Source organism: Oncorhynchus masou, chromosome 15 (genome assembly GCF_036934945.1).
Source record: "Oncorhynchus masou masou isolate Uvic2021 chromosome 15, UVic_Omas_1.1, whole genome shotgun sequence".
NCBI lineage: Eukaryota > Metazoa > Chordata > Actinopteri > Salmoniformes > Salmonidae > Oncorhynchus > Oncorhynchus masou.
This window is the reverse complement of record NC_088226.1, coordinates 35,421,580-35,485,160: the sequence shown is the minus strand read 5'-3', so window position 1 is coordinate 35,485,160 and position 63,581 is coordinate 35,421,580. Positions and strand designations below refer to the sequence as shown.

Here is a 63,581-nt window from a genome sequence, read left to right as displayed (position 1 = left end):
AATCAAAACTTCCTAAATCAATAAGGTGAAGTGGGCCAGGGCTAACATCTGGAGATTGTGTGGGGGAATGATGTTAGGGCCAGGGTTTACCGACAGAATGGACAGGATTATGCTCCCTTGTACATTTGGGAATGCCTTTTCACACTCATTCAACACCAAGACATGAAGTTGGCCAAACGGGAGAAAAGAAGTACTCCATCTGGGTCTTTTGACGAGAGAGTATATATTGATAACATTGGGGTTCTACGGGGGATACCAGACGAGTTCAAAGCAAGAAATCAGATCGTAGCAGGATTAGAGTTTAATATTTTCTAGTGGTCCACACTCAAATCAGAATGTGAACTGGATCAATTATATTTAGGATAATCCTCAGCGCTTCGTCAATTATACCAGAGATGTAATGAATGAATTGGTAGAATAGAATTGGGCTTGGATATGTTTGTTGGCTGGAAAGGGTGAGAGTGGGTGTAGATGGTTTGTTCCTCGATGGCACAGCTCCAGACGAATCAGTGACAGAAGCCTCAGCTGGTTTGACCACCCTGGCTCACGGTTTGGCAGAAAACTCTGGGATGGATATTTCTTTGACTAATGGGTTTGATAGTATGTTTGGAAAATGGAAAAATGTTATGATGACTGTATTATGGGTTACATTCATCTGTGTAACTGTTTTAGTTTTGTGTGAATTGGTTTAGTTTTGTGGCTATTGTCTTATTCCCTGTGTATGAGATCTCATTTCCAGGACTGGAGAAATCAATGAGAAAACAGATGGTGCGATAAGGACTGATTCCAAGATCTGACCAGTGGAATGATGAATACATGCCTCAAAACTAAATAGATGAATGAATCCGGGTTCTTCATATGCGAGGAACTTGTGTTTTTGTTTAGAGCATTTTGATATTTAGAGATGTTAGGTTGTATCTTGTTTCAATGAAGATTGTAACAAAAATTCTGATGAGAAGAGTTATGATTCTGATGTTGACATAAAAACAGTCAGTGTGAATACAAGTAGTGGGTTATGTTTAGGTGATGTTTTGATAACAAGAACTATTTCTAATAAAAATAGAAGTATGCTTTTTAATATTTTAATATAACTAGATGTGTGATTGGATGTATAATATTTAATCATAGGGTGGATATGTTAAATTATTAAAGGATTTTTTATCAATAATGACTAATTATGTATACATTTCCATCAGGACTGACTAATCAGAATACTATTATGTTACTGTATATATATGAATTTTCTTTTAATCCTAGTACTGAATATAATGTGTGTAAATATAATCAAGAATTAGAACAATGACTGTCTGTTCCTTTCGTAGAAATTAATGAACTTATCGCTAGACTGGCTAGAATGCTTATCTACACAGGCAGACCTTGGCTCGGATCATAAATTATCTAAATTAGGAGAGACGATGTGGGAAGGCTTGAGAACTATACAGCCTTTGTACCAGGGTGAAGAAGAGACGGGACAGTTTGAAAACTAATGACGTCATTTTCAGTTTATAACCTGTGGTAAACTGTATCATGTTCAGTACTCTCGAGAATAAACACTGCTGACTGATTTTGAGACTGGTCTCTTTCCATTTTATGCAAATAAGAGTCTTACAAATTCTTAGGAATTGACAGAGTGTTTCATTTTAATTGGGTATTAAAACATAGAGGAATTTAATTCCTGTAACAGTATGTGTGAGTTAAGTTTTGTTTTGTCCTCTGAATTGGCCATCCCATTCAACAGTACAATTAATGTCATTGTTAGTATTGCTGTCTTATTTATTCGATTTTTTATTGGAAAATAATAAACATATTATTAAAAAAAAAAAATTAGCCAATCAGCGTTGAGCTAGAATGAGTAAGCTCAACTGTTAATGGTCCTGGCGCACCAAAATAAATCACATCACATCACACTAATCACATCACGCAAAACATGTCAAACCAATATTAGGAGTGATGTCAGATATACTGTACTGTTTGCTGTGATATTAGAGGTCCATCCTTGCTAACCCCTGCCAAGAGATCTCTTTGACCTGTCTTTCATCATGAGGTACATCATTTATTTAAGCGCTCCATCAGAGTAAGAATGACAAGATAAAGAACCCCTGGCAGAAGTGTAAGGTTGTGCATCCTGATTAAATTCTGTGCAAATAATTTACACTATAGTTCAATAATGTTTTCTTTTACTTGTACTGGCCAACCACTTGTTTTCTTTCTTGTTCTACACAAATACATTTTAGTAATTTAGCAGACGCTCTTACCTAGAGCGACTTACAGTAATTAGTGCCTACATTTTCACACCGATACCATCAGTACGGTAAAGCATGTTGGTGGCAGCATCATGCTGTGGGGATGTTTTTCAGCGGCAGGGACTGGGAGACTAGTCAGGATCGAGGGAAAGATGAACAGAGAAAAGTACAGAGAGATCTTTGATGAAAACCTGCTCCAGAGCGCTAAAGACCTCAGACTGGGGCGAAGGTACACCATCCAACAGGACAATGACCTTAAGCACACAGCCAAGACAATGTAGGAGTGGCTTTGGGACAAGTCTCTGAATGTCCTTGAGTGGCCCAGCCAGAGCCCAGACTTGAACCCGATCAAACCTATTTGAGACCTGAAAATAGCTGTGCAGCGACGCTCCCCATCCAACCTGACAGAGCTTGAGAGTATCTGCAGAGAAGAATGGGAGAAAGTCCACAAATACAGGTGTGCCAAGCTTGTGGCATCACACCCAATAAGACTTGAGGCTGTAATCGCTGGCAAAGGTGCTTCAACAAAGTATTGAGTAAAGGGTCTGAATACTTATTTAAAAAATATATACAGTAGCAGTCAAAGGTTTGGACACACCTACTCATTCAAGGGATTTTCTTTATTTTTTACTATTTTCTATATTGTAGAAAAATAGTGAAGACATCAAAACTATGAAATAACACATGGAATCATGTAGTAAACAAAAAAGCGTTAAACAAATCAAAATATATTTTATATTAGGCCTCCAGGGTGGTGTTTTGAACTAGGGCACTGCATCGCAGTGCTAGCTGTGCCACCAGAGACCCTGGGTTAGCGCCCAGGCTCTGTCGAGGCCGGCCGCGACCGGGAGGTCCATGGGGCGACGCACAATTGGCCTAGCGTCGTAAGGGAGGGTTTGGCCGGTAGGGATATCCTCGTCTCATCGCGCACTAGCGACTCCTGTGGCGGGCGGGGCGCAGTGCACGCTAACCAGGTCGCCAGGTGCACGGTGTTTCCTCTGACAAATTGGTATGGCTGGCTTCCGGGTTGGATGCGCGCTGTGTTAAGAAGTAGTGCGGCTTGGTTGGGTTGTGTTTCGGAGGACGCATGGCTTTCGACCTTCGTCTCTCCCGAGCCCGTACGGGAATTGTAGCGATGAGACAAGATAGTAACTACTAACAATTGGATACCATGAAATTGGGGAGAAAAGGGGGTAAAATTAAAAATATATATATATATTTTATATTTGAGGTTCTTCAAAGTCTTGGCATTCTCTCAACCAGCTTCACGAGGTAGTCACCTGGAATGCATTTCAATTAACAGTGATGCCATGTTAAAAGTACATTTGTGGAATTTCTTTCCTTAATGCGTTTGAGCCAATCAGTTGTGTTGTGACAAGGTAGGGGTGGTATACAGAACATAGCACTATTTGGTTAAAGACCAAGTCCATATTATGGCAAGAACAGCTCAAATAAGCAAAGAGAAAAGAAACAACAGTCCATCATTACTTTAAGACATGAAGGTCAGTCAATTTGAAAAATTTCAAGAACTTTGAAAGTTTCTTGAAGTGCAGTCGCAAAAACCATCAAGTGCTATGATGAAACTGTCTCTCATGAGGACCGCCACAGGAAAGGAAGAACCAGAGTTACCTCTGCTGCAGAAGATAAATTCATTAGAGTTACCAGCCTCAGAAATTGGCAATTAACTGCACCTCAGATTACAGCCCAAATAAATGCTTCACAGAGTTCAAATAACAGACACATCTTAACACCAACTGTTCAGAAGAGACTGTGTGAATCAGGCCTCCATGGTCAAACTGCTGAAAAGGAACCACTACTGAAGGACACCAATAACAGAAGAGGCTTTGGTCTGTCCAAATGTGAGATTTTGGCTTCCGAGCCTTTGTGTCTTTGTGAGACGCAGAGCAGGTGAACGGATGATCTCTGCATGTAAGGTTCCCACCGTGAAGCATGGAGGAGGAGGTGTGATGGTGCTTTGCTGGTGACACTGTCTGTGATTTATTTAGGAAATTCAAGGCACACTTAACCAGCACAGCTACCACAGCATTCTGCAGCGATACACCATCCCATGTGGTTTGTGTTGTCATCAAGGCAAAGGGTGGCTACTTTGAAGAATCTAAAATAACACTTTTCTTGCATACTATATGATTCCATATGTGTTATTTCATAGTTTTGATGCCTTCATTACTATTCTATAATGTAGAAAATAGTCCAAACAAAGAAAAACCCTTGAATGAGTAGATATGTCCAAACTTTTGACTGGTACTGTATGTAAATGTGTTTTTCGTTTTTTAAATAAATGTGCAAAAATATCTAAAAATCTGTTTTTGCTTTGCCATTATGGGGTATTGTGTGTAGATTGATGATGATTATTTTTTAAAGTCCATTTTAGTATAATGATGTAGCAAAATGTGGAAAAATTCAAGGGGTATGATTACTTCCAAATGCACTGCATATTTGCTGTTTACTTATTTCACTCACCTCGACATCGTTGCTTTCTAAGTGCAAGTACGTGTTCGAATCCGTCTCACCAACCAGCATAGACACACAGCCTCTTCCACTTCGGCGCCATTATTTTGAGTAATTAAGTGTTTTTTTCTGTTAAAAGTCAAATGACAGCGAATACGACAACAGGTTGTTTGCAAGATAATTTTGTAATATTGACAAAGATATGGTTTGAAAAACAAATCCACTATAGTAACTTGAAGAAAGTCAGTTGCAGCCTCTATGGGTTCTGAAGAGTTATTCGTATTGTTTTTTAATTCCGATTTTTCAGGTGTTGCAGCACCCTCAGCGCCCCTACTTCCTGCGGCTATGCTTACTAGCTAGTATCTTTTACTAATAGTTATGGCTTTAAGTCTGAAATGGGTCATTTAATTAGAATGGTTTGAATATTAATCTTTGTCAAATCCATTAAAGAAAAGTCTAACATATCTCCTTATTTCTCCTGGTTAGCAACGGTTGTTACATTGTAACTACAAAGTAATTAAAACAGTCACCTCACTTTACATTAAGTTTCTTGCATTGTAAATACATGGCTCCTGGTTAGCCTGTTGTCTGCAAAGATTGCTAAATTGTATCCACATAGTGATTATAAAGGTTATACCCAACTGGGTTTCACTTTACAGTAAGTTGCTTTCTCTGGGTAGGTACATGATAATTGCAGTATATCCCATGTAAATACATTGTTCTTACGTTACACTTGATTCGGTATCGCCTTTGAGCCAGCTCACATCATAGAACTGAACTACTTGAAAATGACTGGTAGTTAATGACAGGTGTGACTTGTTACAGTTGCTGTTTCTAGGTCCTAGACTATTTATCAACCCTGGTATTACCTGTAGATTTGATGGTAGTGGTACCCTGTAGTTATATAACAATGTCACATGTTGGAGTCGTTAACATGAAAATTCACATGTGACTTGTGATTACAAACTTGTGATTACAAATTATTAGTTACATACTGGAACAAGAAAATGTGTACTAACATCGGTAATTGCACATGCGGAATAACCTTCAGCAAGTGGATGTGTAATTATACATTCCTTTTTGCAATTATGTAATATCTGATAGCGCTAAACCCTATTACCATGCAATTACATAGTAATACCTATGTAACTACTATGTTGTTACTACAGTTATTACTGTGTAGTTACATAGTAACAGAGGCAACTTAATGTAAAGCGTGAGCCTATTTCCTTTGGGACAGTGATGAGGACGCGTCTGGATTTGGTTTATAGCACACAGAAATCTCACCTATCCATTCATCTCAGATCAGATCTCACAAATTAAAAGAGAGACATGATCGGAGGTAGAGTAGGAAAATAAAATGCAATGTGCCTGAGCCCATAGCAGCTCAATACCATACATTTCTAGCATCATCCACGTAAACATGGTTTCACATCAGGACAGGCAGACGGAGGACACTAAATTGGCCAACCACTGTCCTCTAGTGGTCAACATGAATTACTCAAATGTGGTTCCAGATGTGATTACTGTAATTAATGATCTTAAAGTACATTTTCACAAATACAATTAACATGGATATATCAATATATGTCTAATTTATGAATAATAACAATCCTGACAAAGATTGAGTCTCACAAAAGTCCGTGAAAGGGGCACGTGAACACTGTAGCTGCAGAATGCATTTGTGGGGAAATAATGAAAACAGACACATTTGATTGGTCTGTTGTTTCTCACTCCATGTTCTACTTCTCTATTTATTTGTGCATTGCACCTCATCACGTCATCACTATGTACATCCTGTGAGGGTAAACAGAACCCACAAAGAGAAACACAGAAACAGAAGTTAACACTTTTAGTAGTAATGCTTTTACAGCAGACAAGCAAACACGTACAGTAGTTGTATCCAAATCGTATCACGTCCTCATGTACGTGCAGCGGTTTCAACAACACACGTCCACTATATAGAGAGGTTTAGCGTTTTAACATTGCCTTAAGATTGCAGGTAGACAGAGATTTCAATCAGCAAGGGAGCATATAGGGCTTATCTCACAAACACACACACAACCTCAGTGTACATACATACATACTACACAGCCACAACTCCTGCCATTGGTATAGTCACCAGAAAAAAGCATCATAGCCTACAGCGGACAGACAGTCTCTTTAGTTCTGCACTGCTCGGTGGTCAGTCAGTGCACACATTAGTCCACAACCCAGGCGGTGCCATTTCACAAAGGATGGAACCCAGGAAAGGGTTGACAGTGTCAGTATATAAGCAGAGAGAAAAAAAAACAAGTGAGTGGTTGTATCAGATGAAATAGATGTGCAGTGTCTCTCTTGTTCTCGTTTAGCTAAATGGTCCACACAGATATGAGAGGACAAGCCTTGCTGAAACATTGATATGCAGCTTTTGGGGATGTTAAGACATGGTTGTACATGTCAGGTATTTGTATGTTTTCATGAAATCCTTTCAGAGTGCTGACACACAGATGAGGGATAGATGGCTCCATGTTAGGGTCTGGATAGTAGTCAAACAAAACGCCAGTATCATGAGCATGTATTATGAAATGATGTGCCACCATATGCAGTGAGATAATGTCCAAGTCCTTCAATAAGTGGCCCCAGTCAGTGCATGCAGAACATATATGCTTCAAACAAACGGGGGGGGGGTCTCTTACTGAAGCAGATGCACATGAACATAAAATTGCTTGATGGGTTATTTGTCCTACACCAGATACCATATTTTGATACACCCATCTGCAAACGACATCAGTGACATGTGGCCTTGGATTAAAACGTAATTTCACACGTGGGTCAATAGCAAAGGCTTCCGAGAGAGACAGCAGAGGGACAGAAAAAGACCCCCACTGTACCTCACTGAAACATTCTCCAAAATAAAACACCAGTTCTTCTTTGGGAGGGAACAACATAGACATAAGCGTCACAGTATGACACAAACATCCGATAGTACAAGTGAATAATTTAACATCATTAAAAGTAAATACACGACTAATGGCGTTGATGAGCCCGATGGAAACACTAGCAGCAGCAGTTTGGTTCTTAGATAAGTACAGTAGTGTGATAAGGAATTATTCTATGATATATTTTACACCCTGGTTCCTATGAGACTGTAGACACCGGACAGTGGCTGTAAAGACGCGAATGAGTACCTTTAGAGTGACTATAGGCTGCAAACGAGTCACCAGACTAACCTAATGACGTACTGCACCTTTCTAAACACAAGAACCAGCCAGTTGTGCTTTTTTGAAACACTGAGTCTCTTTTGTTGTTATTTGACAGTAAAACATTGATAAAACATCTTCCTTGGCGATTATAGTTCATACAGTCATAACCTGGCTGTTACACAGCACCTGTGACTAACCACACTGTGACCACAGGTGTGTCGTTATCACCTGTGACTAACCACACTGTGACCACAGGCGTGTCATTATCACAAGTGACTAACCACACTGTGACTACAGGTGTGTCATTATCACCTGTGTCCGGGTGTATTAGGTGGACAGTATCGCTATTTGGTGTGTGTGTCTCCATAGACAGCTGGATGACTCTGCGTTGCTCGGTTCAGGACTAGGACACGTAGGGACAGCATTGAACAGTTCTTGTTGGACAGTGCTGCCACCAGATACATAAGATAGGTGGGTCGGCAGATCTTTTTCTGACACGGTTACACTGTTAGTCTGGCGATTGAGGTCTCTACGGAGTCCACGGGACAGTAAAGAAAAGAGAAGGCGACGGGAGTCACAGATCTGGTGGGAGCTTGATTATTGTTCACGTAGGGATCAGGGGTGGGTGGGCACGAACCCTGTCTCGCTTTCTCTCGTTTTCTATCAGCTCAGTAGAGTGCTTTCTGTCCTTGGCTGTCAAATTCTGACCAGGCGTCATTCAGTTCCATAAAAATCATCTTGGCATATTGTTCATAGGGCTGTCCTGTGGCCTGGGAGAGGGGAAGATGGGGAGAAGAAAACATCAATCAGTAGCCAGGTTCCCATTGACCCATGTTTATACGCCAAAAGCAATGTCACCAAAACATTTTTATTGCGATGTGCAATGGAAAATGGCAGCTATAGAAGAAATGTTCTAAAGATGGAAAAAAATGTGGATCAGTTCAACAGGGGTGGATTTCTTTTGTCAACCTTTCTTTGTTGCGACAAATGGTGATGGAAATGTTGACTGAATATTTTTCAAATAAATGATGATTGGCGAATCATTTGGAAGGGACTTGACATCATCACGTAACCATAGTAGAAAGCTCCACTCCACATTTAATTTGAAATGCCTACTGCTTACTAAAGCAATAGATAGAATGCAATGAAGTATATTTTGGTGAGCATTTGACAACTGTGTTTTTCCACCAATTGCATTTTGGAACGAACCTACTGTCTTGTGTGCATTGCTGAGCTTATAATGTGAAGAAATAATAAACTCAGCAAAATAAAGAAACGTCCCTTTTTCAGAACCCTGTCTTTCAAAGATAATTTGTAAATATCCAAATAACTTGTAAAGGGTTTAGACCTTGTAAAGGGTTTAAATGTAAAAGGTTTAAAGGGGTTAAACACTTTCCCATGCTTGTTCAATGAACGGCAGGTAGTCTAGTGGCAGCAGGTAGCCTAGTGGTTAGAGCATTGGGCCAGTAACCAAAAATGTTGCTAGATCGAATCCCCGAGTTGACAAGGTAAAAAGCTGTCTTCTTAATTTGTTCTTAACTGACTTGCCTATTTAAATAAAGGTTAAATAAATAAAATGAACCATAAACAATTAATGAACATGCACCTGCACTTACAGATGTTAGACAATTAAGGTCACAATTATGAAAACTTCGGACACTAAAGAGGCCTTTCTACTGATTCTGAAAAACACCTAAAGAAAGATGCCCAAGGTCCCTGCTCAGCTGTGTGAATGTGCCTTAGGCACGCTGCAAGAAGGCATGAGGATTGCAGATAGGGCCAGGGCAATAAATTGCAATGTCTGTACTGTGAGATGCCTAAGACAGCGCTACAGGGACAGTTGATCATTCTCGCAGTGGCAGACCACGTGTAACAACATCTGTGCAGGATCGGTACATCCGAACATCACACTTGTGGGACAGGGACAGGATGACAACAACTGCCCGGGTTCCACCAGGAACACACAATCCCTCCATCAGTGCTCAGACTGTCCACAATAGGCCGAGAGAGGCTGGACTGAGGGCTTGAAGGCCTGTTGTAAGGCAGGTCCTCACCAGACATCACCGGCAACAACGACGCCTATGGCAAAAACCCACTGTCGCTGGACAAGACAGGACAGGCAAAAAGTGCTCTTCACTGAGGACTTGTGGTTTTGTCTCACCAGGGGTGAAGGTCGGATTTGCGTTTATCGTCGAAGGAATGAGCGTTACACCGAGGCCTGTACTCTGGAGCGGGATTGAGGTGGAGGGTCCCTGTAACGCACAGCATGGTCTGGGGCGGTTTGTCACAGCATCATCGGACTGAGCTTGTTGTCATTGAAGGCAATCTCAACGCTGTGCGTTGCAGGGAAGACATCCTCCTCCCTCATGTGGTACCCTTCCTGCAGGCTCATCCTGACATGACCCTCAGCATGACAATGCCACCAGCCATACTGCTCGTTTTGTGCGTGATTTCCTGCAAGACAGGAATGTCAGTGTTCTGCCATGGCCAGCGAAGAGCCAGGATCTCAATCCCATTGAGCACGTCTGGGACCTGTTGGTTCGGTGGGTGAGGGCTAGGGCCATTCCCCCCAGAAATGTCTGGGAACTTGCAGGTGACTTGGTGGAAAAGTGGGGTAACATCTCACAGCAAGAACTGGCAAATCTGGTGCAGTCCATGAGGAGGAGATGCAGTGTAGTACTTAATGCAGCTGGTGGCCACACCAGATACTGACTGTTACTTTTGATTTTGACCCCTCCTTTGTTCAGGGACACATTATTCAATTTCTGTTAGTCACATGTCTGTGGAACCTGTTCACTTTGTCTCAGTTGTTGAATCTTGTTATGTTCATACAAATATTTACACATGTTAAGTTTGCTGAAAATAAACGCAGTTGACAGTGAGAAGACGTTTCTTTTTTTGCTGAGTTCAGTTTATCAACATTTTAAGCTAAAGTTTCTGATCTGTTGCATCAGCCTCATAGCTTTAAACACAGAATAAGTCAACCTTTCTACTATGGGGAATAATAGTTACTCATCTTGTTGGCTGAGGAAGAGTAAATGTGGACAGTTATTTTAACATCTTCAATGTGCGTATCAGAATTCGATAAGAAGGTCTCCCCAAGTTGCATGTTCTGTTAAGATGAATTAGCATCATCTAAATGTGATCTACCATTCTGAGCACTGTGGGTGGACGCCCTAATCAGGTCACACAACCTGGTAAATGTCTCAAATGTCCAGTAAATTAAAATGTTGCCGATCAAATGTCCGTAGCCACATTTTCCTAACGGAAAGCGTGGAAACGTGTGAATGTATGTGTGTGCTTGCTTGCGTACGTGTGTGTTACAATGTAAACCTCTCCCTTCCATCTCACCTTGTCTGGATGGACCACCAGCACGGCTTTGCGGTAAACCTTCTTGACCTGCTCTGGAGTCACCAGGTCAGCCATGCCTACAGGCTTCCAGCGGGTCTCCCCCTCCCAGAGCACTGTGTGCATGGTGGACAGCAAGGCCCGGATGTTACGCTCCTTCCCCTCGATCCAATCCAGAATCTGGGGGTAGAGAGGGAAAAGCCAAGGTCAGATAAACAGGAGACTCACCGATACAACAAAGATCTCACAAGCCTTCTTCCAAATCTTCAGCTTATTTTTCTCTGGCTGTCTAAAGAGGCTCTAATAATATATTACATGTTTATGTAAATCAACTTACAGTGATGCATGCATACATTTTACATGTGGGTGGTCCTGGGAATCAAACACACGATCCTGGCGTTGTAAGCGCCATGCTCTACCAACTAAGCTACAGAGGACCAGCATTTGACTCCCTTCTCCCCCTGTAGTCCTACTGTATCTTCACGGAACTCTCCAACTCTTGGTCCAAGGCTAGTGATTGGCCACTGTAAGACTACCTTGAGCTTCTCGGGGTCCATCTCTTTAGCCATCTCCTCCTTCCTCATCTCTGCTATTGTCCTGGGACCTTCCTTCTTTTTGGCTCCAGCAAAGCCTTGGCCAGACAGCAGGTCATCAAAGTTAGCCGTTGCAACTTTAGGCTTGGTACCTGGGAGGGAGAATGTAAACATCTTCTCTCATCCCGCTTACAAAACAGTATATGTGCAGTCTTATGATGAATGACTGCCAGCACAAATCACATGCATACAGGTCACTTTCAGGTGGCACTTTTGTCCATTAATCAAGAGCAACACAAGTTATTTTGGGGGAAAACAACCCAACAGTCTATCCATCCCAGTATGATTTACAACCAGCCTCCCAGTCTCCCATTGACTCACCCATGTTGGGCTGTGGTTTCCCGGCTGCATTGGGAGCAGCCCCTCCTCCCATGGCAGAGAAACTGATGTTGTAGTTGGGTCTGTTGGAGGGGGAGGTGTGCGGCATGGAGTGGCTGGGGCTGGGTTTGGGCTGGGAGGGTGGGCCACCCTGACCCTGGGGTTGGGGCTGCCACCCTGCCTGCACTCCACCACCACCACCACCACCACCACCGGGCTGCCACGAGGGGAAGCCTGTGTTAGCCTGCCAGCCCCCACCGTGCTGGGGCGAGGGAGGAGGCCGTGAGGGGGAGCCCATGGGTGGGAAGGCAGGGGTGGTGCCTGTAGGGGTGGTAGGCTTACTGGAGAAGCCAGAGCCTCCTATAGACCGAGATATAAGGAGAAAGTTCCACACAGAGAATGAAGTTATCTATCCATAACATAACTGTCATAACACAACTAGCATAACATAACGTAACATGACATGACATATTTTATAGCATCTGTTAGTACAGTATTGGAAGCCTTCACTGACCTCCCAGACTGCCCCCCAGGTTTCCAATATCAGCAAATGGGTCCAGGGTCTTGGGTTTGACCTGGTGTGTGGGGGTGCTGTGGACTGATCCGGTAGGACTGGTACTGGCTGACCTACTGCCCATACCAAAACCCCCTCCTAACACAAAATTCACAACAACACAGTTGAAATACTGTACAATACAGTGGGAACTGCCGTTCTATGAATGTGATTCTCATGAGCACCAGTAGAGGGCACTATTATATGTTCCGACGTGAACACATGCTTGCTTGCTTGCTTATTTTGGCACAGTACGCAGGATGATCGATAGCATGCCATAGCTCTCTGTTGTTCGTGGCAGATGGTAGTTCCTATGTTCTCAGACCAGTGCCTCTGCAGATGTTGTCCGTAAATGTGGCACATCAGTAGAGCTTACCTGGAGCTGCAGACTTGTTCCAGTCCCATCCTCCCATGGCGTTGGGAGGCTGCTGAATGGTGACCACAGGGGTGGTGGGCGGGACTGGGGAGCTCCGTCCTATCAGAGCACAGAAACATCAGTGACAGACACGCCGAACAGACAATCAGAGGAAAGAGATGAGGTCATGCTACCATCACAAACAGACATATAACCATACCACAAATCCTAACCACAGTATTACCATTGGCGTTAGGCTACCCAACTAAGAGTGGAACCATACCAATACCAATAGCAATCACTGTAACCATACAATAGCCATTCCATTCAGATCTCCCTGAAAACCTGCAGCTTAAATTTCCATTGATCAACACACATTATGTGCATGCATTTGCAGCAGTACATTCCCCAACACAAAAGTTTGGCTAAAGCAACAGAGTACCAGTGTAAAGAAGTGAATGGTGGATAGTGAGAAATGTTAGTGGATAGATGGTGCCTCTACAGATGCAGTGTAGTCATGCCATCACCCTTGCCAGTGTTCTGCATAGTGGGGGACGGAGAGCGAGCTGCATGCAGGAGGGGGGCAGGCAGCCCCAGGTTACCAAGGTTACCTGCTGGACCCCGGAAGGAACCCATCAGCTCCTGGGGCTTGGGCATCGGACCCGCCCCAAATGGGTCGAATGCTGGTTGGGCAGAGAGAAAAGCATAAACCATACTTTACTATTCGATTCAATTCAATACATTTTATTTATCTTGGACTGGCATTTATTTCTGGATGGCATAGGAAACAGATAGTATGTTAATCTATGTACACATATGTGAGAAAATAAAATAAACAGACGAATAAACTTGAATTCCCTGCGTGGTCACCCACGACTCCAACACCATCATCATTAAGTTTGCCGAGGGCACAGCGGTGGTAGGCCTGATCACTGACAACGATGAGACATCCTATAGGGAGGAGGTCAGACAACAACCTCTCCCTCAATGTAAGACAAAAGAGCGTGGACCACAGGAAAAGGAGAGCCAAGCACACCCCCATTCACATTGACAGGGCTTTAGTGGAATGGGTCGAGAGCTTCAAGTTCCTTGGTGTCCACATCACCAACAAACTATTATGGTCCAAACACAACAAGACAGTCGTGAAGAGGGCTCGACAACGCCTATTCCCCCTCAGGAGACTGAAAAGATTTGGCATGTGTCCTCAGATCCTCAAAAAGTTCTACAGCTGCACCATCGAGAGCATCTGGTTGCAACACCACTTAGTATGGCAACTGCTCAGCATCCGACCGTAAGGTGCTACAGAGGGAAGCGCTTACGGCCCAGTACATCAATGGGGCCAAGCTTTCTGCCATCCAGGACCTCTATACCAGGCGGTGTCAGAGGAAGACCCTAAAAATTGTCAAAGACAATAGCCACCCTAGTCATAGACTATCTCTGCTACCACACAGCAAGCGGTACCGGAGCACCACGTCTAGTTTCAAAAGGCTCCTTTACAGCATCTACCTGTAAGCCATTAAACTGCTAAGCAGTTAAACAAATGGCTACACACACTATTTGTATAAACCCCCTTTTTTTGCACTGCTGCTACTTGCTATTTACACCTACCTACAGTATATGTACACATTACCTCAACTAACCTGTACCGGTACCCCCTGTATACAGCCTCGTTATTATTATTTTGTTGTGTTACTTTTTTTCTTACTTTATTTTATATTCATTATTTTCTTAATACCTTTTAAAAAAATCTGCATTGTTGGTTAAAGGCCTGTAAGTAAGGATTTCACGGTAAGGTCTACACCTGTTTTATTCAGCGCAGGTGACAAATGCAATTTGATTTGATTTGAATTGAGTTGATCAGCAACTATGTACAGTTGAAGCCGGAAGTTTACATACACCTTAGCCAATTACATTTGAACTCAGTTTAAGAATGTGAAATGTCAGAATAATAGTAGAGAGAATGATTTATTTCAGCTTTTATTTCTTTCATCATATTCCCAGTGGGTCAGAAGTTTATATACACTCAATTAGTATTTGGTAGCATTGCCTTTAAATTGTTTAACTTGGGTCAAATGTTTCAGGTAGCCTTCCACAACCTTCCCACAATAAGTTTGGTGAATTTTGGCCCACTCCTCCTGACAGAGCTGGTGTAACTGAGTCAGATTTGTAGGCCTCTTTGCTCACACACGCCTTTTCAGTTCTGTCCACACATTTTCTGTAGGGTTGAGGTCAGGGCTTTGTGATGGCCACTCCAATAACTTGACTTGTTGTCCTTAAGCCATTTTGCCACAACTTTGGAAGTATGCTTGGGGTCCTTGTCCATTTGGAAGACCCATTTGCGACCAAGCTTCAACTTCCTGACTGATGTTTTGAGATGTTGCTTCAATATATCCACATCATTTTCCATCCTCATGATGCCATCTATTTTGTGAAGTGCACCAGTCCCTCCTGCAGCAAAGCACCCCCACAACATGATGCTGCCACCCCCGTGCTACACGGTTGGGATGGTGTTCGTCGGCTTGCAAGCCTCCCCCATTTTCTTCCAAACATAACGATGGTCATTATTGCCAAAAATAATATTTTTGTTTCATCAGAACAGAGGACATTGCTCAAAAAGTACAATCTTTGTCAAATGTGCAGTTGCAAACCGTAGTCTGGCTTTTTTATAGCTGTTTTGGAGCAGTGGCTTCTTCCTTGCTGAGCGGCCTTTCAGGTTAGGGTCGACATAGGACTCGTTTTACTGTGGATAGAGATACTTTTGTACCTGTTTCCTCCAGCATCTTTACAAGGTCCTTTGATGTTATTCTGGGATTGATTTGCACTTTTCGCACCAAAGTACGTTAATCTCTAGGAGACAGAACATGTCTCTTTCCTGAGCGGGATGACGGATGCATGGTCCCATGGTGTTTATACTTGCGTGCTATTGTTTGTACAGATGAACGTGGTACCTTCAGGCGTTTGGAAATCGCTCCCAAGGATGAACCAGACTTGTGGAGGTCTACAATGTTTTTTCTGAGGTCTTGGCTGATTTCTTTTGATTTTACCATGATGTCAAGCAAAGAGGCACTGAGTTTGAAGGTAGGCCTTGAAATACATCCACGGGTACACCTCCAATTGACTCAAATGATGTCAATTTGCCCATCAGAAGCTTCTAAAGCCATGACATCCTTTTTCTGGAATTTTCCAAGATGTTTTAAGGCACTGTCAACTTAGTGTATGTAAACTTCTGACCCACAGGAATGGTGATACAGTGAATTATAAGTGAAATAATCTGTCTGTAAACAATTGTTGGAAAAATTACTTGTGTCATGCAGAAGTAGATGTCCTAACTGACTTGCCAAAATCTATAGTTTGTTATTAACAAGAAAGTGGTTGAAAAACAAGTTTTAATGACTCCAACCTAAGTGTATGTAAACTTCCGGCTTCAACTGTGTTATAATATCCATTGACTAAGTACCTGGGGAGGGGCAAGGGGAGGTAGAGGGAGGGGCTATTTTCTGGGGGTGGACTGGGCCGATGTGGGCCCACTCCCAGGCGGGGGCTGGGGGGAGGCTCCAAACAGATCCCCCAGGAGGTCTGTGGTGGTGTTGGTGGTGGGGGGCTGGGGTTTGGAGCAGGGGGGGTTCACAGCAGCCCCATCCAGGCCCAGGAGGTCAATTTCTTCTGGGGGAGGAGGAGCAGTGGCGAGGGCCTGAGGCTGCTCTGGTCTCTTGGGGCCCCTGGGGCCAGCCTGAGCCCCTCCGTGTCGCTCTCCGCTAGCGTTGCTCTGCTGGCTGGACAGGGACAGCATCTCATCATCAGACGGCTCACTGTCCTCCCCGTGAGGGCGACTGTCTGAACCACTGTGGGACCGGCTTGGCTCTGCACAGGTCAGAGGGCGGAGAGAGGGGAGGGGGAGAGGAGAGATATAAGAGGTAGGTCACATCAGTAAAACGTGGTCTTCCTTTAATACATGGGTTTGCTTCCCACAAAGTATTCTACAGGAGAACAGGAAATATAACTTTGCTATAGGTATGCATATTGCTAGCCACCACAGCAGAGTGACAAAGCTTATTTAACTTCACCCAGGGGAGCTGATTTCCTATAACTACAATAGCTAGCATCTCTACAATAGTATCTCTGTCCTCTCTGGAAAGGGTTCTACATTGAACTCAAAAGGGTTCTACCTGGAACCAAAAAGTTTTTTTAAAGGGTTCTCCTATGGGGACAGCTGAAGAACCCTTTTAGGTTCTAGATAACACCTTTTTTAATGAGAGTGTTTTGTGGTCTCCTCTACTCTAGACCTTACCCTCCAAGTCCAGTCCCTCCATCTCATCTTGGAAGGAGAGAATGAAACCAATGTTAGGTTGAGAAAGAACGTCAACAGCAGCTCTCAGTTAGCGGTGGCCATATGAGTGTCTGCCTATGTTTAGCTATCTGTGTCAGCGTGCATAGTTTCCATTTGCGTGTGTGTGTCTTGGAGCACACAGTATCTACAGGCCTCTGTGTGTACCTCTGTGTCAGGGCTTGTATCAATGCCGTGCTCGTCTGTGTCAGGTTGTATGTGTATGCTGTATGTTTGCATGCGTGCGTGTCAGGGTTTCCTTTAGACAACGTGACCGGGAAGATCCAAATTTACCGCCCATTTGAGAAATTTGCCGGATCCATATGCATTGGGTGTATAACCCATTAGTGTCCACCCACGGTGCTCAGAATGGTAGAAACCACATTTAGATTGTGGTAATTCATCTTAACAGAACATGCAACTCCTGTAATGAAGCAACCAATAAACATTTTCCAAAATATAATTTGCGGGAAAACACCATTCTAAAACAGTGCACCTGGGAAAACACCATTCTAAACAGTACACCTGGGAAAACACCATTCTAAACAGTACACCTGGGAAAATACCATTCTAAACAGTACACCTGGGAAAACACCATTCTAAACAGTGCACCTGGGAAAACACCATTCTAAACAGTGCACCTGGGAAAACACCATTCTAAACAATACACCTGGGAAAACACCATTCTAAACAATACACCTGGGAAAACACCATTCTAAACAGTACACCTGGGAAAATACCATTCTAAACAATACACCTGGGAAAACACCATTCTAAACAATACACCTGGGAAAACACCATTCTAAACAATACACCTGGGAAAACACCATTCTAAACAGTACACCTGGGAAAACACCATTCTAAACAATACACCTGGGAAAACACCATTCTAAACAATACACCTGGGAAAACACCATTCTAAACAATACACCTGGGAAAATACCATTCTAAACAGTACACCTGGGAAAACACCATTCTAAACAGTGCACCTGGGAAAACACCATTCTAAACAGTGCACCTGGGAAAACACCATTCTAAACAATACACCTGGGAAAACACCATTCTAAACAGTGCACCTGGGAAAACACCATTCTAAACAGTACACCTGGGAAAACACCATTCTAAACAGTGCACCTGGGAAAACACCATTCTAAACTGTACACCTGGGAAAACACCATTCTAAACAGTACACCTGGGAAAACACCATTCTAAACAGTGCACCTGGGAAAACACCATTCTAAACAGTACACCTGGGAAAATACCATTCTAAACAGTACACCTGGGAAAACACCATTCTAAACAGTGCACCTGGGAAAACACCATTCTAAACAGTGCACCTGGGAAAACACCATTCTAAACAATACACCTGGGAAAACACCATTCTAAACAGTGCACCTGGGAAAACACCATTCTAAACAGTACACCTGGGAAAACACCATTCTAAACAGTGCACCTGGGAAAACACCATTCTAAACAATACACCTGGGAAAACACCATTCTAAACAGTGCACCTGGGAAAACACCATTCTAAACAGTACACCTGGGAAAACACCATTCTAAACAGTGCACCTGGGAAAACACCATTCTAAACTGTACACCTGGGAAAACACCATTCTAAACAGTACACCTGGGAAAACACCATTCTAAACAGTGCACCTGGGAAAACACCATTCTAAACAGTACACCTGGTAAAACACCATTCTAAACAGTACACCTGGGAAAACACCATTCTATACTGTGCACCTTATGGCGGTTCCACAATGTACATGACAGAGATGAAAATCTCTGTTAGAAACTTGGAAAGAGGGAGAACCTAAAGATGCAACAACTAGGATGGGTTGCTAATATGACTAGGATTGTGCCTTTGGCTTCTGGACAACGAAAGAAAGTTGATTATGAAAATCAATACAACAGGAGAGAAATGGCATAGTGGTTCCAATAGGGAAGTAAAGGGAAATACAGAAAAAAATAAAATACTTCAAATACTTCACCAGAAAGCCGAGATTTAACCACAGAGGAATTGAGGATCATCAGCTTCTGATAAAATAAAACTGCTGTGGATTGTTTCAGACCACAAGCTCATAGGCCTATGACCGTTTGGGAAACCCGCAATTTGGGCAGCGCGCTTGGCAATATGCCTAGCTGATTATTGAGTTGCGGCTGTCAGCGGAAAGCATCTTAAATATGTGAAGTTAATGTGTCTTGAGTATAATTTTAAATGTTGAACAAGAAGGGGAGAGATGTGTGGCAAAGATACAGTGCATTTGGAAAGTATTCAGACCCCTTCACATTTTACACATTTTGCTACGTTACAGCCTCAATTTTAAAATGTATTATAAAATTGTTTTCCTCATCAATCTACACACAATACCCTATAATTACAATGCGAAAAACGTTTTTTAGACATTTTTGCACATTTACAAAAAAGTAACATTAGAAATACCTTATTTACCTAAGTTTTCAGACCCTTTGCTATGAGAATCGAAATTGAGCTTGATTGGACATGATTTGGAAAGGCACACACCTGTCTATATGAAGTCCCACATTTGACAGTGCATGTCAGAGCAAAAACCAAGCAATGAGGTTGAAGGAATTGTGGGTAGATCTACGAGCAAGGATTGTGTCAAGGCACAAATCTGGGGAAGGGTACAAAAAAAAAGAACACAGTGGCATCCATCATTCTTAAATGGAAGTATGGAACCACCAAGACTGTTCCTAGAGCTGGACGCCCGCCCAAAATGAGCAATCGGGGGAGAAGGGCCTTGGTCAGGGAGGTGACCAAGAACCCGATGGTCACTCTGACAGAGTTCCAAAGTTCATCTGTGGAAATGGGAGAACCTTCCAGAAGGACAACCATCTCTGCAGCACTCCACCAATCAGGCCATTATAGTAAAGTGGCCAGACGGAAGACACTCCGCAGTAAAAGGCACATCACAGCCCGCTTGGAGTTTGCCAAAAGGCACCAAAAGGACTCTCAGACCATGAGAAACAAGATTCTCTGGTCTGGTGAAACCAAGATGGAAGTTTTTGGCCTGAATGCCAAGCCAAGGAATGCCAAGGAAACCTGGTACCATCTCTACGGTAAAGCACGGTGGTGGCAGCATCATGCTGTGGGGATGTTTTTCAGTGGAAAGGACTGGGAGACTAGTCAGGATCGAGGGAAATATGAACGAAGCAAAGTACAGAAAGATCCTTGATGAAAACCTTCTCAAGAGCGCTCAGGTCCTCAGACTGGGGCGAAGATTCACCTTCCAACAGGACAACGACCCTAAGCACACAGCAAAGACAACGCAGGAGTCTCTGAATGTCTTCTGACCCAGCCAGAGCCCAGACTTGAACCCGAACTAACATCTCTGGAGGATTTACATTTTTTGGATCGGCCCAATTCCGGCAATTGCAGGCTAACGAAAACCCTGGTGTGTGTATCTGTGTGAACATCTTTGCCTGTGTGTGTGTGTTTCCATCTGGACTCACACAGTGTATCTGTGACTGCCACTATATGTGTGCGTCCATCTGTCCTGTGCACCTCTGCCTGTGTGTCTGCGTGTTGTCCAGCCCTCTACCCTACCTGCGATGGCGAGGGCGTCCTGGTGCTCTTGGTGACATGAGAACAGTACGTTGGGGATCAGGTCTTTATTAGGGAACTGTTCCCAGGGAGGGGTCAGGTCCTTCTGCTTGTCTGTACCCTCCACCTCAATGTCCACCAACACATGGAACAGTTGTGGGTACTTCTCTGGGGAGTCACACGCATCCAGCTCCGGCCTAGACAGGTGTGTGTGTGTGTGTGGTGTGTGTCAAGATAGAGAGTTAGATAGTTCTTCGTTCACTGTTTCAAGCAAGAGCCATGTCCATATCATGATATATGCTGACATTTGAAACAGTATCAAGTATTTCACATATTAATATTCACATGTACAGATGACAGAGGAGAGAGTCGCTCACTTTGTAAACTTTAACACGGTTGTCCCTGGAGTGATGAAACCTGTGTGGAACTGGATCTGGAGTATCTGGGTGTTGGACACCTGCAAATACCAACCAGCACATAACATAGTTAGATTCAGGAAGTGGAATTCTTCTCAAACAGTGACACTGTGGAGACTTCTTAATTGAGTCTGAACGCATTAGTGCTTTGTTTATGTTCCTTCAGGGCACACAATCTGTCCGATTAGATGGTAATCCGTCCTTGTGTGTCAACGTGTCAGCGTGTGGCAGTATCTTCCGGAGTGTAATCTCGGTCTGTAAAGGCCAATGTATCAGGATATGGTCTCGTAAAATCAGAGCTCACAGAAACTCCCATAGTATAGCATATCATCATCTGTGAGTGTCAGTCTGTTCATATATATATATATATAGTGCCTTCGGAAAGCATTCAAACTCCTTGACTTTTTCCAAATGTTGTTACGTTACAGCCTTATTCTGAAATTGAGTACATTGTTCCCCCCTCCCCTTTAATCTATACACAATACCCCATAATGACAAAAACAGATTTTTTTAGAAATGTTTGCAAATATTATAAATAAAAACCTGAAATATCACATTTACATAAATATTCAGATCCTGTATTTTGTGTTAAGCACCTTTGGCGGCGATTACAGCCTTGAGTCTTCTCAGGGATGACACTACAAGCTTAGCACACCTGTATTTGGGGAGTTTCTCCCATTCTTCTCTGCAGATCCTCTCAAGCTCCTTCAGGTTGGATGGGGAGCGTCGCTGCACAGCTATTTTTAGGTCTCTCCAGAGAGGTTAGATCGGGTTCAAGTCCAGGCTCTGGCTGGACCACTCAAGGACATTCAGAGACTTGACCCGAAGCCACTCCGGCATTGTCTTGGCCGTGTGCTTAGAAATGTTTTGTTACCCTTCCCCAGATCTGTGCCTTGACACAGTCCTGTCTCAGAACTCTATGGATAATTCCTTCGACCTTATGGCCCTGACATGCACTGTCAACTGTGGGACCTTATATAGACAGGTGTGTGCCTTTTCAAATGATGTCCAATCAATTGAATTTACCACAGGTGGACTCCAATAAAGTTGTAGAAATATCTCAAGGATGATCAATGGAAACATGATGCATCTGAGCTCAATTTAGTCTCATAGCAAAGAGTCTGAATACTTATGTAAATGAGGTATTTATGTTTTACATACATATATATTTGTCATAATTTGCTATTGTGTGTATTGAGGATTTTTATTCATTTCATCCATTTTAGATAAGGCTGTAACGTAACAAAATGTGGAAAAAGTCAAGGGGTCTGAATACTTTCCAAAGGCAGTGTTTATGTATATACAGTTGAAATAGGAAGTTTACATACACTTAGGTTGGAGTCATTAAAACTTGTTTTTCAACCACTCCACAAATTTCTTGTTAACAAACTATAGTTTTGGCATTTTCCAACAATTGTTTACAGACAAATTTACAGACAGACAAAAGCCTCCCTCTTTTTCCTCCAAACATAACGATGGTCGTTACGGCCAAACAGTTTCATCAGCCAAGAGGAAATTTCTCCAAAAAGTACCATCTTTGTCCCCATGTGCAGTTGCAAACTGTCAAACTTTTTTATGCCGATTTTGGAGCAGTGGCTTCTTCCTTGCTGAGCGGCCTTTCAGGTTATGTAATCTGTTGTTGGAAAAATGACTTGTGTCATGCACAAAGTAGATGTCATAACCGACTTGCCAAAACTATAATTTGTTAACAAGAAATATGTGGATAGGTTGAAAAACGAGTCTGAAAGACTCTTACCTAAGTGTTTGTAACTTCGACCTTCAACTGTATATATATTTTAAACATACAATCTACCTGCATTGAAGCCGCACAACATTACATTACATTCAGTCATCCAGCAGACACGACCCACAGAACGACCCATCCAGAGCGACCCACAGGAGCAACCAGAGTCAAGCACCCCGCCCAAGGGCACAAGGACAGATCCCCCCACCCAGTCGAATTGGTGAACCGAACCAGTGACCTCTTGGACACCAGCCCAAGCTCCCAACCGACAGGCCACCAACCATCCAAGATCACCCCACAGTCCCCCCTGAAAAACCTCCCCTCCCCAACCCCCCCACCCTCCCCCCAAGCCACCATCCCCATTCAACCCAACCAAAACCACCACCCACCCAATGCGGGTAATAACCAACAAGAACAGTGAGAAAAACGAAGGAAAACAACTATGCAAAAACAAAAGCCATCACGGATGACAAAAATCGAAACAGTAAGGCCAACTGTATGCATTTCTGTGTGTATGTGGCACTATTTACATGTGCGTATGTGTGTGTGTGTCCTTGTGTGTGCACATCTGTGCGTTTGAATGCGAGTGTGTGTGTGTGTGTGTGTGTGTATGCAGGTGTACAAGCACTTGTGTGGCATCAGCCTCAGGCAAACAGTGGGTCAGCGTTGTTAGCGTGCTAGGCCTTATACTGTACCTTGGCCTGCAGTCGTCCTCCTATGGTGTTCCTCATATGATAGACAGAGATGACCACATCACCCTGGACATTCACACCTAGAGGGAAGACCACCTTCCCATCCTGGACCCTGTGCTCTCTGAGAAAAACGGGGGAGTGAGAGAGAGACAGAGAAAAAGAGAGAGGTAGTCAGAGATGGTGTGTGTGTGTGTGTGTGTGTGTGTGTGTGTGTGTGTGTGTGTGTGTGTGTGTGTGTGTGTGTGTGTGTGTGTGCGTCTCCGACTCAGTGCACTAGATAATCCAGTCATGAGGATCCAGGATTAACAAAAATCAGGTGACAACCCAGGTCTCTCTGTGTGTCCGTCTGTCTTTATCTGTGTCTGCATCTGTGCCTACCGCATCCTCTCATAGTCCTGTGTGTCCGTCTGTCTTTATCTGTGTCTGCATCTGTGCCTACCGCATCCTCTCATAGTCCTGTGTGTCCGTCTGTCTTTATCTGTGTCTGCATCTGTGCCTACCGCATCCTCTCATAGTCCTGTGTGTCCGTCTGTCTTTATCTGTGTCTGCATCTGTGCCTACCGCATCCTCTCATAGTCCTGTGTGTCCGTCTGTCTTTATCTGTGTCTGCATCTGTGCCTACCGCATCCTCTCATAGTCCTGTGTGTCCGTCTGTCTTTATCTGTGTCTGCATCTGTGCCTACCGCATCCTCTCATAGTCTCTGTGTGTCCGTCTGTCTTTATCTGTGTCTGCATCTGTGCCTACCGCATCCTCTCATAGTCCTGTGTGTCCGTCTGTCTTTATCTGTGTCTGCATCTGTGCCTACCGCATCCTCTCATAGTCCTGTGTGTCCGTCTGTCTTTATCTGTGTCTACATCTGTGCCTACCGCATCCTCTCATAGTCTCTGTGTGTCCGTCTGTCTTTATCTGTGTCTGCATCTGTGCCTACCGCATCCTCTCATAGTCCTGTGTGTCCGTCTGTCTTTATCTGTGTCTACATCTGTGCCTACCGCATCCTCTCATAGTCCTGTGTGTCCGTCTGTCTTTATCTGTGTCTGCATCTGTGCCTACCGCATCCTCTCATAGTCTCTGTGTGTCCGTCTGTCTCTATCTGTGTCTGCATCTGTGCCTACCGCATCCTCTCATAGTCCTGTGTGTCCGTCTGTCTTTATCTGTGTCTGCATCTGTGCCTACCGCATCCTCTCATAGTCCTGTGTGTCCGTCTGTCTTTATCTGTGTCTACATCTGTGCCTACCGCATCCTCTCATAGTCTCTGTGTGTCCGTCTGTCTTTATCTGTGACTGCATCTGTGCCTACCGCATCCTCTCATAGTCCTGTGTGTCCGTCTGTCTTTATCTGTGTCTGCATCTGTGCCTACCGCATCCTCTCATAGTCCTGTGTGTCCGTCTGTCTTTATCTGTGTCTGCATCTGTGCCTACCGCATCCTCTCATAGTCCTGTGTGTCCGTCTGTCTTTATCTGTGTCTACATCTGTGCCTACCGCATCCTCTCATAGTCCTGTGTGTCCGTCTGTCTTTATCTGTGTCTACATCTGTGCCTACCGCATCCTCTCATAGTCCTGTGTGTCCGTCTGTCTTTATCTGTGTCTGCATCTGTGCCTACCGCATCCTCTCATAGTCCTGTGTGTCCGTCTGTCTTTATCTGTGTCTGCATCTGTGCCTACCGCATCCTCTCGTAGTCCTGTGTGTCAGTCTGTCTTTATCTGTGTCTGCATCTGTGCCTACCGCATCCTCTCATAGTCCTGTGTGTCCTTCTGTCTTTATCTGTGTCTACATCTGTGCCTACCGCATCCTCTCATAGTCCTGTGTGTCCGTCTGTCTTTATCTGTGTCTGCATCTGTGCCTACCGCATCCTCTCATAGTCCTGTGTGTCCGTCTGTCTTTATCTGTGTCTACATCTGTGCCTACCGCATCCTCTCATAGTCCTGTGTGTCCGTCTGTCTTTATCTGTGTCTGCATCTGTGCCTACCGCATCCTCTCATAGTCCTGTGTGTCCGTCTGTCTTTATCTGTGTCTACATCTGTGCCTACCGCATCCTCTCATAGTCCTGTGTGTCCGTCTGTCTTTATCTGTGTCTACATCTGTGCCTACCGCATCCTCTCATAGTCCTGTGTGTCCGTCTGTCTTTATCTGTGTCTGCATCTGTGCCTACCGCATCCTCTCATAGTCCTGTGTGTCCGTCTGTCTTTATCTGTGTCTACATCTGTGCCTACCGCATCCTCTCATAGTCCTGTGTGTCCGTCTGTCTTGATCTGTGTCTGCATCTGTGCCTACCGCATCCTCTCATAGTCCTGTGTGTCCGTCTGTCTTTATCTGTGTCTGCATCTGTGCCTACCGCATCCTCTCGTAGTCCTGTGTGTCCGTCTGTCTTTATCTGTGTCTACATCTGTGCCTACCGCATCCTCTCATAGTCCTGTGTGTCCGTCTGTCTTTATCTGTGTCTACATCTGTGCCTACCGCATCCTCTCATAGTCCTGTGTGTCCGTCTGTCTTTATCTGTGTCTGCATCTGTGCCTACCGCATCCTCTCATAGTCCTGTGTGTCCGTCTGTCTTTATCTGTGTCTGCATCTGTGCCTACCGCATCCTCTCATAGTCCTGTGTGTCCGTCTGTCTTTATCTGTGTCTGCATCTGTGCCTACCGCATCCTCTCATAGTCCTGTGTGTCCGTCTGTCTTTATCTGTGTCTGCATCTGTGCCTACCGCATCCTCTCATAGTCCTGTGTGTCCGTCTGTCTTTATCTGTGTCTGCATCTGTGCCTACCGCATCCTCTCATAGTCCTGTGTGTCCGTCTGTCTTTATCTGTGTCTGCATCTGTGCCTACCGCATCCTCTCATAGTCCTGTGTGTCCGTCTGTCTTTATCTGTGTCTGCATCTGTGCCTACCGCATCCTCTCATAGTCCTGTGTGTCCGTCTGTCTTTATCTGTGTATGCATCTGTGCCTACCGCATTCTCTCATAGTCCTGTGTGTCCGTCTGTCTTTATCTGTGTCTGCATCTGTGCCTACCGCATCCTCTCATAGTCCTGTGTGTCCGTCTGTCTTTATCTGTGTCTGCATCTGTGCCTACCGCATCCTCTCATAGTCCTGTGTGTCCGTCTGTCTTTATCTGTGTCTGCATCTGTGCCTACCGCATCCTCTCATAGTCCTGTGCCGTAGAGAAGATCTTAGTCTCCCCTATGAGGACCTCACAGAAAGGTCTGCAGCCGATGCGTTGTTTGTTGAAGCAGGGTACTGGACTCATGGTGACCGCCTTGACCACCAGGGGCTTTGAGTGGGGCAGGGAGGGCTTCTCTGATACCATACTGCACACATAGCCTATGTACCTGGAGAAGTGCGAGAGAAAGAGTATGCAAGGTCACACACATGAACCTCCCCTAAGCACTGAGTACGGCCTATAAACAAACATTGTCTATGTATATTTAATACAGGGGGTAAGATCATTTTTGTGCTCGAAAATCACAAAGCTATCCATCTTTAAGTTTTATACTTGAAATCGCTCCTATGTGCGGATGTTCTTGTATAAAAAGCATTCCCAGCGTCAAAACACAATGTCAAATCCCCAACAAAGATTATGCTTTTGCTTTCCACTGTCCTTATACACCAGCCTCTCTTTTTGCACTGAAGGATGAAGGAGTCTTTGTTATTGAGAAGCAGCTGTGTGGTCAAGCGGCATGCTGTGTGGGTGTTAGGTCACCAAGGAGGGGTGTGTGTGTCGCGACGACTCAGCCAATCGGAAAATAAATAGGCTCGTAAAGGATTTAGGAGAGCAATGGAGGGGGAGGAGGAAGGAGGAGGGAGGTTTTTATGTTCATCCATCTAAAAATGACCAAACTCAAAGTCGGGGAGGAGAAGACTGTTTACAGTGACTCATTTTATTTTACTTCACCAATCGTGTGTTTTCACACACACACACACACACACACACACACACACACACACACACACACACACACACACACACACACACACACACACACACACCCTCTCTGTTGCCCTACCTCCGGTGCGAGGGCCAGAGGCCTGAGCCGGGTCTCTTGGCGCTGAGTAGCTGCATGGCGGGCACTGGGTTGCTGAAGAGGTGGCAAAAGCAGAACATGGCACAGACCAGCACACCCGAGGGAGCACGCCCGTCCTGAAGAGGGTGAGTGAGAGAGCAATAGATGAAAAAGAGTTGCAGCAAGCTTACAGTGGATCACTTCACACAACTCAATGCATGACTCCTAGAAACTAGGAGGGCCGTTCCATGTTTCCTGTGCATGGCCAATATCTGTAGACTGGTCCCCTGATCTGTGTTTTGCTATCACTCTTGACAATGAGTGACAAGGAGTTGGGACGACGGCATCTGTGTTCAGCCCCACGTCTACTTATTCCTCCAGCAGCACTAAACAGGGACTCCACACACAGAGTTTATCACGTGTCTGCTGCCACTGTGAGTGTTGGTAAACAGACGGTATGTAAATATATTTCCTGTCTCTTTTTTGTTTAATGAACATATCCGGAGTTATAAATACATCCAGCATTCTTGCTTCAGTGCAACATTCGAGTTTTAGGAAGAGATTTTGAAGAACTCTCATAAATACTCAAAGTGACTGCTCGACACCGATAAACTTGCCAAGCACAATAAAATCACATACAGCACGGTGGAAAGCATTCCATTCCAGAGTCATAGTGTACTGTAGTACTTAAGTCAAATATGTACAGCGCACCTCTAAATATGTATACTTTCTCGACACATAATTCATTTGCTGCAGCAAACGGACAATCAGGTTGTTGTCATTGCATTCTGCTGCAGTCCACAATTGTTCTATTCTTTCTTGAATACAGAGACCATCTGTCTTTGCTAAAGGTCTGCAGTGCCAGTGAAATAGCTCAGTGGGAACTGAAGCTGAAACAGCAGCCTGAGCACTCCAAGATGTGTTTCCCTTGGACCTCAGGCAGTCCCAATAACCCAAAACAAATCCAGGACAAACCCAGGACGGGACGGAGGAAACAATAGCAGGGGGAGGATGAGGAGATGGAAGGAAGAGATGGGGAGAGAGAGAGAGAGAGGGAGAGAGAGAGAGATAGAGAGAGAGAGAGGAATGGTGTGTAAACAAGTGAGGACGGAGCGTGAATGAGATTCACTTTTGTATATTGTCTACTTCATTTGCTTTGGCAATGTTAACATATGTTTCCCGATGCCAATGAAGCGCCTTGAATTGTATTGAATTGAATGATGGTTCTCAGGACAGAGGAGACGAGAAGAAGGGAAGGAGGAGGGTGTAGGAGATGGAGGTAGGAAGGTGGAGAGAAAGGAATGGCGTTTAAGCAAGGGAAGAAGAACAGAGGAAAAAGGACTGAGTGAAGAAGATGAAAGTGAATCTGAATAACAACTCCGGGTCTGGTCTTACCGAGCAGGTGATGACACACACATTCTTGGGGTTCTGTTTGAGCCAGTTGTGCATGTTCTTACACACCGCAAACAGGTTGTGCAGGCTGGGAGCCTGACGGGGCGGCCAGTTACACTCCGAGACCTGGAGGGGGGGGGAGACAGAGAGAAGGGGTTGTCGAGAAAGAGTGGGGTAAGAAGGGGGTGAAGAGAGAGAGCGAGAGAAAGAGACAGAGAGAGAGAAATAGAGACTATCTGTGACACTCTTGCGGTGGCAGCAACATGTGCCCAAATCACGAGTTACCACGATGAGTCACGTAATTACAATGACATTACCAGAGAGCGAGAAAGAGAGCCATTTTGAATTCACACTTTCCCCCAATACACTAGTATCTGCATGAGCAGAGGAAACTGCAGACTGCACAGCCATTTCAGCTGCATTGTACCAGTGAATGAGTCTGTACTCAGGAGGATAGTTGTGACTTTAGACTTGAAATCCTTCATTGAAACAACAAACTCTCCCCACCTCTGTTTTGGTAACAAACAAAAATAACTGAGGGATGGGTCTGGAGAAATGTAATCCCTCTTGAATTCATAGACCGAGGTATGGATGCAAGGACTAACCATCAATGACACAATGTCAAAGATATAGAATTAAAACTATGTTTTGAGGCTATACAATGTCTGTTTCCATTTACATGGTTCACAAACATTGGAGTCAAACAAGCTAATGCTATGGGTTCTGATGAGCTACGACTATTGAACTAAGCCCATTAGGCATTTTATAAATTATACTCTTCAAGAATCAATGGGTATCTATCATTAATTTATGTAGCAGCTAAGGATTTCACATGATTTCACATGAGGCCTATTTCAATGATTTCACATGATATGCCTAAATAATAACCACTACGCTAATAAATAAACAAGTTTTTCTTTTGATTATTTAATTACCTACAGCATGTTATTTCAAGTTATCCTTTTGGAGTGAAACATCACATTGTTAAAAAAAGATGAGTTGGGCAACTGAAGGCATCTAGGGCTTATGTTAACTTTGATTGGGTTCGATGAAAATGATAGACCTTTCAAATGTTGTACACAACCTTGTATGCAACATTATCAGCAAGTGCCTTGATGTACTGTACCAAAGCGATTTAGAGTTGTCAAACAGGAGTGTCTCAATAATGGTAATATTGTCAATATTCAGTTGTCAAAAATTCCTTTTAACAACCACAAAAAGGTTATGCATGCCAACATGTTAGACAATAATTAAGAGTAGGCAAAGTGATCGTGTCAGGAGGAAATTATATCAAACGTTTTAACATTGCAACATTTGATGTACAGCCACATTCACCGTGGTTGTCTGAAGCGTGCTATAGAGTTCACAGCTGGCGATGCCTCATTGCGATTGGTTATTCCCCATCATTTGCAACAATGTCAATGAGTGTCATCACATTCTTTCCTTTGCAGTACCTTAAACTGTCAAGATTACCATCTTAGAAAACTCAGTTAGTCTGGGAAGTGTTTTAAAGGCCCCCTGATGTCAAAAACTAGATTTTTCTATGTTTTATATATATTTCCACACTATGAGGTTAGAATAATACTGTGAAAATTCTGATAACGCCCTTTTAGTGTAAGAGTTGTTTGAAAAGACCACCTGAAATATCATCCTTTGTTGGGATGGAGTTTTGGCCTTCCATGGTGATATCATGCGATAAATTAGTTAATAGACCAATAAGAAAGAGAGTTCCAAACCTCTCTGCCAATAACAGCTAATTTTCAGTTTTACCCCTCCCCACTCAGACCACTCCCAGACAGTAAGAGCTAACTTATTGTTTTGAGAAATTGCTCTTTGCTAAGAAGCTATTTTTGTTTCTTTTTTTAACCATTTTAATTGAAAACAATCACAGTAAGTTACTTAATTGTTACCCAGAGATGATTTGATATTGAAATAAAAACAGCTCTGTTTGACCTTTGACATTATCTTAAAACCTACTTTGAGCTAGGAGTTTTATTTTGTCTTGTATGTGTGTGTGTGTGTGTGTGTGTGTGTGCGTGCCTGTGTGTGTGCGTGTGTGTGTGTGTTTGTGTGTGTGTGTGTGCGTGCGTGCGTGTGTGTATGTGTGTGTGTGTGTGTGTGTGTTTGTGTGTGTGTGTATGTGTGTGTGCGCCTGCCTGCATAATGAGAGAGGGGTGATGATGGTTGAAGGCTGGTGCCTCGTTGACCCATAACTGGATGGAGTGATCTCGCTAGATAGAATCCAAGCATAACATCTCGTCACTGAAAAGTAAAGAAGCTGAAGTGGGGACCAGGGCCCATATCCACAAAGCATCTCAGAAAAGGTGCTAGGAATCTAGACAAACTCTGAGCCAGAAGTAAAATCAACTCATAAAAGTTTATCTCAGCTGGAAATCACAACAGTTGGAGGCAACTCAAAGGAAAGATAGTAAAAAAAACTCTAATTGACATTGTTGCAAATGATGTGGAAAAACCAATCGCGATGACGCATCGCCAGACAACATAAACGGTTGTAATGAGAAAACGTTTGAAATCATTGAATTTTGATGATATTATTGTTATATCAATACACTCATCCCTCCCGTTCAACAACTAAATCGCTTTGGCACAGTAGGCATCAAGTCGCTTGCCGATAATGTTGCATATATTGTTTTAAAGGTCTATCATTTTCACCGAACACAATCAAAGTTAACATATATTTTTAACAACGTGATAGTGCGCTCCAAAGGAATAACTTGAAAGAATATGATAATGAAATAATCGAAAGACAAATATGCGACTATTTGTTAGCGTAGTGGTTAGTATTTAGGCATGTAATGTGAATTAGGCCGAGAGAAATCATTGTCAAAAGCGCATGAGCTACTGTGGCATGTAGGTCGAGATCACTTACGGGTTGATTATATAGAAATATCAACAACAAAAATGTAAACAACTGCAAAGCAATTGTTTGTCTATGCTGCATGAATCACTGACCTGCTACCTTTTTCGATTATCAAGACATCTGCTGGTAACTCTTAACTAGTTAGGACAGCTCATGGAGTCTTCCTAAATATATGTAGACTCGGTAGGACTCTTATGACTAAAGAGAGCTTTTAATTTGACCCATAAGAGTAGGCGTGAAATGTCTCTATTCTTTTTAAATGTAACTCGGCAAGTCAGTTAAGAACACATTCTTATTTTCAATGACAGCCTAGGAACAGTGGGTTAACTGCCTTGTTCAGGGGCAGAACGACAGATGTTTTACCTTGTCAGCTCAGGGAATTGATCTTCCAGCCTTTTGATTACTAGTCCAACGCTCTAACCACTAATTCTCAGCACTATTCTCGACTCCGAGACGCTTTGTGGACACGGCTCCTGATCTCGGAGTCCTATTTAGACGACTCACTGTGAGACAAACTTTCCAGGTCCAGTCTTTCATCCTGATCTAGTTCTATGCATTGTCCTATCTCCTTCTACAGTTTCCAGTGAGTATTCTATGTCAATAATATTATGTAACATGTTTGACATGAAACAATGCTGAGTGCCTATGGGTAATGTATTATAAAACATTGCTTGCACCAGATAGAAGAAAAAAAATGTATGTCTGAACTGAGGCAGTCTCCCATGTGTATCGCTGTGTGTTGATCTTGGTAGGCCTGGGTAGACTTTTCTCTCGCTCTCTCTCAAACTTGTTACATAATATTATTGACATAGCATAGGAAACTGTGAAAGAGGATAGGACAATATATATATATATATATATATACACATACAGTTGAAGTCGGAAGTTTACATACAGCTAAGCCAAATACATTTAAACTCAGTTTTTCACAATTCCTGACATTTAATCCTAGTAAAATGTCTTCGGTTAGTTAGGTTCACCACTTTTTTTTAAGAATGTGAAATAATCAGAATAATAGTAGAGAGAACTATTTATTTCAGCTTTTATTTATTTCATCACATTCCCAGTGGGTCAGAAGCTTATATACACCCAATTAGTATTTGGTAGCATTCGGGGTGGCCTTCCACAAGATTCCCACAATACGTTGGGTGAATTTTGGCCCATTCCTCCTGACAGAGCTGGTGTAACTGAGTCAGGTTTGTATGCCTCCTTGCTCGCACACGCTTTCTCAGTTCTGCGCACAAATTGTCTATAGGATCTAGGTCAGGGCTTTGTGATGACCACTCCAATACCTTGATTTGGTTGTCCATAAGCCATTTTGCCACAACTTTGGGAGAATGCTTGGGGTCATTGTTCATTTGGAAGACCCATTTTCGACCAAGCTTCAATTTCCTGACTGATGTCTTGAAATGTTGCTTCAATATATCCACGTAATTTTATTTCCTCATGATGCCATCTATTTAGTGTAGTGCACCAGACCCTCCTGCAGCAAAGCACCCCCACAACATGATGCTGCCACCCCCGCGCTTCAAGGTTGGGATGGTGTTCTTCGGCTTGCAAGCCTCCCCCTTTTCCCTCCCAACATAACGATGGTCATTATGGCCAAACAGTTATATTTTTGTTTCATCAGACCAGAGGACACATCTCCAAAAGGTACGATCTGGCTTTTTTATGGCGGTTTTGGAGCAGTGACTTCTTCCTTGCTGAGCAGCCCTTCAGGTTATGTCGATATAGGACTTGTTTTACTGTGGATATTGATTCTTTTGTACCTGTTTCCTCCAGCATCTTCACAAGGTCCTTTGATGTTGTTCTTGGATTGAGTTGCACTTTTCGCACCAAAGTATGTTCATCTCTAGGAGACAGAACGCGTCTCCATACTAAGTGGTATGATGGCTGCGTTGTCCCATGGTGTTTATAATTGCGTATTATTGTTTATACAGATAAACATGGTACTTTCAGGCATTTGGAAATTGCTCCCAAGGATGAACCAGACAAAAAAAATTCTGAGGTCTTGGCTGATTTCTTTTGATTTTCCCATGATGTCAAGCAAAGAGGCACTGAGTTTGAACGTAGGCCTTGAAATACATCCACAGGTACACCTCCAATTGACTCAAATTATGTCAATTAGCCTATCAGAAGCTTCTAAAGCCATGACATAATCTTCTGGAATTTTCCAAGCTGTTTGAAGGCACAGTCAACTTAGTGTATGTAAACTTCTGACCCACAGGAATTGTGATACAGTGAATTATAAGTGAAATAATCTGTCTGTAAACAATTGTTGGAAAAATTACTTGTGTCATGCACTAAGTAAATGCCCTAACCGACTTGCCAAAACTATAGTTTGTTAACAAGAAATTTGTGGAGTGGTTGAAAAACGAGTTTTAATGACTCCACCCTAAGTGTACGTAAACTTCCAACTTCAACTATATACTGTAGTTTACCACCACAGGAAAGGAAGACCCAGAGTTACCTCTGCTGCAGAGGATAAGTACATTAGAGTTACCAGCTTCAGAAATTGCAGCCCAAATAAATGCTTCACAGAGTTCAAGTAACAGACATATCTCAACATCAACTACTCAGAGGAGACTGTGAATCAGACCTTCATGGTCAAATTGCTGCAAAGAAACCACTACTAAAGGACACCAATAAGAAGAAGAGACTTGCTTGAGCCAAGAAACACAAGCAATGGACATTAGACCGGTGGAAATCTGTGCTTTGGTCTGATCAGTCCAGATTTGAGAATTTTGGTTCCAACCGCCGTGAATTTGTGAGACGCAGAGTAGGTGAACGGATTATCTCTGCATGTTTGTTCCCACCGTGTAGCACGGAGGAGGAGGAGGTGTGATGGTGCTTTGCTGGTGACACTGTCAGTGATTTATTTAGAATCCAAGGCACACTTAATCAGCATTCTGCAGCGATATGCCATTCCATCTGGTTTACGCTTAGTGGGACTATCATTTGTTTTTCAACAGGACAATGACCCAACACACCTCCAGGCTGTGTAAGGGCTATTTGACCAAGGAGAGTCACCAATCACCAGACCTCAACCCAATTGAGAAGGTTTGGGATGGGTTGGACTGCAGAGTGAAGGAAAAGCAGCCAACAAGTGATCAGCATATGTGGGAACTCCTTCAAGACTGTTGGAAAAGCATTCTAGGTGAAGAGTGAGAGAATGCGAAGAGTGTGTAAAGCTGTCATCAAGTCAGAGGGTGGCTACTTTAAAGAATCTAAAATCTAAAATATATTTAGATTTGTTTCACACTTTTTTGGTTGTTACTCTATAATTCCATGTGTTATTTCATGTGTTATTTCATAGTTGATGTCCTCACTATTATTCTATAGTAAAATAAAGAAAAATCCTTGAATGAGTAGGTGTGTCCAAACATTTGACAGGTACTGTACACACACACACACACACACACACACACACACACACACACACACACACACACACACACACACACACACACACACACATACATATACATATATATATATATATATATATATATATATATATATATATATATATATATATGCTGGGTATAGAAAACATTAAGAACACCTGCTCTTTCCATGACATCGATCAACCAGGTGAATCCAGGTGAAAGCTATGATCCCTTATTGATGTCCCTTGTAAAATCCACTTCAATCAGTGTAGATGAAGGGGGGGAGACAGGTTAAGGAAATATTTCTAAGCCTTGAGACAATTGAGACATGGATTGTGTATGTGTGGCATTCAGAGAGTGGATGGGCAAGACAAAACATTTAAGTGCCTTTGAACGGGGTAGCAGGTGGCTGGCGCAGCGGTTTGTGTCAAGAGCTGCAACACTGCTGGGTTTTTCCACGCTCAACAGTTTCCCATGTGTATCAAGAATGGTCCACCATCCAAAGGACATCCAGACAACTTGACACAACTGTGGGAAGCATTGGAGTCAACATGGGCCAGCATCCCTGTGGAACGCTTCGACACTGACTAATTGAGGCTGTTCTGAGGGCAAAAGGGGGAGGTGTTAGGAAGGTATTAGGAAGGTGTTCTCATGTTTGGTAAACTCAGTGTATATCTGTCTCACCCGGTTGGAGAACTTGGCGCCGCGATAGTTGCGCTGTGACAGGTTGAAGACGGTGTAGTGGTCAGCGTGCCGTGAGTCCAGGAAAGAGCGGATGTCCTCCACATGGTTCTGGTTGCCGATCTGCAACGCCTCCGCAGGATATGACATCACTGGCAGGGGACAGAGAGGGAGACATATGTTCAATCCCAATGACCATAGAGGTGATGATGAGGCATGCCGGGATATACAGTTCAGTACTATTATTACACACTGTCATGGGGTTCCACTTTCATTCCATCTGCACTGTGCAGTATGGAAATGCCTTCCATTACCTTCAGGGTAATGGACCAACACAAACCAGGCAGGGAATCATACTAATCATTTAAAAGACGAGTCTTGTACTGTATGTGGTTTATGTAGTTAAAGTTACATTCATCTAGTTAAAAGTGGGTTGAAAGTAATTTAACCACAGGCAGGGTGTGAATTACAGAGCAGCAATGGGGGGGGGGGGGGAGGTCAGCTGAGTGAGATGTTAGCTCCCCTAAATGCAACAAAAGTCAAACTTGGGTAGGGTATCTAAATAAGGCTAATTTAACCATTTTCCTATTTGTTTAAAATGCTGTGGTAAATATGTTTTACAGTGGTGAATATGAAAATAAAAGCTTCCAAATGAAACAAACACCCCCACCTCTCTGTCATGGTTTAAACCATTTATTTCTTCTTGGCTACATAAACCGTCTCCCTGTCGACTGCATGGTCCACTCAGTGAGTGTGGCCTCAGCTGAGCTCCTTTAAACGCATAGATTTTCCTTTGTATTTAATTTTCGCCATTTTACCATATGTCCTTGATATTTTTTTAAGATCCTTTCCAATGCATTCGATTTGTCTGTTGATTTTATCATTGTTTGCTTTTGTCCGTCAGCTGTTTAGAGCGCTCATTGCTTTGTTTTTCATGTGCCCGGGAGTATTGGTGTTCTCTGTGTCGTCCGTGGCCAGAAGTAGACCATTTATTTAGCTTCATTATTTTCTATCAATATTTGTTTTCTTTCCTGGATCAGAGGATGATGGTCGCCGATATCACTAGACACCAACGGAGCATCGAATACATCCAACATGAATGACAGTAGGCCTATGGTTGACTCTTTCAGTTAGAAGCAATCGATTTTGCAACGGCATAGGCCTACATTATTTGGGATTTGTGTGCCCATGAGAACTGTTTTCACGGTGAAACACAATGAAATGTTACGAAGGCATAGTAACACTTACATGGCATTTTCAGAGATCTCCAAGATCCAGGATTTAGTTTTACAGGGTTTAAGTTCTAATTCAATTGTTAAAAGCTTAATAATGACAAATAAGACCGTCATAAATGTCATGTAAGGAAAGACAGGTAGTGTTTTATGTCAGGCCATCTGAGAAGACTCCAAGCATTAACTCATGAAAACTCATGAACGAGGGTGTAAACATGTTTGGATTCAACTCATGTATTATATTGAATGTAGGCTGCCTGTTCTGTGTGTGTTCATGTGTGTAAAATTGCCTTGGCTGAGAGGTTAGGCTGCCAGCAGTGGTGTAAGCCTAGTGGAGGGTAAGCTCAACTAAATGCAGTTTACCATCTTTTTTCAAAACATTTTACTTATCAGAGGTAACCCACCTTTTTTTTTTACCATTACATCACTGGCTGCCGGTAGGCCAATTTGAAGTTCATGGTAATAGGCCAACACATTGTAGCCTGGACTAGTAAATTGACCGTGTGTGTTAGGGTGACCATCCCGTTTTACTCGGGACAGTTTCAGCCCAATTTCAGGTGTCTCGACTTTTCAGGTTACAAAAAAGGGGTCCATTTGTCAGCAAGATGCATCCATTAATGTAGGCCTAATTAATGGCAATCGCCGAATGTCATGAGCCACACTTTTTGGTGTTTTGTAAATAGATGTGTCATTTGATGAATGGAAATAGGCGTGTGTACATGCAATTTGGATTATTTGGAGTGGACAAACGGGCACAGGTAGCCTACGTTTTTGAAGTGATTTGTTAGCCAATCAGATGAAAGCATCATGACTGTTTATGCCACATAAAATGGTAATTCACTTTTACCGGTAAATGACGTCTTTATTATTAGGCCCATAAAAAGAAATAGAGCTCTGAATTCACGGGCCAGAGCGCATTTCTGACACTCGAGTTGAATTTACGAACGCACCCATAAATGAGTGTTCAGTAAGAGGAGGGATCTAAGGTGACACACTATGCATTATGAGATAGGGGCCCTCAGGTGTCAGAGGAAGGCCCTTCAAATTGTCAAAAGACTCCAGCCACCCAAGTCATAGACTGTTTTCTCTGCTACCGCACGGCAAGCGGTATGAATGCACCAAGTCTGGAACCAACAGGACCCTGAACAGCTTCTACCCCCAAGCCATAAGACTGTTAAAGAGTTAGTTAAATAGTTAACCAAATAGCTACCCGGACTCTCTGCTTTGACCCTTTTTGCACTAACTCTTTTGACTCATCACATACGCAGCAACTACTGTTCATCATCTATCCTGTTGCCTTGTCACTTTATCCCTACTTACGTACTGTATATGTACATATCTACCTCAATTACCTCGTACCCCTGCACAAGGACTCGATACTGGTACCCCGTGTATATAGCCAAGTTATCTGTTATTTATTCATTGTGTTATTTTTCTATTATTTCTATTATTTTCCCTCTGCATTGTTGGGAAGGGTCCATAAGTAAGCATTTCACTGTTAGTCTACGCCTGTTGTTTACAAAGCAGGCCAGGAGAACTTGACTGGCCTGCACAGAGCCCTAACCTCAACCCCATCGAACACCCTAGGGACTGACTGCGAGCCAGGTCTAATCGCACAACGTCGATGCCCAACCTCTCTAATACCCTTGTGGCTGAATAGATGCAAGTCCCTGCAGAAATGTTCCAATATCTAGTGGAAAGTCTTCCCTAAGAGTGGAGGCTGATATTGCAGCAAAGAAGGGACCAACTCCATATTCATGCACATGGTTTTGGAATGAGATGTTCGACGAGCAGGAGTCCACATACTTTTGTGTATCATAATATCACCCTACCCTCATCCCAACCAACCCTAAAAGCTCTCCTCGGCCCAAAAAACCAAGAGCAAACCCTCTCTTGTTGAAATCCCACCCTCTGTCACCTATAGATTTACAGTAGATCTTGTGTAGGGAGGGAGTGAGGCTAAGTTTACAGGAGGCTAGAGACTGAGAGATCTAGAAGTCTAACAATTGGGTGGAGAAGAAACCTGTGAAGCCCAAATACAGGCTTTACTACCCTCCATAATGATCAAATAAAGCTACCGTTAGAGAACGATGTATGGCCTTTTAGCTAGAGAGAAAAGCCATTCCCAGTTAGAAGAAGACGAGAGTCTGGTACGCTTCATGAATGGAATGGTGCTAAAGCTAGAACAGCCCAACACCGCAGGCACACATGCAGTAAATTAACACAGCTGACGGAATTCATACACAGGCACACGGCCTTTCTTTTCATTCCATTTCATACCGTTGATCTAGAACTTACGGTATGATTTGACAATAATGTGTACTCACCTATGATTCGTGATGTGATGTAGGCAATGTCCAGCTCTCCTTTTGTGTACCTGCGACAGAAATAATATTTTCTCAATTCATAGAATATGAATAATTCAGATTCTTAAACGTATATGATGCTGCATTGTCTAGATCACTGAGATTTGTCTACAGCTTTTTAAAGACGTGATTGGTTTTGTCTAATTTGTATTTGAATGATCCAGACACATTGTAGCAAGCTGCTGAAGTGAACATACACAGACAGGGGTCTGTGGGGGGGGGGGGGGGGGGTCCTTTGGCGGGGTCTAGGGATCCTTTGGGCCTGTAGCCTAGTCGTCTCGCTGGTATAAAGGATTTGGAGACAGGCGCAGGAATACACAATAGGGATTTTTAATACACCCAAAACAAACACGTATACAAAAACGCAGGGCTGTACCAAAACAAAAGAGCGAGGGTAAACCTGGTTGAACGACATGGGACGATACCCGTAATACACAATATACAAAGCACGCATCATAACAGCTGCACCAACGCATAGGTACTCACACGACCAGTGGACATGGGTACAATAATCGACAGGCCAACTGTGTTATTTTGTTTGTTTTTTTCGCATTGTTTGAAACTTATTTTGAACATAATGTTGCTGCAACTGTCTCTTATGACCGAAAAGAGCTTCTGGACATCAGAACAGCGATTACCAACCTTGAATTGGACAAATCATTTTTCTTTAATGAGTTGGACGGGAAGGATATGCTCCAAACACCCAAACAGGCTCTCATCCCCGTCATTCGCTGGAGAAAGAAACAGAGATTATGCGGAAAAAGATCGGGGTGCCTTGTGAGGATCAGGTGACGAGTGGCTAATCTGCCTTTGCCATCCATACTGCTAGCTAACGTTCAATTGCTGGAAAATAAATGGGACGAAGTGAAAGCACGTATATCCTACCATGATGCTAAACTACAGAACTGTTTTGCTAGCACAGACTGGAATATTTTCTGGGATTTTTCCAATAGCATTGAGTAGTACACCACATAAGTCACTGGCTTCATCAATAAGTGCATCGATGACGTCGTCCCCACAGTGACTGCACGCACATACCCCAACCAGAAGCAATGGATTACAGGCAAAATTCACACTGAGCTAAAGGGTAGAGCTGCTGCTTTCAAGGAGCAGGACTCTAACCCGGAAGCTTATAAGATTCCGCTATGCCCTCCGACGAACCATCTAACAGGCAAAGCGTCAATACAGGACTAAGATCGAATGGTACTACACCGGCTCCAATGCTCGTCGGATGTGGCAAGGCTTTCAAACTATTACAGACTACAAAGGGAAGCACAGCCAAGAGCTGCCTAGTGACACGGGTCTACCAGACAAGCTGAATAACTTCTTTGCTCGCTTCAAGGCAAGTAACACTGAAACATGCATGAGAGCATCAGCTGTTCTGGATGACTGTGTGATCACGCTCTCCGCAGCCGATGTGAGTAAGACCTTTAGACAGGTCAACATTCACAAGGCCGCAGGGCCAGACGGATTACCAGGACGTGTACTCTGAGCATGCGCTGACCAACTGGCAAGTGTCTTCACTGACATTTTCAACCTCTTCCTGTCTGAGTCTGTAATACCAACATGTTTCAAGCAAACCACCATAATCCCTGTGCCCAAGAACACTAAGGTAACCTGCCTAAATGTCTACCGTGTGGTGCAAGAACAGCAACCTCTCCCTCAATGTGATCAAGACAAAGGAGATGATTGTGGACTACAGGAAAAGGAGGACGGAGCACGCCCCATTCTCATTGACAGGACCATAGTGGAGCAGGTTGAGAGCTTCAAGTTCCTTGGCGTCCACATCACCAACGAACTAACGGTCCAAGCACACCAAGACAGTCATGAAGAGGGCACGACAAAACCTATTCCCCCTCAGGAGACTGAAAAGATTTGGCATGGGCCTTCAGATCATCAGGTTTTGCAGCTGCACCTTCAAGAGCATCCTGACGGGTTGCATCACTGCCTGGTATGGCAATAGCTCGGCCTCCCACTGCAAGGCACGACAGAGGGTAGTGCTCTACGGCCCAGTACATCACTAGGGCCAAGCTTACTACCATCCAGGACTTCTATACCAGGCGGTGTCAGAGGAAGGCCCTAAAAATTGTCAAAGACTCCAGCCACCCTAGTCATAGACTGTTCTCTCTGCTACCGCACGGCAAGCGGAACCTGAGCGCCAAGTCAAGGTCCAAGAGGCTTCTAAACAGCTTCTACCCCAAGCCCTAAGACTCCTGAACATCTAATCACATGGCTACCCAGACTATTTGCATTGCCCTCCCCTCCCTCTTCTACGTTGTTGCTACTCTCTGTTATTATCTATGCATAGTCACTTTAGTAACCTACATGTACATATTACCTCAATTACCTCGACACCAGTGCCCCCGCACATTGACTCTGTACCGGTACCCCCTGTATATAGCCCTGCTATTTCTATTTACTTCTGCTCTTTAGCTATTTGTTATTCTTATCTCTTACTTTTTTTATGTATTTTTTTAAAACTGCATTGTTGGTTAAGGGCTGTTGTATTCGGCGCATGTGACAAAAACTATTTCATTTGATTTGTAAACGTATATCCACTATTCTAGGCCAATGGTCTGTTTGTGAAGTATTAAGGTGGATGAGAGCCATATGGCCCTGAGGGCTTCCCATCCTGGCCCTGCATGGTTATGCAACAGCCCAGCCACATGGGTAACCTGAGGGAGGGATGAGAGGAGGAGAGGTGGAAAGGGAAGAGGGGGAGAGAGGCTGGGAGGAGGGGGCAGGAGGAAGCACCAAGTGGGAAATACTCATAATAAGGTCATTGGACAAGCAGCTGTGTTCTATTTTGATACAGTGTTGTGTTGTGCTCTCCTGCAGCATGAACAGTGTTAGACTATCTGGCTAGTGCTAGCTCTACTAACTGTGTCTGCAGGCCTTCAGAACTGGATTTGGCACTGTGGCTGCTACGTAGGCCTTTCTGGCTAGCGCTAGCTCTGCTAACTGTGGCTGCTGCATAGCCCTTCCTGGATAGTGCAAACTTTGCTAACTGAAGCTGCTGCATAGGCCTTTCTGGCTAGCGCTAGCTCTGCTAACTGTGGCTGCTGCATAGCCCTTCCTGGCTAGTGCAAACTCTGCTAACTGAGGCTGCTGCATAGGCCTTTCTGGCTAGCTCTAGCTCTGCTAACTGTGGCTGCTACAAGTCTAGCTATAGTGCTGGCTCTGCTAACTGTTAACTGTGGCAGGTACAAGTCCAGTTATAGTGTTAGCTGTACTAAATGTGAACTGTGGCTGCTGCTGTCTGGTCATAGCGTTAGCTCTGCTAACTATGGCTGCAAGACTGCAGAGCCAGTCCAGGTTATTTTGAGCAGATTAGCAGGTGTCATTTTGCATTGTGTGAGGCCAGCAGTGTTGTAGCATGCAGATTAGAAGCCTCTGACCTATTCTGGCTACATGCTGGAGCGTGTACAGCCGGCCTCCCCTTGAGATGTCGATAAGAATCGCTACAGTAGGCTTGCTAGTATCTTGTTGGTGGGGGGAGAGGTAGGCTAGGCAGAGAGCTCTGTAAATATTTGACATATATTATTGTTTTTAAGGGTTTTGGATCCAAAAATAAAAAACTTTTAAAGTTTTTGATAACTTGTGATAGATGAACTGAAATATCAGGTGGTGTTTCACCGAAATGCAGGAATGATTATGGCAAGTCCGTTTCCATTTGGCTAGCTGGCTAGCTTGCTAACATGATTTAAATGATGCAGCAACACCAGATTAACAGCGTTGGCTTTTTAGCACCCTGCCCCAGTTCCTACAGGGACAGCGGTGTGAGGGGACACAGAGGCTCATTGGACCATTGTTGAGGTGTGGTGGTCTTACTGGGGCTTTTACAGTCGCTGAATCATCACCCAGGTGGGTACTACATTTCAGGACTGGACGATCCAGCCTACCTTTGAAGGAGGAGCTGTGACTATCGAAGACGACAAGGTGCCCGTTGAGGAGCTCTGTGGCCTGTCTGTCAGATGTCTCGAGCTCCCTGTCTGGCTGTCCCACCTACTCTCCATCTTCATGATACTACTTCACTGAACTGCTTATCATCTAACGATGTGGAAGACCAATATTGCCAGATCCCTTTATTTGTTTTGTTAAATTGTTTTTGGTTTATTTTGTTTTTAAAGCAACTTTGAGATTCTACTTGTAATGAAAAGCGCTATTTAAAATAAATAAATATATTATTATTATTAGAGGGTAGGAGAGGGTGGTATACACACCCACAAACAGGTGTATAGGCTACTGTAGGCATATATTCTATACCCTGCTATATATACACAAAAATACAAAACATTAATTAGGCCAGGCAAGCTACAGCTACCCTGTAATACACAGCTGTATTACATTAGAGACATTGGAGCCATGCTCTAACAGTTAAAGCTCACACGCTCAGCAGTGTGGCGACAGCACAGCTGTGGCGTTTCCCGCCATTTCATGTGGTTACTGTGACACGTTGCAGTAACCACAGATAGGGTTTGTCTGTAAATAGAAGGTTCTGATAGAGAGGAATAGGTCATCATAACTTATGAGTCGTGTGTTTTTAGAGAGAGAGAAAATGGGAGAGAGAAGAGAGGGAGAATATAGAGGGGAGAAAGAGGGGGAGGAAATGAGAGAGAGCGAGAGAGAATGGGAGATAGAGGGGGGAGGGAATGAGAGAGAGAGCGATAGAGAGAACAAACACCATTATAAATACAATTAAATGTTTATTTTTCCTTTTGTACTTGAACTAATTGCACATCATTACAACACTGTATATAGACATATGACATTTGAAATGTCTTTTTCTTTTGGAAATTTTGTGAGTGTAATGTTCACTGTACATTTTTTAATGTTTATTTCACTTTAGTTTATTATCTATTTCACTTGATTTGGCAATGTAAACATATGTTTCCCATGCCAATAAAGCCTCTTAAATTGAAATTGAATTGAGAGAGAGAGAGAGAATATAGAGGAGAGAGAGGGGGGATGAGAGAGCGAGAGAATGGGAGTGGGCCAAGGACACACTGCCTTTCAGACCAATACAACACTCAGTGAAAACAGAACAGAACACAGCACTGCAGAGTCTGTCTGTCACAACTGCATGTGTTCTAAGGAAGACCGCTTGCACACAGCTGATTGAATGGTATCTCATTTGACCATGAATCAAGTAACTGACTTTGTTTCAACAAATTCCACTGAATCTTGGAATATATCAGATGTACACATGTAGCCTCCATGGCTTTGAAATAGCTAGCTGTAGTGTAAGCTATAGATAGGGACTAACTATATCTGTAGTACACACAGGCCACGCCTGCTCTACTATACAAATGGCAGGTCAACAGTAACTAGCTGTAATACACAGTACCAAACTGACAGTGGTGTACACATGGCCTGATTTTTTCTAGGTGAAATGAATCCCTGTGTATCAGCATTGCTCTAGGTACAATAAACCGCTATCAATTATTCACACAGGAGAGGAGAGAAAAGGAGAAGAGAGAAAAGAGAAAAGGAGAGGAGAGATGAACAGAAAATGGAGGAGAGGAGGAAAGGATAGCAAAGACAAATAGGGGAGAGAATAAACAAGCTGAGAGGAGTGGAGTTGAGATCATAGGAGAAGAGGGGAAATAACAGGAAGGGAAAGGAGAAGGGAAGAGACGAGACTAGGCTAACCGATAACCGTATTAGCAGCCAATTGTGATCGACCCGCTGAATCAATATACCCCGGCTCTGCCCTGTCCCTGCTCCGTAACTGACACCGTTTCAATGTGGTCCAGAGAGATGGCAGAGGTTCTGTGTGTGTGCGTGTGTGGCAGGGTTAAAGGCAGAGTGTGTGGACAAGGAGGCATGAGTCTCGAGAGGCCTGCTCACTGTCCGACAGTACAGAGGCTCCTTTGTGTGGCCAGTGCAGACGCCTACGCAGAAAGAATGTCATCTCTCTCAGGACCCAGCGGTGCCAGACTCGGTAGCCCCCCCCCCCCCCTCCCCCATTATCCGTCATCCCTCCACACCCTCCCCACTGTTCCTCCAGGCTACTCCATCCATTCATCTGCTTTCCTTCCCTCACATCCCCTTTAGGAAAAATCTATCCAGCCTTTTTTATTAGCTCTCTATTTTACTCATATTTTATCTTCTTATACAGGTACAATTCAAATAATAACTCTGTCTCTCGCCAATAGTATTAAGTGGTTTCCCATTGTGCTGTGGTGTACAGCCATAGAGATTTATCTAAGTGTCTAAAACAGAGCTCTCCAACCCTGTTCCTGGAGAGCTAGTGTCTTGTCGGTTTTCGCTCCTACCCTAATTTAGCCCACCGTATTCTAATAATCAGCTGATTGATAAACTGAATCAGGTTAGTTACAACTGGGGTTGGAGCGAAAACCTACAGGAGGTTAGCTTTCCAGGAACCGGGTGGGAGAGCCTTGGTCTGAAACCATGTGTAGTCAGCCCAGTCATAACTCCCCCATTCCATATTTCACAGGTCAGGAAACCACGTCAACCACAGAGGACAGGTAAACATCTCAACTGGATGACAACTGACGCCCCTCCCTTCACACTACCATGTTAGCTCCCAGCAGGCACGTAGAGGCCTTTTCTCAATTCGATTTGCTTAACTCCTGTGTCCTCTCTCCGTCCTCTCTCACCTCCTTTTGAAAAAGGACAAAGGTAATCGAGGAGAGGCGGCGAGGTGAGGGAACGTGGATGAAAATGGGCTTGTATGAAATGAGACTCTCCTTCTCCACTCACGCGTCATCAGGCAAATTCCACTTACAGTGGTGGATTGCAAAATAAATATGTAAAGTGTTAAAAACAAATTAAGTTGGCTATGCTAGACATTTTATAGATAAAACGATAAGTTTCATATTGTTTTTAAACGTGTGCATGCTTCTCTCCTCCGACAAAACAAAAGCTGACTCAAAGTGGGTGTGGCAGATTTCAAAATGCTTCCGCGAAGGACTCAGATATGATACACATGACTATCCTCGATGAAAGGTGGCTATCGAGGAGGGGAGGACACTCTTCCATTCGTCCACTAATGAATTGACATCTCCTCAACCACTTGAGGAGAGAGCAAAGGCCTGAGATCTCTGCTAGGCCCAGCCTGAGTGCTCCTTATCGGGGAAGGCATAGAGTCGTTCTCCTCTAGGCTAGCCTGGGAACCAGAACTGGGTCAGAGTTGGGTGGGAGGAAAAGCCTGTGAAATTTCTAGCCCAAAACAACTAGAGATCATGGCATGGAGGCTAGCCACATGTCACCGCACCCCAGCCAGGGAGCTTCAACATGGGGCACAGACACATCATATCTCCCATGCCAGACCCACCCATAAGAAGAAAAAGATTGCAGTCGGAGTGCAGTATAACTGCAGTATGCTGCAAATACTGCGTCCACATTTTTTTTACTGCAGTAATTTGGCAGAGTAACTGCAGTTACAGTGCAGTATAACTGCAGTTCAGCTGCAGTATACCGTAGTTATTCTGCAACTACTGCGTCCAAAATACTACAGTTGCTGCAATTTTTGTAAGGGCAGAGATGGGTGGTGTAACAGGTTAAGGAAGTTAGGGCTCAGGAAATCAAATCACAATTTACACACTTAACAGAAAAAAGTTTGAATTAAAAGAGAATAAAATTTGAAATGAGTCAGGGGTAAAGGGATTGGGGGTGATTTTCGGGACTTACGTGGCCACCTGGTGCATGACTTTAGTGGAGGTGTCTTTGAGTGTGTCCTTCAGGTTGTCCTTGAAGTTGCTGAAGAACTTGCCGGCTCCGCCTTTCACCATATCCAGCAGCCCTCCGCCATAGTTGGCATCCATATCTGGAGATGGAGGACCTTTACAATTAAGAATGACGAGAAACACACACTGAGGATGCAGACAAAGACAGACAGACATGTAAATGTAGACGCATGTAGAGACACAGTATATGGAGCACAGAACAGACAAACAAATATACCTAACAACATGTGTGTCTTTCATCCCCAATGGCCCGACAAACAGAAACAACATCCAACATATAATATAGGGCTGTCCCCGACTAAAATAAATCTTGGTTGCTCAGTCTGTTCTTTCGACCAATTGATTGGTTGACATTTTAAAACGTGTATTTTTCCATATATATATACACAAACACATCCTACTGTATTGTGTTAATCAAATCAACTAGATGCACTGAGCTTGTCTGATGCTTTAAGCGCACTGTTTGATTAAATAACTAAGACACACAAATGACTAGAGGGAGTCCGACCGCAATGTATTTGGTTGTGCCAGGCCGGGCTCAGACTTGCTACGCTGTGACAGCGAGTGACTGAGTGACTAGCCCCCATTGTCTCTCTCTCCTCCCTGCTGCAGCGACCACCACAGAACTTCAACAGTGTGTATCGCGCTGTCCGTGTCGATGAAGCTGCAACATAATTACAGCCATTTCTGACTGAAACGTTCCATTAACGAAGTCCCTCGTATGTTTAAGAAAAATATTCCCTCTTCCCTTAACCCTTGCTCTCGTCACGTGACACATATATGCATCGCATGCACTTACTTTAGAATAAGGCTAAAGACGTTGACAAGATGGGGTCAGCCCTAATATAACAAGCACACTAATTGGACCGATAAACTGTTCGAGAGAGAGAGAGAGAGAGAGAGAGAGGGGGAGATGCAGTCAACTCTGGTATTGTGCTAGTTCAAGAGAAAGCCCTCCTCTTGGACTTGACCCAAGTCCTATATCTGATTCAGCAGCCTGGTCTAAACATACTCCTCCCTTCCCCACCCCATCCATCTGTACACAGCACATGGCACTGAGCTGACACTACCACTGCCAGTACCACTACCACTTCCACTTCTGCAACCACTATTCCTAAATGTGTTCTCTGAACATTCTTGTAACATCAAGAAAATGTTTCTTGCACAAGTGGACAGTTTTTGTGTTATGAGAATATTTGCAGCGCCCTAACGCATGTTCAGAAAACCTTCACAGAACCAATTTTGGTTTGCTGGGAGGTCTCCTGATCTCAACAAGATTTCTTGGATAAAGGAACGTTATTTAATAAAACAAATAATAAAAAAATACCACCACCACTACCACTAACACAAAACTCTGAATCACTCAGATCACACCAATAGGAGTTCTTGGGGAGTAGTGATCAAGGGCTGTAGGTCTATTGCTCTTTACAGAGAAATCTACATAACTAAATCTACGAGATTATCAATCAGGCAAAGTGGGCGATTAAGCCTCAATAGCGGCTCCATTCTGGCATCTAGGAGGGACCTGTTGTGTGCACTGACTGCATTCATTTGACTTGATTGCATCACATTTTATGGAGTCTCAGAAGACAGGAAATCCATCATGAAGGTAAAAATAACATTTTGTTAGAATTCCTACTGAAATGGAGGGTTGCCTTTATGTCCTGCTACTAGTGTGTGTGTGTGTGTGTGTGTGTGTGTGTGTGTGTGTGTGTGTGTGTGTGTGCGTGTGTGTGTATTGGGGGAGCTCTGGTAGCTTATGGAGGTCAAATCAAGCTCTGTACGGCGTTCCCGTGCGCTTCCTAAATGTTTTAACAATACAGAAGGCTCCACATAGCTCCGTATAGTGTCTTAGGTCTCTCTTGTCGTGATGTGTGTTTAGTCCTATATTTTTATTTCATTTGTAATCCCCCGTTCCTGCAGGAGGCCTTTTGCCTTTTGGTAGGCCGTCATTGTGAATAACAAGTTGTTCTTAACTGACCTGCCTAGTTAAATAAAGGTACAATTTAAAACATTTAAATGTAAATTGCTCCGCATTGTCATGATTGGTTGTGGGGGTACATCCTGTATAAACAGAAACTCACTTCCTTGACAACTTTGACAAAAGGCTATCAGAACAAGTTCACAAATAAAATACATCTTTATGATACCTCGTGTATGGATTTCAAAGACACAAAAATGAGTTTGATCTCCTGGAAAAAGATCTGGGAGGTAATGGGGATGGATGCCAGTAAAGAGGTCAATGGAATGCAGACCGTGGGGGACAGCAGGGTGCTGAATTGGCGCACATTCAACAAATCTGATCTAACAAAGTGGATATTTGTCAAATCTGTTATGATTGATCTATTGTAACAGGCACACAATGTCGTTACGAAAAATCCGATTTGGATATATTTGGGTGTTTTCGCTACATAACATTTAGAGGTTGTCCCTTTTCAGGTTTAGAAAAAGTGACTGCTAAATGCTAACTCCCATTCGTATAAGCTGGTAGCATAGCTAGCATACAGAAATCGGTTGTGGTTGTCAAAGGCGTTTTAAACTGTATTGATTGATGACGATGACATGGAAATATATTGGGGTTGACATCCATACAAGCGTTATACTCCAATTTCTACCTCAATCTAGTGTGAAATACACATGTAAACAATAGCCTAAATGTAGACCAATTTGCTGCTGGGGCAATGGGGAGATTTGGGATGGAGATGCAGATGGGGAAACGGTTAAGCCTTTTTATTTAGGGTCAAGGGTTAAAATTGATATCAGTGAAAAGTGTGATTTGTCAAATTGAAAATGTAACTATTAGTCATTGATTCTTTGAAAGTATTTGCATAGAGATCGTTTGGATGGATCTAGAATCAAATCAAATAAATGAGCACCATGTGAAGTTTATTGGAGCATATCAAATTAGGTGTCAAAGGAAAGCTAAGAGTCTATATTTTGGAGAAATTAAGGCAAACAGCACATTCGGGTATTCAGACCCCTTGATTTTTTCCACATTTTGTTACTTTACAGCCTTATTCTAAAATATATTACATTGTTTTCTCCCCCTCATCAATCTACACACAAAGCCAAAACAGGTTTTTAGATACAAATTTTTTTCCCCTCGGAAATGTCACATTTACATAAGTATTCAGACCCTTTACTCAGTACTTTGTTGGAGCACCTTTGGTAGTGTTTACAGCTCCGAGTCTTCTTGGAATATGGCGTTACAAGCTTGGCATACCTGTATTTGGGGAGTTTCTCACATTCTTCTCTGCAGATCCTCTCAAGCTCTGTCAGGTTGGATGGGGAGCGTCGATGCACAGCTATTTTCAGGTCTCTCCAGAGATGTTTGATTGGGTTCAAGTCCAGACTCTAGCCTGGGCCACTCAAGGACATTCAGAGACTTGTCCCGAAGCCAATCCTGCATTGTCTTGGCTGTGTGCTTAGGGTCGTTCTCCTGTTGGAAGGTGACCCTCCGCCCCAGTCTGAGGTCCTGAGTGCTCTGGAACAGGTTTTCATCAAGGGTCTCTCTGTACTTTGCTCCGTTCATCTTTCCCTCGATCCTGATTAGTCTCCGAGGTCAGGGCTTTGTGATGGCCACGCCAATACCTTGACTTTGTTGTCCTTAAGCCATTTTGCCACAACTTTGGAAGTATGCTTGGGGTCATTGTCCATTTGGAAGACCCATTTACGACCAAGCTTTAACTTCCTGACTGATGTCTTGAGATGTTGCTTCAATATATCCACATCATTTTCTTTCCTCATGATGACATCTATTTTGTGAAGTGCACCAGTCCCTCCTGCAGCAAAGCACCATCACAACATGATGCTGCCACCACTGTGCTTCACGGTTGGGATGGTGTTCCTCGGCTTGCAAGCCCAAAAAGTACAATATTTGTCCCCATGTGCAGTTGTAAACCGTAGTCCGGCTTTTTTATGCGGTTTTGGAGCAGTGGCTTCTTCCTTGCTGAGCGGCCTTTCAGGTTATGTCGATATAGGACTCGTTTTACTGTGGATATAGATACTTTTGAACCCGTTTCCTCCAGCATCTTCACAAGGTCCTTTGCTGTTGTTCTGGGATTGATTTGCACTTTTCACACCAAAGTACGTTCATCTCTAGTAGACAGAATGAGTCTCCTTCCAGAGCGGTATGACGGCTGCCTGGTCCCATTGTGTTTATACTTGCGTAAGATTGTTTGTACAGATGAACGTGGTACCTTCAGGTGTTTGGAAATTACGACCAAGGATGAAACAGACTTGTGGAGGTCTACAATTGTCTGAGGTCTTGGCTGATGTATTTTGATTTTCCCATGATGTCAAGCAAAGAGGCACTGAGTTTGAAGGTAGGCCTTGAAATGCATCCACAGGTACACCTCCAATTGACTCTAAATATGTCAATTAGCCTATCAGAAGCTTCTAAAACATGACATGATTTTCTGGAATTTTCCAAGCTGTTTTAAGTCACAGTCAACTTAGTGTATGTAAACTTCTGACCCACTGGAATTGTGATACAGTGAATTATAAGTGAAATAATCTGTCTGTAAACAATTGTTGAAAAAATTACTTGTGTCATGCACAAAGTAGATGTCCTAACCGACTTGCCAAAACTATAGTTTGTTAACAAGAAATTTGTGGAGTGGTTGAAAAACAAGTATTTTTTTTTCTTCTTTATTTACCCCCTTTTTCTCCCCAATTTCGTGGTATCCAATTGTTGTAGTAGCTACTATCTTGTCTCATCGCTACAACTCCCGTACGGGCTCGGGAGAGACGAAGGTTGAAACTCATGCGTCCTCCGATACACAACCCAACCAGCCGTACTGCTTCTTAACAGAGCGCATCCAACCAGGAAGCCAGTCGCACCAATGTGTCGGAGGGTACACCGTGCACCTGGCAACCTTGGTTAGCGCGCCACAGGCCCGCCACAGGAGTTGCTGGTGCGAGATGAGACAAGGACATCCCTACCAACCAAGCCCTCCCTAACCCGGACGACACTAGGCCAATTGTGCGTCGCCCCACGGACCTCCCGGTCGCGGCCGGTTACGACAGAGCCTGGGCGCGAACCCAGGGACTCTGATGGCACAGTACAGTGCCCTTAACCACTACGCCCCCCGGAGGCCGAAAAACGAGTTTTAATGACTCCAACCTAAGTGTATGTAAACTTCCGACTTCAACTGTAAGTCAAAAGAGTCCATATTAACAAAGGAAATTGAAGGACTAACAGTACAGACAACAATAAAAACTACAGCATAGAGGCTCAGAATAAGTTAGAGGAAAAACAAAAAGAAATGGAGGAACTTATTTAAGAAAGATCCAGTATAATATATTATACAAATAAAGTGAACCGAATGGAATATGGGGAAAGATGCAGCAAATCTTCAACATAGAAATGCTTCCAGAAAGAATTTACTGAAACTTCTTACAAATTATGGAGTCACTCATGATTCACCAAATTATATTTTAAAAGAGTAAGTTAAGTACTTTAAGCATATGTTTTTGTTCCACTCTCCTCTATCTCCACTAACCAAAGCTAATTGTATGGATTTTTTTCTTATTAACAATGTAAACTTAACATCTGTACAGAAAGACTTATGTGAAGGCCAAATTACAGAGGAACTTCTTGACGCAATTAAAGCCTTTAAGTCCGAGAAAACTCCAGGGCTGGATGGCATACCAGTGGAAGTATGATATACTCAGAGAACTGTTATTAGCATGGTTTAACCACTTACATGGTAGATTATTGGAAACTCAAGGTCTGATTTCATTATTACTGAAACAGGACCCAAGTGGTAAATATAAAGATCCAGTCCATTTAAAAAATCAGTGGCCTCTTACACTTCAGTGTTTTGATGCATAAAATCTAGCTAAATGCTTAGCGCATAGAATTAAAAAGGTTTTGTCAGAAATTATTCATCCTAATCAGACAGGTTTATATTACATTGGAGATAACACAAGCACTGGAAACAATAGAACACTAGCTGACTTTGAAAAGGCTTTGATAAAGTACGACTGGAGTTTATATATAAATGCCTGGAATATTTCAATTTTGGTGAATCTCTTATAAAATCGGTTAAAGTTATGTATAGTAGTCCTAGATGTAAAATAGTCAATAATGACTACTTCTCAGTTTTAAACTGTCAAGTTGAGTAAAACAAGGTTGTCCACTTTCGGCATATCTATTTTATTATTGCCATCGAAATGTTAGCTGTTAAAATTAGATCCAACAATAATATTAAGGGATTAGAAATCCATGGCTTGAAAAGAAAGGTGTCATTGTTCACTGATGATTCATGGTTTCTTTAAAATCCACAATTAGAATTCCTCCACAGCCTCATAGAGGATCTATATACTTTTTCTAACCTGATAAGTGTACTATATTACGAATACTTACAGTCGTGGCCAAATGTTTTGACACAAATATTAATTTCTACAAAGTCTGCTGCCTCAGTTTGTAAGATGGCAATTTGCATATACTCCAGAATGTTATGAAGGGTGATCAGATGAAATGCAAATTAGTTGCAAAGTCCCTCTTTGCCATGCAAATGAACTGAATCCCCCTAAAACATTTCCACTGGATTTCAGCCCTGCCACAAAAGGACGAGCTATCATCATGTCAGTGTTTCTATCGTTAACACAGGTGTGAGTGTTGACAAGGACAGGGCTGGAGATCACTCTGTCATGCTGATTGAGTTCGAATAACAGACTGGATGCTTGAAAAGAAGGGTGGTGCTTGGAATCATTGTTCTTCCTCTGTCAACCATGGTTACCTGCAAGGAAACACGTGCCGTCATCATTGCTTTGCACAAAAAGGGCTTCACAAGCAAGGATATTGCTGCCAGTAAGATTGCACCTAAATCAAACATTTATCGGATAATCAAGAACTTCAAAAAGAGTGGTTCAATTGTTGTGAAGAAGGCTTCAGGGAGCCCAAGAAAGTCCAGCAAGCGCCAGGACCATCTTCTGAAGTTAATTCAGCTGCGGGATCAGGGCACAACCAGTACAGAGCTTGCTCAGGAATGGCAGCAGGCAGGTGTGAGTGCATCTGCATGCACAGTGAGGCAAAGACTTTTGGAGGATGGCCTGATGTCAAGAAGGGCAGCAAAGAAGCCACTTCTCCCCAGGAAAAACATCAGAGACAGACTGATATTCTGCAAAAGTTACTGGGCTTGGACTGCTGAGGACTGGGGTAAAGTAATTTTCTCTGATGAATCCCCTTTCCGATTGTTTGGGGCATCTGGAAATAAGCTTGTCCGAAGAAGACAAGGTGAGCGCTACCATCAGTCCTGTGTCATGCCAACGGTAAAGCATCCTAAGACCATTCATGTGTGGGGTTGCTTCTCAGCCAAGGGAGTGGGCTCACTCATAATTTTGCCTAAGAACACAGCACGAATAAAGAATGGTACCAACACATCCTCCAAGAGCAACATCTCCCAACCATCCAGGAACAGTTTGGTGACAAACAATGCCTTTTCCAGCATGATGGAGCACCATGCCATAAGGCAAAAGTGATAACTAAGTGGCTTGGGGAACAAAAGATCGATATTTTGGGTCCATGGCCAAGAGACTCCCCAGACCTTAATCCCATTGAGAACTTGTGGTCAATCCTCAAGACGTGGGTGGACAAACAAAACCCCATAAATTCTGACAATCTCCAAGCATTGGTTATGGAAGAATGGGCTGCCATCAGTCAGGATGTGGCCCAGAAGTTAATTGACAGCATGCCAGGGCAGATTGCAGAGGTCTTGAAAAAGAAGGGTCAACACTGCAAATATTGACTCTTTGCATCAACTTCATGTAATTGTCAATAAAAGCCTTTGACATTTATGAAATGCTTGCAATTATATTTCAGTATTCCATAGTAACATCTGACAAAAATATCTAAAGACACTGAGGCAGGCAGCAGACCTTGTGAAAATTAATATTTGTGTCATTCTCAAATCTTTTGGCCACGACTGTATACATTACGTGTAGTTTACCAATCAAATGGTCTGACCCCAGTGGACATAGTCGGAATACATATCCTGAAAGACAGAAATTATCTCACTCCAAAAATAGATAACATCTTGCTCCAATGGAAAGAAAAATACCTGTCTATTTGTGGAAAACCTATTTGCTTATGGTTTTGCCTACACTTAGCGACCTGTTTTTTAAATTATATGAGCAAAACCTATTCAATTTTATTTGGAATGGCAAGCCAGACAAAATTAAAAGGGCCTATTTATATAATGAATGTGAATTTGGTTTGGCAGAAATTATTAAATATTAAAGCATTAGACCTCTCGCTAAAGGCATCAGTCATACAAAAGTTATAATTAAATCCGAAATGGTTCTCTAGTAAATTAGTAAGAATGTCTCAACCCATGTTCAAGAATGGCCTTTTTCCCTTTATTCGGATTACAAATGCTCACTTTCGGTTAAGTGAAAACGAAATAATCTCCAAAATATCTGTCACGTATACTCCTTCTCCGGCCTCTAGGTCATCAGGCTGCTGATTATCCCGCACACCTGTCACCATCGTCAAGCGCACCAACGCCTCATGACACTCACCTGGACTCCATCACCTCCTTGATTTTCTTCCCTATATCTGTCACTCCCCTTGTTTCCTTCCTCACCTAAGGGAGGTGTCAGAGAGTGTTTTATTTGTGTCAGTGTAAATGACGTCCGGTCCGGGAGCCGCTACAGGCCCCCCTGCCTCAGCCATATCACCAGGCCCCCCTGCCTCAGCCAGATCACCAGGCCCCCCTGCCTCAGCCAGATCACCAGGCCCCCCTGCCTCAGCCAGATCACCAGGCCCCCCTGCCTCAGCCATATCACCAGGCCCCCCTGCCTCAGCCAGATCACCAGGCCCCCCTGCCTCAGCCAGATCACCAGGCCCCCTGCCTCAGCCAGATCACCAGGCCCCCTGCCTCAGCCAGATCACCAGGCCCCCTGCCTCAGCCAGATCACCAGGCCCCCCTGCCTCAGCCAGATCACCAGGCCCCCCTGCCTCAGCCAGATCACCAGGCCCCCCTGCCTCAGCCAGATCACCAGGCCCCCTGCCTCAGGCAGATCACCAGGCCCCCCTGCCTCAGCCAGATCACCAGGCCCCCTGCCTCAGCCAGATCACCAGGCCCCCCTGCCTCAGCCGGCATGTCGGGCTTTCATGCCTCCATCGGATCGCCAGTCTCCCCCTGCTTCATTCCAAAATTACAAAAAACTAATTGCAGCATTACCGCAAAAATGAAAGAGGCAAGTGGAAGGGGGAAAAAGTAAGGAAATTGACTGTCGGAACTGCATTAAAGACCGAAATTGCTTTAAAAAAATGGTGATAAATAAAAATATATACCAGTTTCATTTAAGGACCAAAAAATTGACAGCTGTGCCATATACATTGCGAATAGTTGGGAAGAGACTTTCAATGTACCAATTCCATGGCATTTGGATTATGAATTGACACACAAAACGACGTCAGATTAAAAATGTAGAATTTTTCAATTTAAATGATTATGCCAAAATTCTTGCAATCAATATAATGTTATATACTGTATATGGGGGGGGTACAATCTTCCCAGCTCTGCAGATTTTGCTGCGAGTAGGTAGAGTCATTAGATCATTTATTTTGGTACTGTCCATAAGTAGCTCATTTTTGGTCACAGGTCAAGAAATGGCTGAAGAATTGTAACATTTACCTGGAGCTAAAATGCAGTTAGCAATACTGGGTGATTTGAAAAGTCATAGTCAATCGATCAATAATATAATAACTATTTTAGCAAAAATAAAAAATAAAAATCTATTTTTAAAAAGAATCTGGGTTTGGCAGATGCCAGGAGAACGATACCTGCCCGAATACATAGTGACAACTGTAAAGTTTGGTGGAGAAGGAATAATGGTCTGGGGCTGTTTTTCATGGTTCGGGCTAGGCCCCTTAGTTACAGTGAAGGGAAATCTTAACGCTACAGCATACAATGACATTCTAGACGATTCTGTGCTTCTAACTTTGTGGCAACAGTTTGGGGAAGGCCCTTTCCTGTTTCAGCATGACAATTCCCCCGTGCACAAAGCGAGTTCCATACAGAAATGGCTTGTTGAGATTGGTGTGAAAGAACGTGACTGGGATGCAACAGCGCCCTGACCTCAACCTCATCGAACACTTTTAGATGAATTGGAGCGCAGACTGCGAGCCAGGTCTAATCGCATAAAATTAGTGCACTTCCTCACTAATGCTCTTGTGTCTGAATAGAAGCAAGTCCCTGCAGAAATGTTCCAATATCTAGTGGAAAGCCTTCCCAGAAGAGTGGAGGCTGTTGTAGCAGAAAAGGGGGGACCCAATCCATTTTAATGTCCATGATTTTGGAATGAGATGTTCGACGAGCAGATGTTCACATACTTTTGGTTGTGTAGTGTATTTCCATGTTAAAATGTTATGCGAGGCATTTCCCCCATTGTTTGTGATGGTAGGCCACCCTAGTGGGCCTATGTTATGATCAAATAGCCACAGTAACCTACTTGACCGCTGTCTGAAACTAACTTAAAGCGGGTAGTCTCAGTGATCACAGTAAGGCGCGCTAGATGTTGCACAGAATTTTCACAATATTCAAGTTTGCACTCAGCAAATCTGACATTTTCTCAGTTCCGAAAACATTTTGAGGGAACATTGGTGGTAAGTAAGTCCCAGAACATCACTGGGGCCTGAGTTCCCTGCCATCCAGGACCTCTATACCAGGCGGTGTAAGAGGAAGGCCCAAGAAATTGTCAAAGACTGCAGCCATTCAAGCCATAGACGGTTCTCACTTCTACTGCCTGGCAAGCGGTACCAGTGCACCAAGTCTGGAACCACCAGGACCCTGAACAGCTTCTAACCCCAAGCCATAAGAATGCAAAAACAAAGCTGCTAAGTAGCTAATTAAATGGCTACCCAGATTACCAGCATTGGCCCTTTTTTGAACTAGGTCTCTTACACGGACTACATGCACACGCACTGGACCCATACACTCACACATACTTACACTGACACCCCAACACACACATACACACAGACAATACATATTCCCACACACACATAAGATGTGCACGCATGCATACTGAATCCACACACCCGCATACACACACACACACTTTCAAATTCACCACATACGCTGCTGCTGCCGCTCAGTCTATAATCTATCCTGTTGCCTAGTCACTTTACCCCTACATATATGTACAGTACATAGGTACCTCCATTACCTCGCACCTCTGCACATCGACTGGGTACTGGTACTCCCTGTATATAGCCATGTTATGCCCTAAAGCAAATTGAAAAGTAAAGCCTGTGAAGCCTTAAATATGTTTGCTTAAATGTGTAAAACCCTGTGTATAAAGCGTGTCTGTGTTATTTGGCATACAGTTTTGTAAGATATGTTTGTATATTGTGTTATATTTGTTGTTAATAAGTTAGAATTTTGGAATCCCAGTCGAGTTAGCTAGTTTTGTGTTTTAGGCTAGTGTGCAGCGGCTGCAGCCAGCAGGCGTTATCGATGAGGATGTTTCAAATGATGATCATCTGGTGAGTGGAATGGGTGTTTTTTAATTTTTTATTGCAGCTCGCTTGCTGTTGTTATCACTTTGAAAATAACTTGTGTGTAAAACATTGTTCCATTGAAACTTTAGATCACCGGTTACTTTGTGTGTTGAACGTGACAAATATGTTTGCACTGGGAAGTAATAGTTGTACATTTCTATGGGCAAATGGTTGAGTTTTTGTATTCTTGTGATTGGGACTTACTGACTTATTATGTCCAGGTGAACAGGCTGCTTATCTTTTAACATCATGCTGTGTGCGACTGCTGTCTTTCTATCGGTCCTATGTATTTTACAGAAAGTGCACTCCTCCGTGGAGTGTGCTGGTATCACATTCGCTGTACTTTCAACATCACGAGCCTATCACACTCACATCCTTTGATATGTCACTGCTACCATGGGTTGTGTAAGCAGTATGGTTGATGTTGCTGGTAGCATTCGTTTTGCAGGTGCTGTCTCTGTGTGAGTGGCAGCCCGAAGCCTGGCTCAGCCCGAGGAGCGCATTAAGTGATGCTATGTTTCTGTTATTTTTCGCAATTTCTGAATTTGGTACAAAGGCCTAGGTTCAATAGCCACGGTTCACCACTGACACAAACACATAGCATCAGAACCTCCTCCTCCACAGCTGTATGTAGACAACAACACAGAGTCTGCAGACATCTTGACTAATACACAAGTGGAAATTTACAGATCTTATTCGGTTAAAACAAGAATTTCTGAAACTATATCTAAAGAGTCATTGTGTAACTCAGACATTATTTACCACCCTCCTTCAGACTGTGACAGGTCATTGTGTCCCTCTTTTAAAGTAAGGGAGCCTCCTCCACAGCCATCCCTTAGTTAGCTACTGCTCTCTGAACTCTGATCAAAACGCCCCCTCTCACCCACCTCTGCCCCCTTCCATCCCTCCATCCACCCTGCTCCAGTCAGACACCTCTGATGTGTGAGAGAGAGACCCAGTCACAGAGGCGCTGGCACAGATAGAGACTTGGCCCGGTCGGTCAGAGAGATCAATACAGACAGAGTCTCCATGTGCCTCTCTCCTTCAATAGACCTAACCTTTCTCATTTATACCCTCCATCTGGTACGTACGTACGTACGTACAGACGTACAGACAGACGTACAGACAGACGTACAGACACAGACAGACAGACAGACAGACAGACAGACAGACAGACAGACAGACAGACAGACAGACAGACAGACAGACAGACAGACAGTCAGTCAGTGAGTGAGTGAGTGAGTGAGTGAGTGAGTGAGTGAGTGAGTGGTGAGTGGTGGTGGTGGTGGTGGTGGTGGTGGTGGTGAGTGGTGAGTGAGTGAGTGAGTGAACTACAGTAGTGACATGTGTGCCTCTATTGTGTGCCAAACAGGAACTGTCCCAACAAACAGGCCCTAAGCTTTTCAATTATAGATGCTACTGATAAGACAAAGAGTGTATGATTCATCTGTCTGGAAGGGACATGCAGCTTGGCCTAAATACTGACCTATGTGGGAGATACACACCCACAAAGCATGATTGATACAGCAGATATGCACCATACCATTATGCATGTCTTCCTCTAGAAAGGATCCTAAGTATTCCGTCAGTAGAAAGAGTGAAAGCTATCATATCACACCCACATTTCACAATGTTCCCATTCATTTAAGAATCGAATATTCACAGCAGACTGCAGTGACGCCATCCAGCCATCTATTATTCACTTAATGTCAATAAAACAGATCTACTGTAAGAGAGCTGCCCTGGATTTGGGGAGATGGGGAAGTTTGCATTTCTGATATGAAATTTGTCACATAATAGATACTTTCGGATGCTGAACGGATGGTGCCCGGTGGTCTTGTCATTCCCTATCAAACACATTGGTGATTTATATAAACCTTTTCTACATGGGAAGACCTCCAATGCAGTCTCAGAACCTAACTACTAACCAGACACCTCCTGTCTAGCTGCAACCTGTCAATCCACCTGTCTCTGGGTCTGTTATTGTGTCTGCCTCCATGTCTGTTGGTCAGTCAGTCATTCAGTGTGCCTGTGTGGCTGGCTTGCCTGCCAATGTAACAAGGCTGGCCAGATGGACGTGGGAGTCTGCAGAGCTCTGATGTTTACTGAGCGACACATGGAAGCAGAGAAAGCTGGAGATACAGACTCAGCCACCCCATACAGCAGAAGCAGCACCAGCCATACTGCAGAGGCCAGCCAGCCAGATAGCTGTCTCGCCCGGACAAACTCACCTGACACTCAGCTCAGATAGACCCAGTCCTTAAGGTTAGGTTTTTTTCATTGCACTGCAGTGCAGTGAGCAGTGAGCTGGGGGATAGCCCTGTTCACAACATTACCACTCACTTACTGACAATGAACTGTGGCTATTTAACTCTCCACATGATATAGGCCAGGGGTTTTCAAACTGGGGTCCACGGCCCGACGTACTGCAGGGGGTCCACAATAACATTTTGTGGTGTGAAATCTGACTCTGGGGAAGTAGGTAAATGGCTTCTTTGTCAAAATCTACAACTATCCTTTTAATCTGGAGGAAATTACAGTCACTGGAGCTAATTACAGTGTTTTTTCTGAATAGAAAATTCTTAGGCAGGTCGTCTAAGCGATAATATGCGGGATGGAAAAACAGTTTCACTGTCAACTTAAATGACCAAAACAAGATATTTTTGGATAAAAAAACTGTTTCAGTGTCAACTTAAACAACCAAAATCAGATAGAAAGCATGCAGAAAAGATATTGAACTATTATTTTCTTTTATAATACCATCTTTGAAAAACTAACAATCAAATAAAAGCTAGACAGTCAGGGAGAATCAAATATTCAAAAAATTGGGCATTCAGGGTATTGATTTTGTTTGAGGAGAGGAACACAGCATTAGCATTAAAACTTTAAGATTTCCTCTCAGCTCATGACAAACGGTGTAGCATTAATGGAAATGATCTTCTAAACTGCAACATGTTCTCTCAACTCAATGGAAAAATGTGTAGAATTGCAGGAAACTAGCTTTACAATAGTGAAATGTTCTCTTCGCTGCCAAGATACCTTTACATCTAATAGACTATGTTAGTTCACACTTCCAATGAATTGTTGGGAGGTCAAAATAATGACACTGTCTACCAAATCTATTCATTTTAAAATGTTGATTACTTCTACTTGCCATTATCATCCACATTCACCTATCATGATAAGACAATACTTTTTTGTTAACATCATGGGGGTCCGGTCTGGTTAGCCGGTTTGCCTGGGCAGGGGTCCCTGGGCAAGAAAAGTTAGAAAATCCCTGACATGGGCAATTGTATATGCAGGAAATTCACAACATGAAATTATTAAAAAGGAACAAGGACAATTATATTATATTATATTATTGGGTTAGTGGGGGGTTTTCTGCCATGTAAGCTATTGTCAATCTGTCTATTACTATCACTGGTAATCACTTAAGACTACACCTTAGCAGGGTGATTGATAGGGGCTATGTTTATGGTCTAATGCGTGCATGTTGAATTACAATAGTCGCAGTTTTATTACAATATATGTAGCCTAATAAAAGACTGCAACATTAAAGCATTTTTTGTTAGAATAGTAATGGACGCTAAAACAGACATACATATGTTGTTTCAACCCGAAGTATACTATGACGAGATCAGCTCGACTCACACAAAATGAAAGCAGAACGATGTAGTCCTACATAATGAGACAACCACGATTACATGATGTAATGCACGGAACCAACAAGACATACAAACATCAGACAACATGGGCTAGATGGATAACCTATTTGGACCTGTTCACACTCTTCTTATTCAATTAAATATATTTCAGGGAGTATCACACGGCGATAGGCGTGCTCTGCCTCGCATGCAACAGAGCAGCGTTAACCGCAGCTTGTTCTTGCTTGCTGCGCGTGTGCCACACCGCCTCCCATGGCGAGAGAGCTGCTTACCTGAGCTGTCCATGGTGCTGCAGTCGTCCTCGCGCAGTGGGCCTGCCTTCGGTCCTCCTAGGGTAGCTGCTAACGAGCCGCCGCCGATTCCGCTGCCTCTCCCTCCCCCGTTATTGAAGTTACCGCTGCTATCGACCAACTGTAAAGATTCATAGCCATCGTAACTGCAGGTCTTTTTCTTATAGCCACCCAGTAGGCTCATCTCATTCAACTCTGCGCCGTGGATTTGAGAATTACATATAAATACTACAAAAAAAATCTACTGCATGCACATATCCCCGAAGACAAAAATCTCAGATATGTGTTTAGAAATAATCCACCAGATATGCGCTAGTAGTTCCAGCACCGCCTCGCCCTGTTTTCTTTTCTCCGCGATATCATAAACAGAACGTTGTCATCAGGATCGCATTTACTACGCCGCACATCCACCGCTATGCCTGCCAGTCCCGGTTGAGTTAATGGGTCCTTTCAGGCTTCCTGCTCCAGGCCAATCCTGACAACACCATGTCGGCAGTAGGTGACTAAACGATCGCCTGTTTCATTGTTATTTCTTTACAAAGCAGTAGGCTAATATTTGTCAGAAAATATACATGTTGGATAGGTTGTAGATGTGATCGAGCCTACAGGATAGCCCACATAGGATTGATTCTATTCTACACGAAAATATTCCCAAATCG

The 63,581-nt window shown here is 43.5% G+C and overlaps 1 protein-coding gene across 1 annotated transcript; it reads right to left on the bottom strand.

Moving 5' to 3' along the window:
* Positions 1 to 6,433: 6,433 nt before the first annotated feature.
* LOC135556183 (auxilin-like) lies at positions 6,434 to 63,358 on the bottom strand. Its single transcript, XM_064989173.1, is given in 19 exon segments — positions 6,434 to 8,667; positions 11,249 to 11,425; positions 11,782 to 11,930; positions 12,160 to 12,516; positions 12,671 to 12,808; positions 13,086 to 13,184; positions 13,592 to 13,747; positions 16,522 to 16,569; positions 16,572 to 16,925; positions 20,957 to 21,150; positions 21,331 to 21,410; positions 23,809 to 23,926; positions 26,933 to 27,127; positions 27,803 to 27,936; positions 29,195 to 29,317; positions 36,146 to 36,294; positions 39,702 to 39,751; positions 47,397 to 47,532; positions 62,905 to 63,358. Coding segments are annotated over 19 exon segments (2,961 nt in total). The 5' UTR covers positions 63,107 to 63,358; the 3' UTR covers positions 6,434 to 8,565.
* Between the last annotated feature and the right edge of the window lie 223 nt (positions 63,359 to 63,581).